This window comes from Microtus oregoni, unplaced genomic scaffold, assembly GCF_018167655.1.
Source record: "Microtus oregoni isolate MIOR12 unplaced genomic scaffold, Mior012 000001F_ref0000356, whole genome shotgun sequence".
Lineage (NCBI taxonomy): Eukaryota > Metazoa > Chordata > Mammalia > Rodentia > Cricetidae > Microtus > Microtus oregoni.
The window spans coordinates 91,108,694-91,180,057 of NW_024543060.1; the positions used below are offsets into that span (position 1 = coordinate 91,108,694).

The following is a 71,364-nucleotide window of genomic DNA, read 5'->3' on the forward strand; positions in this document are numbered from 1 at the left end:
CGAATGTACTTAAACATTTCATTTTATTATTTTTAATTCTAGGCACACACATGAGCGCCAGTACCCATGGAGGTCTTTGGATTCTCCGGGAGCTGTTGTCACAGGTACTCTAAGTCACCTGACATGGAACTAACATGTGTTACATGTGGTGGTTTGAATTAGGGGCTCCCCATATTCTCGGACATTTGAACATTTGGTTCCTGATTATGATGTTGTTCCATGGTTTAGGAGGTATGGCCTTGTAGGGGAAGGTATGTTACTGAGGGCAGGGTTTGGGGTTTTAAAGCCTTATGATGTTCTGTGTGCTCTGTAGCGGGCTTTCTTTGGATCGCCAGCCCCCAAATCATTACACCGTGGCTTATTTTTAATTATGAATTCTCAGGCTTAGCTTACGCTTGTTTTTTGTTTTTTTGGTTTTTTTGTTTTGTTTTTGGTTTTTCGAGACAGGGTTTCTCTGTGGCTTTGGAGCCTGTCCTGGAACTAGCTCTGTAGACCAGGCTGGTCTCAAACTCACAGAGATCCGCCTGCCTCTGCCTCCCAAGTGCTGGGATTAAAGGTGTGCGCCACCATCGCCAGGCTCTTACGCTTGTTTCTAGTTTTTTCTTTAACTTAATTGACCCATTTTTATTAACCTGTGTGCTGCCGTGAGGCTCATTTACCTCATCCGCATACTGTCCACCCTGCTCTCCTGCTTCCTCCGTCTCTACCTGGTTGGCTGGCTGATTCCCCTTGTCTCTCTGTCCACCAGCCTTGCATATCCGTCCTGTGTCTAGTTACTGACTGTTCAGCTCTTTATGAGACCATTTCAGGTGCTTTAGGCAGGCCAGGTGAAACAAATACAATGTATCTTTACTTAGTTAAACAAATGCAGCATAATGAACAAAGGCAACACAGCTTTACTTAAATATTCGATTCCACAAGAGGGCGCTCTCTGCTTCATGCTCATGGTTCAAGATGTGAGCTCTCTGCTTGTGTTCCTGCCTTCATGGACTCTCTGAACTATCAGCCCAAACTCTTTCTTCCACAGGTTGCCTCGGCCATGACGCTTTATCACAGCAACAAAACAGTCACCAATACACTCTGCAAGAACGATATGTGCCCTTAGTTCACTGAGCCATCTCTCCAACCCCTGTGGTAGCTAGTCTTGATTGCCAGCTTGGCATGATTTAGAAATCACCTAGGAGTCACCTGTGCAGCTGTGCGGGTGTCTGCAGAGAGGCTCAGCCGAGGTCGAAAGACCCTCATGGGCCAGGGTCCCAAACAGGACGAAAAGGAGAAAGGCGGCGAAGCACCAGATTCATTGCCCTCTGCTGCCTCCCGAGTTCGTTCTGTCCTGCTGCCTTCCCTGTCCTGAGGGCCTGTGCCCCATGAACCAAATCTTCCTTGATTTGCTTTTGTTGGGTGTTCTGTCTCCGTAGCAAGAAAAGTAACACTGGGACGGAGCCTATGAGGGCACTGTCTGGGTTATCAAGTCCTGAATGCTAGAAGATTCCATGAGACACATCCCTCAGTGGTGTGCCCACTCCCCTCCTCCACAAACTCTGTGACGTCCCTCATTTTCCCAACTTTCTGGGGGTGCAAGTTTAGTCTCTTCTACTGTCTCCATCTTCTTATTTATTTTAATTAATTTTTGGTTTTTAATACATAGATTCTCTGTAGTTTTTGGAGCCTGTCCTGGAACTTGATCCATAGACCAGGCTGGCCTCGAATTCACTGAGATCTGCTTGTCTCTGCCTCCCGAGTGCTGGGATTAAAGGCATGTGCCAACACCACTCAGCCTGTCCCCATCTTTTTGGTTGTTTTGGTTTAGTTTTTTGAGACAGGGTTTCTTTGTGTAGATCTGGCTGTCCTGGAACTCACTTTGTATACCAACCTGGTCTTGAATTCACAGAGCTCCGCCTGCCTCTACCTCCCAAGCGTGCGCCACCACTGCCCAGCTCAGTCCCCACCTGTTTAGCTCCCCGCTCCTGAACTTTAACATGAAGATGAGAGATCATCCAAGTCGAGGATTTCTTTCCTTCTCTTCCTCCTGAAGAAACCCCTCCATGTTTAAACCTTCCCAGTTTTAAATACTATTTACAAGACAGCTATATTCACATTTCTGCCCCCAGCTCAAGCCTGCCACAGGGACTCTTGGCATCATTGCTCCAAGGCATCCACGTGTTCCAGTTGGAGCTCCTGCCACTTCCCCAGAGCACACATTTCCCAGTCTTCCCCAAACCAGTTCTCCACAACCTCACTTTTATAACTGTTCCAACCAAAAGCAAACCACGGTATCTTCAGCCTCCCTCTCTGTATCTACATGGAGACTGACGACATAACCTTTTGGTTCTGCTTTCAGAATGCATCCAGAATTATCACCACCCTCCAGGGCCCCACCCTAGTCTACAGACATCATCTTTTGACTGTCCTGTAGTACAGTCTTACAGAAGTTCTGCCTTATCACCTTCCAGCAGGTCTACAGCCGAGCAGATGTGCTGAGCCTGAGTCACGCTGTGCCTGCTGCTTGGCTCTGCCTGAAGCCCTCCCGGGCCTTCCAAGCTCCTGGGGAAGAGGGAGGATGCAGACAGCGCCTGCTGTAAGATACCACACGATCACCCTGGCCTCTTTGCCAGGCAGAGGCCAGTGTCAGCGTCCTTCCACCTGTCCCCTCCTATCCAACACCAAGCCCCCGCCCCCCCCCCCCGCGCGCAATCTGGAATGTTCTTCACACACTTGCCACCTCTCCACCCTCCAGCTCTTAGTGAAAACACCCAGACGCAGCAGCTCTTACTTCACGTCCTCAATGGTCATCTCTACCCACGAGGCTGCCCCCTGCATCTGTCCCCTTCCCTAGTCTGTTCCCCATAATGAAACATCAGAAGCATCGTGAAACTGGGACTTGTGTCTCTTTGCTCCTTGACTTGTGTTCAGCACCTAGCAATATAAACCTCTCAAACACACCAGTGGGCCCGGATGACTATGCAGCCCTGTTATAGGACAGCCAGAGAGCCTGCGTGTTCCTCATGAACTCAGCACCTCGGGGCCCTGCAGTGGCTCCTTCGGGTGCACCCTGGCATCTCCTTCCTCTTCTCATCCCTCGCTGGAGCCATCACTGACTCTGGTGAATTGCACCGTCTAACTGGTACTTAGGTTCTCCTCCCGTCCTGCCTCATCTCACCCCCTTACCGGCTCTGCAGTGCCTCCCATCCAGCCTTCCGGTCCCCTCCCCTTACCCAATCAATTGCCGACTTAACTGCCACGTGGGCCTTTTTTTCGTTGCCTGATAACTATGTACAGTCAATGTGAAACACACGTGAAGCCTCAACAGCCTCGTTCTATGTTCTTTGTTTCACTTGAAACCGTTCAAGTTTACACACGTTGAAATAAAATACCTTTGGGCGTTTCGCCAGCTTGCTAGCGAGGCGTTGCATTTGCTCGGCCGCTGTACCCACAAGCGTGCACACTTTGAAGCTGCAGGCATTGGGCAACAGCAACACCCCTGAGTATGTCAGCATGCCTCTTTTCAATTTTGTTTGTTTTTCGAGGCAGGGTTTCTCTGTGTAGCCCTGGCTTTCCTGAAACTCGCTTTGTAGACCAGGCTGGCCTTGAACTCAGTGAGATCCTCCTGCCTCTACCTCCAGAGGGCTGGGATTAAAGGCCTGCACCACCAGGCTTGGCTCAGCATTCCTCCTTTAAAAAAGTGAGGGTAGGGTGTGGGCAGGGGAGATGGTTCTGTGGTTAAGAGTGCTGGCTACACAAGCCTGGAGTTCTGAGTTCAAACCCCTTGCTCCTATGTAAAAAGCCAGGCATGACCATGTGTGACCACCACTCCAGTGTTATCGGGCAGAGAGAGAGGATGGGTGGGCTTAGAGGTACTGTCTCAAGGGAACCAGGAGGAAGAACAGAGGACACCTGACACCTTTCTTTGGCTTCTACATGTGCAAACGTGGACCCACACACGTGTGCACACACTCACATACACAAAAACAAAGGTATACTAAAATGCGAACAAATCAAAGACATCCTACAGAATAAAAATGCCGTGATCGCATCTAAGAAAAATAACATTAATACTGTCATCCAATAAGCAGTCCACACTTAAATCCCTTAATTCCAATCTGCTGTTCTATAGCTTGGTTTGCTTTCTTTTGTTCTTTGTACTCTTTTAATTGGTGCCATTTTCACTGCTTTTCCGTTTGTTTCAGAGAACACAAGATGGTGAGCGTGCTTTAGAACCGTACTGGATGACTCGTGGCGCTGGGCGGACAGACACAGCGCGGCTAAACAGTAGCAGGTGCGGCTATATGGGAGAGATAACACGTAACATCCGACAACACGGGATAGCTACAGTTGACAACACAGAGCTGAACATTCCCCACAACTAATGATCTCCAATGTTTCCAACACAAAGGAGCGACAGGTAAGCCAGCCGTGATGGTGTATGCCTTTAATACCAGCACTTGGGAGGCAGAGGCAGGGGGATCGCTGTGAGTTCGAGGCCAGCCTGGTCTACAGAGTGAGTTCCAGGACAGCCAGGGCTACATAGAGAGACCTTGTCTCGGAAAAAAAAAAAAAAAGGAAGCAACAACAGGTGTCTGATGTGATAGAAATACCAGTGTAGCCAGCGAGTCACTCTACGCTTGAAATGCCACACCACGCCGCTTAAAAATACAGTTATCTGTCAGCTTTAAAAATGAGCCTACCTCTCCCACCTAGCTCTTGTCATTCCATTCTTGCTTAAAAACCCTCATGGGTACCCCCGAAGATTAAGGTGACTGAGCCCCAGTGTCACGCCTCTGGACAGGCTGAACAGCCTATCGTCAGTCCCCATCAGCCAGCCTCTTCATGCCAACTCTACGGCTTCTGGTCTTCAGACTTCGTTCAAGCAGCCATCTTCCCACAAAGCCCCTTCCTCAGCTCCTTCAAGCAGCGGCTGCCTGGCCTGGTGCCCTCCCCGGATCCATGCCATCTGTGAACTTTCCACACTGTTTTCTTTTCTTTCTTTGTCCTTTTGGCGTTTCGAGACAGCGTCTCCCTGTGTGGTTCTGGCTGTCTTGGAACTCACTCTGTAGACCAGGTTGGCCTCAAACTCAGATCCGCCTGCCTCTGACTCCCGAGGGCTGGGATGAAAGGTGTGCACCACCGCTACTCACAGCCTCCCAACTGATTCTGTAAAGTCATGCTGTGCCTGTCTCCCTTCATGATGGCTGAGGTCAGGAGTGTGACTCCCCTCTGGGTCTGCCTGTCCTGTCACGGAACAGTCTGAATAAACAACAGGAAAGAGAAGGCAAGGGTAAGAGGCCCTTGTCACTCTGCTCGTTACTCGCTGAAAGAAAGAAGTCGGCGTATCAGAGATGAGCCCGTGGTCCCATTCTAAGGATGCAGGCAGAGGGTTCTGGAAGGAAGCCCCACAGCGTTCACCCCTATAAGCTTCTCTAGGCTGAACGACTTCCAAGTCACGCTCTTCCTGTGGTAACAAGTCAACCCTCCAGTGCAGAAAAGCCTGTCGGCCTGTCTCCAGACAGCCAGAGGTAGAGCTGGGAGTTTCTAGTGCCCTTGATGGAACAAGGGATTCCTGAGGCAAGGTACTGGTCAGTGACAGCTTCAAAGAGGGGAAGAAAAGGCAGAGGGCTGTGACATTTAAAGTGTTTTTCTACTTTTCGATCCTTCAGTTGGGTCTTTGGCGCTCCTTCCTCATGGGACAATGTCCTTCTGGACAGCCTTTGAAAAACTGACCTTAAGGAAGCAACCAAAGAAACGATGTTCCTTGGGATCGAGAAATGAAAACACGACCTTTTCTCTGAGAGGAAAGAGGAGCTAGAGAAAAGAGAGCTGGGGGGTAGTGTTTAAGCGGAGGGACGAAGACAGCAGGGCCCTGGGGAGAAGACGAGACGAGGAACACCTGGAGCCACCAGAACATCACAGGGAGAGCCAGTCCTGCCCAGGACAGGGTGTGTGGTCGCTCCTGTCACCCACACTGCCATTGTCTGCTTTGCCAGGGAAGTGGAGCACCCTGAGCCTTCTTCCCTGCAGACCCTGTGGGTCACATTGTGATGTGACCAGACCAAGCTTATAAAGCTCCTCCCTGGCACACGGCCCAGGCGCTCACTGCTGTAGGGCGCAGCTCTGGTGTTGACTGTATCAGAGGGAGGACTAGGATTCCGTTATGTAACACAAAAAGGATATTGCACCGAAGCGCAATACCAAAACATTTCGAGAAAAATGCAGAGGCAAGACCAACCCACTAGCGTCACACTGGCTAGCGGGCTGCATGGGCTGAATGCGGCAGGACTGATCTCGGCAGCATATTCAAACATCTAGACGGATTCTATGGTCTTTCTCTTTAAGCTGTGTTTACTGCCCGCCTTAACTCCTATCACACGCTATCGACAAGGGTCTGCTGGACTTATCCGAGATGTCTTATGTACCGCTAAAGGGAACATGAGACAGTTTTTGGAAGTTAAACAAAACACTGTGAGTCCCATTCCACAACAAACCCACAGAATCCTACGACTGCCAGCTAGCTCTCTTTCTGGGGATGGAGGCCCCAAAAGAGTTTCTGAGGACAGATTCCAAAAACATGAATCATAACTCAGCTAGGTCATTTTGGCTCAGAAACAGACTCACATTAAATGCTAGCATTGATCTCTTGTACTAAGTAACTCCTGATCTCCATCCTTAAAGTCCGATGCAAACAAACAAAAACATCATACTATTAGGGCAGGGGTGGGAGGGTGTGGGGATAAACTCTGCTCTGGGAAACAACCCACGATGTGAAAAGCTTGACCACTGAACATTTTGGATTTGTCTTGAGAGCAAAGCTTCTGGTAGGATGGTACCGGTACCGTTACAAAGCAGGGGACTTTCAGAGGCAAAGTCTGTGAAGGGGGCTGTCTGCCGTCTCTGATGTAAGTCTTTGAGTCCACAACAACATAAACAAGCGCTGTAGACAGAGCCGTCAAAATGGGAGAGTACCTCGCCTGTAAGTTGCTCTGCTTACCTGATGGTTGATGAGGGAGGCTTTGGGCTCCCTGGTCCAGAACCGGGGCAGGGCGGAGCGTTGGAATTGCAGCTGGTCTCGCAGGGGCTGCTAAACTTCGCTTCTGCTGCTTCTAAGATCCCATTGGAAATCCCAAGGGGCCCAGGAGTCCCGAGGCCAATACGCTGTTTCCAAGCGAGTGCCTCGGCTGTCCACAACCCACCTCCGCTTGCGTTGACTTTGAAGGGCTCGAGTTTCTTCCAGCCCTCCTTCAGTGGCCGGGAATCCAAGCCTCCCGCCCCAAAAGGCTCTTCCCGAAATCACTTCCAGATGCGCTCCAAAGGGAACGCAGGTCGGCTGGCTGGCGCAGACTTCCTCTCTTGGCTTTCTCTTTGCCGTCCGCATGTAAAACTCTCTCCAAAGCAAAGCTGTTCTGGAGTAAAAAGAGTCAACTCCAGAGAAAAGCAAACGCTCGCAAAGTAAATCTATGCCACGATGTATCTGATGTAAAATTCAAGAGAAAGCAACAGTCAAATTCGTGGGAATCTTTTGGTTCTCCTGTACATTGAAATGTTACAATGGCAAATCAGAACGCAGACTGCAGTCTCCTCCTGAGGCGGCAATGAAGACAGAAGTTCCCAGATAGAGTTGCATTTCTACCCGAAGTGGAGGGGAATCAGGCAGGGGTAGACTTGGCCACAATCTCTCCAGCTCTGTAGTTTGGCAGGTAATCCCCAGACGCCCAGGAATGGTACCAGCGCTTTGCCTGTGGCCACAGAACATATTTCACAATGGCCCCCTCTCCAGCTGCGGTAAAGAGCTCCTTGCTGGCTGCCTGGCTGCCTCCGTCGCAAGTCGTCCTTTCCTTCATAAGTATAAGGCAACTCACATTGTAATTTCTGATTTCCAAGACCCCTCAGTAAGAGCTGAGGTAGGGGGGGATGATGGGGGTGGGGCTGTGTTGTGTTTTTTTTTTTTTTTTTTTTTGGTTTTTCGAGACAGGGTTTCTCTGTGGTTTTGGAGCCTGTCCTGGAACTAGCTCTTGTAGACCAGGCTGGTCTCGAACTCACAGAGATCCGCCTGCCTCTGCCTCCCAAGTGCTGGGATTAAAGGCTTGCACCACCACCGCCTGGCCTGTTTTTTTTTTTATTCTTTTATTTTGGCTTTTTGAAGGGCCCACCACCCAGCTCTAGGCTTATTAAGAGGCTTATTATTACTTATGAATGCCCGGCCTTACCTTGGCTTATTTCTTGCCAGTTTTTCTTAAATTATTTTGACTGCCTTTTGTCTCTGGGCTTTTGTCTTTCTCTATTTCTGTATACCTTTCTTTCCTTCTTACTCCGTGGCTGGCTACGTGGCCGGGTGGCCAGGTGGCTGACCCCTGACATCCTCCTCTCCTTGTTCTCTTGCTCCTCCTCTTCCTAAATGCTCTGATTCTCTGTATTTATCCTCCCTGTTTGCCAGCCCTGCCTATCCTTGCTCCTGCCTGACTGTTGGTTGTTTATCTCTTTATTAGGGCCATCAGGTGCTTTAGACAGGCTCAGTAACACAGCTTTACAGAGCTAAATAAATACAATGTAAACAAAAGTCACACACCCGAAACTATTCCTCCACAGGGTTGGAACCCTACCAGGTCAGGGAGGAAGAGAGATAGTGATACAGTTGGCCGGTCTGCTTAGGACTGAGCTCTCCAGAGCAGCTGTAATGGCTACATTGTTTGGGGAGACTGCACTAACTGCCAACCTATAGGGAGGTATCCCACGCCTGGCACTGGGGTTTTCCTTTGATAACCCTGCCTTCTGGGAGCAGCATTTGCCACTCATGAGGGCAGCAGATGTGGTAGAGTGGTCCTCAGACATCCCAAGCTCGGCACTGAGCACCTTAAGCCGATGCCTGTCCAGTCCAGTTCGTTCCCAAGGTCCCCTCATCTTCCTCGTCTCTCATCAACTGATGCCTGATCAGCCTGCTGCTGAGCAAGTGGGTGATACGCTCTTAAAAGTGAGCTTCAAAACTAAGATATAACTGCCTTCCTAGAACCTACTTCCTACTCATGTTAACTGAAATCTCTCTGATCACTGTTTTTGAACGCTTTTCTGATCCTAATGTCTCTAACTCCAGCCCTTTTCCTTTGAGGACACTAGAGGTTTCTTTTTTTTTTTCAAATATTTATTTATTATATATACAATATTCTGTCTGTGTAAATGCCTGCAGGCCAGAAGAGGGCACCAGATATCATCACAGATGGTTGTGAGCCACCATGTGGTTGCTGGGAATTGAACTCAGGACCTTTGGAAGAACAGGCAGTGCTCTTAACCTCTGAGCCATCTCTCCAGCCCAGACACTAGAGGTTTCTTATCCGTGACCCGTGTTTCATGTTGTATTCCTGGATTCCTTCCTTATGAAATAAATAAGACGGGAGAGAGAGACAGGCTGTCAGTGACATGAGAATTGCGCAGTGCACCGGTGTGGACTTTGGAGCTCAGTGGTTATATTTCCATACTATTGCACGTTTTCAGTTTCTCCGTCTATTAGGAGCTTGGTTAGGTCTGTCCTTCCTAACAGAACTGAGGGCTAACATGTATCATGCATGCCAGGTGGTGGTGCGTGCTTTTAGTCCCACTCGGGAGGCAGAGGCAGGCGGATTTCTGAATTTGAGGCCAGCCTGACCTACAGAGTAAGTTCCAGGACAGCCAGGGCTACACAGAGAAACTCTGTCTCAAAAACCAAACAAACAAACAAACAAAGCGCCCTGCATGTAAAATATTCAGAAAAGCCTGATAAATGGAAATTAGTATTGTTGGTGCTATATTAAATGGAAATTTGATTATAATATTTAGTTAATTTAATAGTAGTTTATTAAATAGTTTACTAAATGGAGAGATGGCTAAGCAGTTAAGAACACCACGGGCTCTTCCTAAAGTCCTGAGTTCAATTCCCAGCAACCACTTGGTGGCTCACAACCATCTGTAATGAGATCTGGTGCCCTCTTGAGGAAGAGACCTGGTCTGTGGTCCTCATCAACTTAGACCGTGAAACCCAATATAGAAAAGTTCAACAGAGCCGCCGTATACGGACTGTCCATGCATGCTGCAGCATTGTCAGGGCATAAATTTCATTCAAATTCCATGATGACCTGATAATACACAGACATAAACTATGTACTGATTAACATAAACTATGTACTGATTTCCAAGTCAAATTTACACATCGCCATTTATGCTGTACATTAGATTCCTAGAATATGATCACCTCACGGCTGTAAGTTTGTATTCTTCGACAAACATCTACCTGTGTTTTCTATCTTCTCGGTCCCATCCTTGGGAACCATTGTTCTATTCTTAGTTTCTTTAACTTTGACATTTTTAGTTTCTCTATGTAAGCTGTTTGTTTTTACTTGTTTTCTTTGAGACAGCATTTCTATGTGTATCCCTGACTGTCCTGAAATTCACTTTGAAGACCAGGCTGGCCTTGAACTCACAGAGATCCACCTCCCTCTGCCTCCTGAGTGCTGCGATTAAAGGAGTGTGCCACTATTACCTGGCTATAAGTTTTTATAGTATTTGTCTTTCTTAGTCTGGTTTATTTCACTTAAATCGTTTAGGTTCATCCATGTTGCTGCAAATGTTAGGATCTTTTCTTTATGGCTGTCATAGTCTATTATACTTGTGTACCATGATCTCTGTGTCCTGCTATCCATTACTGGACACTTAGATTGTCTCTGCAGCTTGTGTGAGCAGTCTTCCAGTGAGTACAGGGACACATTTATCTCTTCATGGCCTTCCAGTGAGTACAGGGACACATTTATCTCTTCATGGCCTTCCAGTGAGTACAGGGACACGCCTGTCCCTTCATGGGAGGGGCGAGGCAGAAGAGCGCTTACCTAACAGATGTGAGATGTGAGGCCATCAGTCCAGAACTAGAACCAAAAAGACAGGCATTTCACTGAGATACTGGTTCCTTTTTTTTTTTTTTTTTTTTTTTTGTATGTAAACCCAGACGTGGGGTGGCTGGATTATACTGTAATTTTATTTTCAAAATTTTAAGCCTTATTATTTACTTAATGTGTGTGTGTGTATGTGTGTGTTGCGCACGCATGCGCACACGCTTGCATGCACGCTCATGCATCCTCTATTGCACATGCAGACATCAGTTGGTAACTCGTGGGAGAGCTCTGTTCTCTCCTTCTACCCTATGGGTTCCGGGGACCAAACTCCTGTCTTTAGCCCTAGCATCTGCCCCCTTACCCACTGAGGCATCTTGCCAAGCCTCTGTTTTTAACTTGTTTTTTTTGAGGAGCATCCATACTATTTTCTATAGTGCTTGTACCGATTTTATTATTGATAGTGAATAAAGAAACCCTAAGATATGAAATAGGAAAAGAATTATACCAGTAAGTTGTTTGTAACTTTGTACGAATGTGCTGACTGCTTTGCCCTGTGATTTAATTCTTTGCTACTTTATTTCTTCTGATGGAAACGCCAGGATGCTGTAGTTAAAATGCCTCTGCAGTGTGCTGCAGCTAAGGGAGGCATTTCCGTGGAAGTCTACGGTCTGGAGCTTCCTAGAAAGCTCCTGCTTTTCTGGCAAAGGACCATTTGGAGCCCTGCCCTTTCTTCCTGTCTGCACTCCAGCCTTGATGCTGGAAGTGGGGCAGTGACTTTTCCTGTCTGAGGATCAAAGGCCCACGGGGTGCTGCTGCAGATGGCCACCCACGCTGGGCTCAGAGATTACCGTTGAGCAGGTCGGCATCCTGACGGGACACAGATGGCTCGCTGCAATCTAGGAACATCAGAGATGTTTAAAAAGGACTGTTTGCTGTACGCCGTGGAGCAGATCTTTAGTCTCGGCACTCAGGAGGCAGAGGCAGGCTGATCTCTGTGAGTTCGATGACAGCCCACTCTACAAAATGAGTACTAGGGTAGCCAGGGCAACACGGAGAGACCCCTCCTCCCCATCTCAAAAGAAATAAGTAAATAAATATGAATGAATTAACTACAAAGGACACTGTTTGAAAGTTAGTTAGGGTTAGGGACATAAAGTGGGAGCCACTGTCACCTGTAGGCCATAGGCTCCAGCTCCTGTCTCCGTTTGTTTTTTTTAAGATTTATTTATGTATTATGTACAGTGTTCTGCCTACATGTATGCCTGCATGCCAAAAGAGGGTACCAGATCTCATTATAGATGGTTGTGAGCCACTGAGAGCGGAACTCAGGACTCTGGAAGAGCAGTCAGTGTTCTTAATCTCTGAGCCGTCTCTCCAGCTTGTTTTTTTTTTTTTTAACTAAATTTTAAAAAGACGATCATAGGGCTGGAGTATTGTGGGATATTTTATTCTTTTGTCTTTTTTGAGGGGCCTACGATCCAGTTCCCAAGCAAAACACAAGGAGGCTTATTCCTACTTATGAGTGCCCGGCCTTAGCGTGGCTTGTTTCTTTCCAGCTTTTCTTATGTTGTATTATCCCGACTACCTTTTCCCTGTGGGCTTTTATCTTTCTCTATTTCTGTATACCTTACTTTTCTTCCTTCTCCGTGACTGACTGACTGACTGGGTGGCTGGATGACTGGGTGACTGGCCCCTATGTCCTCCTTTCTTTCTTCTCTCTTGTTGCTGCTCCCTGTTCTCCTTCTATCTATCCTCTCTGCCTGCCAGCCCCGCCTACTCTGGCTCCTGCCTCACTATTGGACTTCCAGTTCTTTATTAGGACCATCAGGTGTCTTAGACAGGCAAAGGACCACAGATTTACAGAGTTAAACAAATGCAGCGTAAACAAAAGTCACACACCTTGAAATAATATTCATGGTTAGAGCACTTCTTGCTCTTACAAAGTTTGATTCCCAGCACCCTCATTGGCAGCTCACAACTACCTAGAGCTCCAGCTCCCAGGGATCTGTTGCTCTTTCCTGGCTTCTGAGGGTACCTGCAACACATGCATGCACATACCCACATGCACATACCCACATGCACATACCCACATGCACACACACACACACGCACACACACACACACACACACACACACACACACACACACACACATAGAGAGAGAGGCTCCAAAGCTACAGAGAAACCCTGTCTCGAAAAAAATAAACAAAAACGACAATCATTGTAATAGGCTATACCATACCATATAATCCAGTTACACTATAGTCTATATCATTTAGGTATGCTCATGTATTCCCTATGATATCATACCATAATCATATCACACCTCACACCATTTACTTAATGATTCCTTTATCTCAGGACATAGGCTCACGGCTAAACGTGATAATATTGGCCCTTCATGTTATTGTTTTTTTAAACAATTTATTTTTATCTTATGTGCACTGGTGTGCCTTCATGTATGTCTGTGTGAGGAAGCCGGATCCCCCGGAACTGGAGTTACACACAGTTGTGAGCTGCCATGTGGGTGCTGAGCATTGAACCCGGATCCTCAGGAAGAGCAGTCAGCGCTCTTACCCACTGAGCCATCTCCCCAGCCCCTTGGTGCACTTTTAACTTGTGGTTCCATTTGTCACTAAACTATGTATCTGGGTCATTCTTCTTCTTCTTTTTTTTTTTTTTTCGAGACAGGGTTTCTCTGTAGCTTTGGTGCCTGTCCTGGAACTAGCTCTTGTAGACCAGGCTGGCCTCGAACTCACAGAGATCCGCCTGCCTCTGCCTCCCGAGTGCTGGGATTAAAGGCGTGCGCCACCACCACCCGGCTTGGGCCATTATTCTTTTAGTGGAAAGTCAGATATTCATCATTTCTTCTTGTCAACCAGATCGGCATTTGCTGGGTCGTTTTAAAAACATCTTAGTTGATATCTGCCTATTACTTTTGATAGTTTCATACCTGTATATGTTTTGACAATGACCATGTCCCCTCTACCTTCTTGTCTTCCTCCCCTCTCCTCCTGAACCCTTCCTTCTTTCCCAGCTAGTCAGTCCCTATCCTGTTTTCAGATCTCACGAGTGTGTCCTGCTGAATATAATTAGGGTTCCTTATGAACATGAGCAGGAGGGTTTTATGAACTCACCGAAGCTGTGATTACACCTCTTAAGACCTGCAGTGGGCCTACCAATGCCTTCATGAACTGTGGGGCAGAGGATGAAGCCCACCCCTCCCTGAGGAGCTGTGGGCAGTTAGTGGGTGCGATAACATCTCCGACAGCCAATGAAGGGAGGGAGGATTTCATAGTAGTCAACGAATCACTACACGGGTCAAGCTGTGGATTTGTTGTTGTTGGTGATGGTGGTTTCTTTGCCTCTGTCTCTCATGTCTGGTCCCCAAGATCACACACAGGAGGTGGAATGATTTTAGGAGCTCAATCCCTCTTGCTTGGTGGACCTCAGTTGTGGGTTTTCTTCTTGGCAGCTTGAGCTTCAAGGCTCTAGGCTCTTTCCTGCTACCCGCTGAGGGGGCAACAGTGGCTTCTGCACCCATGCCTTGGCCCTGGGTTCCCTGCCTCTCACGTGCTGCAACTGGCTTTCTCCCTCGTTCTTTAGTCGGAGCCTCTGCTCTGGGAACTGGGTGAGATCCCCCATGGTCTGGAGCTCAGCCTTGCTCTTCCTTCTCCATGTCTTGGCTACAGTGCTGACTGAGACGTGGCTGGAGCCTATGAGCTGGAAACAGACTTCTCAGCTGCTCTCTGTGTCCCTCATCTTGAGAACAGTGCTTGTACCTGCGAAGACTGTTCTTGAGCCCACCTGCTAGCAGTCCCCAGATCATAAAGTCCTCAGCGGGGACCTTACAGATTACACTCAGCTGTCTGCCACCCTTGGGCTCTAGCCTCTTACTGTACAATAACTCTTCAATGCCCTGTAGCTAAGGAATAGGATGAGAAACAGTGGTAATATAATAAAGATGATGGTAGGAATTATAATATGACTGATTGACAACTGTGTGCCGGCCATTGCCTAAGTACAGCACATGTTCTTGTTCTCATGGCAACAGTTGGAAAGAGTAATAGATTGTCTGTGTTCTCTGCCCTCCTCACTTGTTCCTCCCGCTTCTCCTCCACTGAAAGGGTTTTACACTAGGCCAATAACAACCTCCTAATGCGCAAATCCGACAGATGGTTCCTCCTCCTCCTGAACTCAGCATGGCTTCTGAAGGAAATGGAACACCAATAGACAGGGAGGTCAAAAGGGAACGTGGTGAGGGCTGATATTTAAGAGAAGCCACAGGCGAAGGAAGGTTCATAAAGGTGGAAGTGGTTTTCAAAGCCAAACTGATAGAGCAAGTCCCCAGCTCCCTTTCGCTGTCTGCTATAACCTTTTAAATGCTGTCTTCCTGGGGGAGTGGGCACTAACCCTCCTTCTCTACCCTCTCTAAGCTTTCCTCCTAAACGGTACCTATACAGGTGTCCTGCTCGGCTGAGGCCTTGGTTCCAGAATTCTAGTCTCTAGAACTGTGAGGCAATTCAGACAATTCTACTGTTTTGTTTGTTTGTTTCTCTTTGTAGCCCTGGCTGTCCCAGAACTCGCTCTATAGACCAGGCTGGCCTCAAACTCAGAACCCAGAGACCTACCTGCCTCTGCCTCCTGAGTACTAAGGTTAAAGGTGTGTACCGCCATTGCCTGTTTTTATTCTTTTTAAAAATTTTATCTTATGAGTATGGGTGTTTTGCCTGGAGGTTTGTCTGTGTGGTGACCAGAAGAGGGTGTCAGATCCCTCGGAACAGAGGATCCAGATGGCTGTGAGCGGCTGTGTGGGTGCTGGGAATCAAACCCAGGTTCTACTTTTTATTTGTTTGTTTTATTTTTGGAGACATGGTTTCTCTACATAGCTCTGGCTGTCCTGGAACTTGCTCTGTAGACCAGGCCGGCCTCAAACTGGCAATGGTCCAACTGTCTCTGCCTTCTAAGTGCTGTTCAACTATTTTAATCCACTTGGTTTGGGGTACTTTGATGTGGCAGGCCTGAGAAACAAACTCTCTCCCAGTTAACACTGGGTTTGCAACTTTCAATCCCCCCCTTAGTCTTTTTGTCAAAGAATAAAAACAACAGCAACAACAAGGTATCATATAAGCACTGAAGTCTCAGGAAAAAATACAATTCCCTAAACACTTTGTGTTCGTGGAAAACTTACTTCTTTTTTTTTTTTTTTTTTTTTTTTTTTTTTTTTTTTTTGGTTTTTCGAGACAGGGTTTCTCTGTGGCTTTGGAGCCTGTCCTGGAACTAGCTCTGTAGACCAGGCTGGTCTCGAACTCACAGAGATCCGCCTGCCTCTGCCTCCCGAGTGCTGGGATTAAAGGCGTGAGCCACCAACGCCCGGCGAAAACTTACTTCTTTACCTTGTGGTGAAACTTTGTTTTGTTCTTAATCTAACAAATAAAGCTTGCCTGACTATCAGAGTGCGGAGCTAAGCCACTAGTTAGCCACAGATGCCAGGCAGTGGTGGTGCATACCTTTAATTCCAGGATTCGGGAGACAAAGGCAGACAGATCTCTGTGAGTTTGAGGCCACCCTGAGCTACATGAGATTGAAGCTGTCTAAAAGAGAAACAAAGATGATCCCAGCTGGGCGGTGGTGGCGCACGCCTTTAATCCCAGCACTCGGGAGGCAGAGGCAGGCGGATCTTTGTGAGTTCGAGGCCAGCCTGGTCTACAAGAGCTAGTTCCAGGACAGGAACCAAAAAGCTACGGAGAAACCCTGTCTGCAGGCCAGAAGAGGGCACCAGACCTCATTACAGATGGTTGTGAGCCACCATGTGGTTGCTGGGAATTGAACTCAGGACCTTTGGAAGAGCAGGCAATGCTCTTAACCACTGAGCCATCTCTACAGAGCTAGTTCCAGGACAGGCTCCAAAGCCACAGAGAAACCCTGTCTCGAAAAACCACAAAAAAAAAAAAAAGAAAAAGAAAAAGAAAAAAAGATGATCCCAGAATTTGGGATCATATGCCTTTAACCCCAGCACTGCAGAGGTGGAGACAGGAGTGATGAGGCTGGGCAGAGAGGGATATGAGGCAGGAGGAGACAGGAGCTCAGTGCAGTCTGAGGATTCAGTCTGAGGTTTGTAGAGACAGCAGCAGTCTGAGCATTTGTAGAGACAGGCTCACCCCTTTGGTCTGAGCATTGGTAGAGGTAAGAACTCTCTAGTGGCTGCCACTCTGCTTCTCTGATCCTTCAGCTCTCACCCCCAATAGCTGACTGTGTTTTTATTATTAAGAACAATTAGAATCCATGCTACAGTAACTCAGCTTTGCCAGTTTTGTTCCAGTCCCCTCACATTTAAGAGTCATATGACAAAATATAAACACTCATTGCATCTTTTATATGTTCCCAGACATCTTCCTCTAGTTTCTGTGTTCCTTGGGGGTCATTTTATAAAACTGGCCTAAAGAATAATTAATTCACGACAGCCTGTCTCAAGGAAACACAGGCAAAGCATGGAAGTCCTGGGTTAAATCACAACATTAGAGAGGGAGGGAGGGAGAGAAGGGGCACAACAGAGCATGACCGTAATGTGTAGAAACTAAAATGACAGTAAGCTTTAATGAAAAGTGAAATTCTCACGTTAGGTAAGCTATTAATGTTCGTAGAAACTAAAATGACAGTAAGCATTAATGAAAAGTGAAATTCTCACGTTAGGTAAGCTATTAATGTTCTGAGCACCTAGTACTTGTTAGTCTCAGTTCTAATTGGTCCCCTACAAGGGTACAGTCTGCGCCTTTTCCTGTGTATTGTACAGGTGAGGCCTAGTCCCAGGATTCTTAGTCTGCACCTGTCATGGCTGCACTAATGTTAAGGAAGGCCTCTTCAGGTGGACAAGAACTAAGAGACGCACACTTAGCTTTGTGGGAGGTGAGGGGTGTATGAGGCAGCTGGATGAGAGAAACGAACCGGTAAGAGGTAAGAGAAGAGGTGTTCCCTACAGTGCCATCTTGATAAGCTGAGCTAGAGATTTCAATTCCTCACAGAGAAAACACGACTCAAAAATAAATAAATAGGTAGAAATAAGTGTTTTACTCTTTACTTTGTGATTTCCGTATTGAACTGAACTGCAAGGCATTTAGGGAGTAAGGGCTGTAGATGCCCACTGTCAAAGGCAATATGTTTAGTGGTTAAGGCTGGAAGCCGTGAAAATGGAAGCAGCAGCGCAGAGATGACCTGCTGTGATAAGTCAATCTTGTCAGCTTGATACTATCTAGATTTACCTGGGGGCCTAGCCTGTGGGCAGGTCTAGGTGGAATTATCTAGATTAGGTTAATTAGGATGGCAATAAACATCAGGGGCACCATTCCTCGGACTTAATAATGAGAAAGGCAGCTGGGTCCTAACATTAGTGGCTCTCTGCAGATGAAACGTGACCAGCCACCTCCTGCCAAGCCTCCTCGCTTTGCCGGGCTTCTCCGTGGGTCAAAACGAATCCTTTTCCTTCCACCGTTTCATTTTTGGGTCGGGGTATTTAATCACTGCAACAAGCCACCTGCTTCCGTTTGATAAACTTAGCCAGATCACCTTTGGGGCTAACTGTTGCTATCTAGGCCTGACACCTCCCAATCTGATCAGAGATCGGGCCCGGGGCCATTCGCCCCTGCTGTCCGTGAGGTGACAGCTTTGCCCCAGGCCCTGCCCGGGCCCCAGCACTTGGGACCTCCGTGACAGCCGTCTAGAGGACGCGGAACGCCCACGCGGAAGATGCTCAGAGTGGATCCGCGAAGACCCCGCGGGAAAGCCACGGCAGAGGAGGGGCGGGCAGGGCCGGTGCACGGGAGGGGCTCCCCATCCCGGCGGCGCCCCAAGGGCCAGCCACGTCGCCGCGGGCTGGGGTGGGCGGGGCCCGTGGGGTGGGCGGGGCCCGCGGGTCACGTGGCGGGCCTCCCGCGCGCACCGCTGGAGGCGGTGCCCGGTCTCCCCCACGAGCCGTGGGGCCCGTGGCGCGCGGGGCATTGTGGGCCGAGGGGCGGGGGTTGGGAAGATGGCGGCTCCCAGCCTCCTGAACTGGAGGCGGGTTTCCTCCTTCACCGGGCCGGTGCCCCGCGCCCGGCACGGACACCGAGCCGTAGCCATCCGGGAGCTGATGATCATCTTCGGCGGGGGCAACGAGGGCATCGCGGACGAGCTGCACGTCTACAACACCGGTAGGCGGCGGCTCGGCGACCCCGCCTCGGGGACGGCGGCGGCGGCGGAGCTGGGGGAGGGGAGGCGCGGCGGACGCGGGGCTGACAGCTGTCACCGCCGGGGTCGCGGCTCCCTCGGCCGGCTGGGGCAGGCGGTCGGTGGGGAGCGCTCGGCCTGCCGGCTGGGTGGCTGGGTGGGCGGCAGCCCGAGCTGGCAGCGTGCCGGAGGGCGGCTCGGTTTCCCCGGGCTCGCCGGCCGACATGGAGACACCCCGACCCATCCGTGCCCGCGGACCCGAGTGAGACGGCCGGTTCCACGGTCTGGGCTTCTCCCCGCTCCCACCACCCCTGGCTGGTCACTTCGGGGGACCGAGATCCCGGCCACTGTCAAACACAAGCCACCCCTAGCCGGGCTTCAGTAGTCTTTGCCTTCCCCGTTCTCTTTCGGGAGAGGATTGAGGGGCGGGGAGGTCTTCGGTCCTCGGTATCTGGCGGAAGCCGGGGAGACTTTTTCTAAACTGGTAGGGAAGGGATTTGCGGTTGATGGGTGTCTGTGCTCGGCTCGGCTGGACTGGTCCTCGCCAAAGCGTGAAGGTCCTCACAGAGCGTGAAGTGTCAGGGCGACAAGCCTTTACCACCATGCAGGGTAGAAATTTGTTTTCCCCACTAGTAAGTAGTCTAGCAATCATCGGAAACTAATAAGTAACTATACGGAGTTTGGGGTCGATCTAGTTCCCAACCACACAACTTTTCTCTGATGAAACAACTTGATCACAGTAGTCCTCTAAAGGCCAAATTCGGTAGGAGAAATTTTGTTGCTTTTGGTCCTCTTTGTTACCGCCCCTAATACTCCAGAATCAAAAGTTTACGAAGTATTTGATTCGGTATACTGTAAATACTATGGACTTAGAAAAAGTTACACCTGTTTAGACTCTTGCTTTGCTAGTTCAGAATCAGTATTAAAAGTTACCAAGGGTGCTGGAGAGATGGCTCAGAGGTTAAGAGCACTGGCTGCTCTTCCAGAGGTCCTGAGTTCAATTCCCAGCAACCACATGGTGGCTCACAACCATCTGTACTGAGATCTGGCGCCCTGCTCTGGCGTGCGGGCATACATCGAGGCAGAATGTTGTATACATAATAAATAAATAAATCTTTTTTAAAAAAAGTTACCAAACCTTTCTAAATCTGAGGTTTTCCATGTCTATAATGGCCAGGACACTTATCAGGATTTTTCTAGGCGCTGAATAATGCAAATCAGGGCTTTCAACAGAAACATTAGTGACATTTTGGCACAGGTGAGTTTTGGCCATAGAGACCACCTCTTATGGTATAAGATGCTTGCTGGTATCCTCAGGCTCAGCTCACTGGTAGCAGCCCCTCCTTTCCGAAAGTTGTAACAACTAAATATGATTGTGGACATTGCAAAGTCAGTACCCTCTCGGAGCAAAAGAATCCCCTTTGACTGCTACTAGAATACAGGCTAAGGATAGGTATGTATGTATATATATGCGTATATTTTGATTAGATGTATATATTCTTGATAATCTAATTATGAAACTCATGGAATGTTAGCTATTATTTGTTATAATTGACTTCAATATTTTTTTGGTAACTAGTTACAAATCAGTGGTTCCTACCAGCTGTCAGAGGAGACATCCCTCCAGGCTGTGCGGCCCATGGATTTGTCTGTGATGGCACTAGAATACTAGTGTTTGGGGGCATGGTTGAATATGGAAGATACAGCAATGAGCTATATGAGCTACAAGTAAGTGTGTTTGACATTTGTTATCTCAGTCTGAAGTGCCTAAGGAAATTGTCAGAAGTTTTAAGAAGAGATTACAAAATGTTTTATCAGCATGGGTACAGTAACAGATGCTCCACACTTTGTAGCCTCCCAGACGATGTTTCCACCTCACTGTGTCTGGTGACATTTACAGCTTAAAGATACCTGACCTTTAGCAGTCCTGTACTGCCTCAGGCGTAGGCTTCTGTGTGCAAGCGCGGTAGTCCTTTAGCTTCCAACACCGGCACCCTTGGACTGCTGGAACAGACTGCTGGCTCCTGCCTCTGGTGTTTGGAGCCAGTATTGTCCATGCAGGGACCTGGGCATTTGCGTGTCTAACCCAGAGCATGCTTTGAAAACGCGTGCCTCAGTATGAGAGGAATGGCTTCCTTTAGCAGCAGCAGTGACCCACCCACACAGTCATGCCGAGAGGTCACGGCTTCATATAGCCTTTCCAGATTTGATTTGCTTGTTAAACCGGAGCTTGTTCTTGGTGACTGTTCTTGATAGGTTCCAAGGGCCCTGATTATGAGGGTGTCTGCCACTGGCCGATGTAATTTGGTTGTATGTATTTCCAAGCAAACCACTATTTCAAATAGAGAAGATTCTCATGGCCAAAAAAAAAAAAAATTGGAATTTGATTTGTTAAATGAACTTTGTTTTAATGTGATTTAATGAAATTTGATTTGCTATTAAAGGTTAAATATTTAGCATGCATAGATTACCTAATATATAAAAGTTAGATTTCATGAATTACACCTTATCTTAAAGTTCTATATGTAGATACTTATTTTTTTCACTTGGAAGAAATTAGAAGTGATGATATTTATTATTATAAACTTAGTGTATCATTATGGAAACGTGTGTGTATAGGAGATTCATTTGAATGTCCGTTCTCTCTCTTTCTCACACACACACACACTGCTCTGTGACACAAATTTCACATAACCCGGGCTGCCATTAAAACTCACTTGGTAGCCAAGGATAGCTTTCACCTCCTGGTCCTCTTGCCTCACAAATTCTGGGGTTACCACAGACAGCCTTCCCAGGATAATCCTGTTAATTTCAGAAGTTAGCCAGTTCACTGGGCATAGTGTTGCATGACTTTTTTCTAGAACTTGGAAGGCAGAGGCATGCAGGTCTCTTGGAGTTTGCGGCCAGCCTAGAAGTGTCATGAAACTCACTGTGTGTAGAGTTCCTAGTGAGACCAAGTCTCAGTGTTAGCCCACGTTTGTCCTTCATCCCCAGAGGCAGTCACGGGTGGCTCACTGCTGATAGCACTGACATAGACACACTGCCTGCTTTCATATGGATGTCTTCTCTCATTAGGCAAGTCGTTGGCTATGGAGAAAAGTGAAACCCCAGCCTCCTCCTTCTGGCTTACCTCCTTGTCCTCGTCTCGGACATAGTTTCTCTTTATATGGTAACAAATGCTATTTGTTTGGCGGTTTGGCAAATGAGAGTGAAGATTCCAATAACAATGTCCCCAGGTATGCTTTTGTAGACAAGTGCTTCTTTGATGATTTAAGTTAAAATATTTTATCTTTAGTTACTACAAGGCTTAAGCTTATATTTTCATATTGAAAACTGACAATAAACACATATTTGTGTATTTGTGGTTTTCAGTCCCTTGAGAATATGTTTTCAAACTTCTTTTCTAATCAGAAATCATCTTAAATTGATACTTGCACAATTGCTTATGCCAGTATATTTGTATGTCTTGAGTGTGATTACCATTGGGTGGGTCATGCACAGCCCCAAACAGTCATGTGGTTTTTATTTTACAATGTGTTTTCTCCGAAAACTTGGTGTAGTTGGCTGTTAAGTGAAAGCCATTGTCCTCATGCTTCATGCAGTCTGTAAAGGTGTACTGCACAAGCAAGACTGTTCTCCTCCTTTCTTACGTTTTCTGTACGTTTCTATAGATGTCTTGCTTTTTATTTTTCTAATACTTACTTGTTTGTTTGTTTATTTATTTATTTCAAAATAGGGTTTCCCTTTGTAGACCAGGCTGGCCTGGAACTCGGAGATCCACCTGCCTCTGCATCCCTGAGTGCCAGGATTAAAGACATGTGCTGCCACGCCAGGCATAAGGGTTTGTTTGTGTGTTTAATTGTGTGTCTATGTGGGTGTTTGTGTGTCTATGTGGGTATTTGTGTGTTAGAATGTGCGTAAGGGTTTGTGTGTTTAATTGTGTGTCTATGTGGGTGTTTGTGTGTCTATGTGGGTGTTTGTGTGTTAGATATGTGCATAAGGGTTTGTTTGTGTATTTGTGTGTCTATGTGGGTGTTTGTGTGTTATATATGTGCATAAGGGTTTGTTTGTGTATTTGTGTGTCTATGTGGGTGTTTGTGTGTTAGATATGTGCCTGTGGGTGTGGGTATCCATTGAGGCCCAAGTGTCGGCTCTCTGTGGAGCGGGGGGGGGGGGGTTCCAGTTAGTTGTGGGCCAGCTGCAGTGGGTGCTGGCACGTAACTCATGCTCTTTGAAAGAGTAGGATGTGCTCTTGATCACTCAGCCATTTCTCCAGTCCCTAAACTTTGAAAGTTTATGTTCTAAACTGTTTTTTCTCGCTCATACTTGAGTAGAAAGTAGTAGGAAATTGAATTAGTTGTTACAAAAGTCATTTTGGAATTGGGAGCTAGCTCAGCAGATTGAGCTCTTGCCATGAAGTGTGAGGACCTTGGGTGTGGATCTCTAGAGCCCACATGAAGATGAAGTGTGTGCAGTGGCCAGCATGAACTCCCAGCTGACAGGAGGCAGAAACAGAAACATTCTGGGGAAGACTAGACAAAACAAAGGCAAACTAAACAAACAAGTTCCAGATTCAGGGACAGACCGCCTCAGTTATAAAAGGTAGAGTGATTGAGATGACCACCCCATGTCATCCCCTTGCTCACACATGCATCATACCACATGTACATGGGTTTACAAAAAACCTTTTTAAGAAAAGAAGCCGTTTAGGACAAGTTCAGTATGGTTTCTAAATTAAAGACACTGTCTAGGACATCGCTGTGACATTACAGTGTGCTGGAGGTTGCAAAGCAGTGCTTATTCCAGAGAGCAGTGTCTTCAAGGTGTTTGCCAAAACGCTTATCTAGTGCTGTGTAGTAAACTAGCGATGCAAAATTAATTTTACTGTGCTCAAAACTCTGTAAGTAAGCAAATCACCTGGCACAAAGTGATGGCTGACTCTTCAGTGGGAGAGCTTGAGCGGTCACCCCACATCTGGGAGTCAGCTGAGGCGGCTGAAGGACGGAGTCAGTGGGGCTGTCACCCCATATGCCTGTGGATGGCTCTTTCGTGACCGGATCTCGTATGGCCCTGGCAGACTTTGGACTATGTAGCCAAGAATAACTGAGCTCTGATCATCCTGCCACACTGAGCGCTGAGATTATAGGGCTGTGCCGCCATGTTTGGTATATATGTTGCTAAAGACTGAAACTTGGGCTTCCTGCATGCTGGGTTGGCTTTCTACCCAGACCATGGAGTGGCCTTTCAGTGTGTGGTTGAGAGTTTCACAAGCAGTATTATAGTAAGAATCTAATATGTGTGTGTGTGTGTGTGTATGAATATGGCCTTTCACAAGCCAGCCGTGGCACCTTGTTCAGAGCATCACAGATCAGACTAAAATACAGGGGAGAGGAAATTCATGTCCTGACAGGCTGTGTTTTAAGACTGTCACCGTTGTATTGACAGATGTTTTCCATCTTCACCCTGGACACAGTAGAGTGATAGATCTGTGTGGAATGAATGTCTGGAAGTTTTGCTTACTTTAGTGCCTTTCTTTACTATGTGATTTTTTTTTACAATAAGCATATGATGGACATTTTTTCTTTTTGAAAATGTTTGTGTGTCTTCTGTGTGTTTGCATGGGTTTATTGCACAGTGTGCATGCAGATGCCTACAGAGGACAGCAAAGGGCATCAGGTCCTCTGTAACCGAGTTCCAGGTGGTTGTAGCCACCAGATGTCAGCACTAAGAACCCGCTTTAGTCCTCTGCCAGAGCAGTAAGCTCTTCTAGCTGCTCTCAGGCCCCCTTTTCTTTTTTCTTTTCTTTTTTTTTTGACGTAGGATGTCTGGTTCATACTGACCTGGAACTCATGGTCCTCCTGCCTCAAACTCTTGGGTGATGAGATTATAGACACATGCCACTGTGTGGCTAATATATATTTATGAATTGAAATAAAAAACAAATAAAACATACATATCATCTGAATGTTTTCATTTCTTTTGTGCTATCTTAGGTATTTAAATGATTTCTATGAGCTGGAACTACAGCATGGTTCTGGTGTGGTGGGCTGGAGCATTCCAGCCACGAAAGGCATTGTACCTTCTCCAAGAGAATCCCACACTGCTATTATATATTGTAAAAAAGACTCCGGGAGTCCTAAGATGTATGTGTTTGGTGGAATGTGTGGTGCTCGCCTGGATGACCTATGGCAGCTTGATTTAGGTAATCTTAATTTGATTCAGGAATTTCTTAGGATTGGTAAAGGAAAAATTTAAATGTATTTGTTTTTGTAAATATTTATTATAGTCAGCATTTACAGTCTCAGGAACAGCTGAGACATGATTAGTCACTTTGAACAATTGAATGTTCAATTTATGGTAGTAAATTTCCTATGTTTCCTTTAGCACCCACCATAGATTCTGGTTGTCTAGAATGGTCCACGTACATGCTTATGGTCCTCTGTAATTGTTAGTGGGACCGTCTTTCACCCTGAGAGGTATCTGGTTGGGTTACTAATTTCTTTGGTTGTCCTCCCTGTCTATGGGAAGTGTGACTTTCACAGAATTGCTAACGAGTGGGAGACCTGAAGGCAGCTCTCTGAAAGTGAATAATTGAAAATGTGCTTCTCATTTTTCACTGTCTTTTAAATTTATTTAATATGGTTAAATCAAAAGTATTATTTGTCATTTAAAATTAGTGACACTTTAAGCACAGCTCTTCAATAGAAATGTTAAATTCAGTGTAAGTAGATTTCTGATTGGATGTGCTTGTGGTCTGGGAATGTTTAAGATGAATTCAGATAACTGATTTGAAACGTTTTTGCTTCTTTTGGTAAGTACTTTTGTTTTATTTTTTTAAGTGTGTAAATTGAGGTGATTTGCTATCATTGGATCAAATTCCTGATTTTCTTATATTTTTTTCTAGAAACTATGTCATGGTCAAAACCAGAAACGAAGGGGACAGTGCCACTTCCGCGGAGCCTTCATACAGCCAGTGTTATAGGAAACAAGTATGGCTTCCTTCTCTTGTTTGCCTTGAAAGACTGATACAAAGAGAAGTAAAGATGGTCCTTCCTTAGAAATAGATTCGCAGACTTAATAATACCTTGTTATGCTGATCACAGCTAAAGTAATTTGTCGGTGGGAGCTGGAACACCTGTCTGGGTTACCTATTTAGCTTCCTCTCCGTGCCTTTCCGGGTATGGCACGACCTAAGTGTCAGCGGGTGTTGCCAAGCTGCTTTGTCCTCTCTGGTTAGGTTCCCAGCGTCTGCACAGGGCTCACATCCATCAGAAACTCCAGTCCCAGGGAATCGGAGACACCAGGCATATGCACATATGCAGACAAAACACCCATAGAAATGAAATAAAATGTTTTTTTTTTATTTTTTTATTTTTTTTAATAAAATGTTTTTTAAAAAATTTAAGAAAAGCTGTTTGCTGCTCTAATTGGCGATGTGTGCCTAGGAGAGCAGGGCCTGAAAGTCTCATACAATAGCTAACTTTATTTGGAGCATTGGACAGTTTACACTCTGAGGGTTAACATGAGTAAAGTGTTGAGTCAAAAGGACACATGTGGCAAAACCATGTTTTTCCATAGAGGCATATGAATAACAGGAGCTGGAATTAAATGCCTATCTGCTACACCTGGGAGGAGATGAAAACACACTCCAAGAACAATTCTGTATTTGAAAAAACTGAGGCCACCAGACTCTTGTTTTCGTGGAGTTTTTCCACAAGCACTCAGAATTCTCACACTGCTCCATTCTCGGACAGTGTTCCGACAAGGGCCTCTAGACTGCTGGAGAAAGTTTAAGGTGGTCTGCTTTCTGTTTTTAACAGTGCTGGAGTTGGAACTGCACACTTAAACCCATCTCAGTGTCCAACCAACATGCAGAACTGCATCACCAAACCTTTTTTCCTTTGAAGACCAAGTCTCCCTAACTTGCCCAGGCAGACCTCAAAGTTGTGATCTTCCTGCTTCAGCCTCCCTGGGAAGCTGGGCTTGTAAGCCTGCACCACCATGCTTGTTCCAGCATCCTTCTACCTTAGCCTCCCGCACAGCTGGGGCTCCAGGCATTCATAGCCAGGGCAGGCTTAAAGTTGTCATGTTTAAGTAACAGCAGTGATCCAAAGCTAAGTGAAATTTCATCTTTTTTGATCACTGTCTTAGTTACTTTTTTGTTGATGTGTTGAAAATACCCTAACAAAAGCAACTTAGGAAGGAAGGGCTAATTGGGCTTACAGTTGCAGGTGAAAGCCCAGCATTTTGGGGACCTGTGCATGTGCAGTTAAAAAGCAGAGATGGATGGGTGCCTGTGCTCTTACTAAGCATATGATATAGTTGAGACATTGTTCACTTACACTTCCTCGACGGAGTGTAATTTTGGTTCAGTTCTGCTTTATAGAGTTGTCAGGTTTATTGTTGTTGAGACAGGCTCTTGTTCCATTCCCTGTGGCCTTACACTCATGAGCTCCGAGCATCCTCCTCTTTCCTAGATGTGTACCACCCTTGCTTACAATGGTAAACTCTTTTATGAAAGGACCATTTTATTCATTTTGTCTATACAATGCTACCTTTACAGTGTGGTAGGTGAAGAGTTCTGAAGCTTTAAGCCGGCAAATAATCTTGTTCTTGTGTTTCCTATCCAGAAAGTAAAATTGATGCACTTGTTTATTTTAAGTCCTTGGTTCTCTTCTGTCACGCAGGATGTACATTTTTGGTGGATGGGTTCCCCACAAGGGGGAGAATCCTGAGAATTCACCTAATGATTGCGAGTGGAGATGTACGAGCTCATTTTCTTACCTGAATCTAGGTGAGTCTCGAGACTTTCTCATTGATGTAATAAAGTCATGTTTGCTGTTTGTTGCTTAAGAGCAATAACTGAGTCATGGAAATTTCTTTCTTTTTAGATACAGCAGAGTGGACCACTCTAGTGTCAGATTCTCAGGAAGATAAAAAAAATTCAAGGCCAAGACCACGAGCTGGACACTGCGCCGTTGCGGTCGGCACTCGACTGTACTTCTGGAGTGGAAGAGATGGCTACAAAAAAGCCCTCAATAGTCAAGTGTGCTGCAAGGATCTCTGGTATCTCGATACTGGTACGTAAGAGTGCGTAATGAAGTTCTTCATACAGATACTCAGCATCTGCCTTTAAAGACTGAAAAGGAATCCTTACAATTAGAAGTCACTGGGGGGAATATGTAACGCTCCCCACTTGGAAGGAGGATTTTCCTTCCTCTCGAGTGTAGGATGGATTTAAAGATTCTTTTCCAAGGCGCAGAAGGGGAGAACTGTTCTTAGTCTAACAAGTGATCCAGGTTGTTATCAGTAGTGCTAAATTCTATTCATATCATTTACACCCTGATAAGAATGTGCTGAGAGCTGGGAAGTGGTGGTGACACCTTTAATCCCAGTACTCAGGACGCAGAGGCAAATGAATCTCTGAGTTTGAGGCCTGCCTGATCTACAAGAGCTAGTTCCAGGACAGCCAGGGCTACACAGAAAAGCCCTGTGTCTAACCCTCTCCCCTCTCCCCAAAAATATGGCAAGAAACACTCCACCCCTGTGGTACTTGCCTACAAATCTGTAACCCCAGTATTATGGTGCAGAAGTACCAGACAGCCTCAGATTAAAGGGCATTTTAGGTCATTTGCTAATAGTTATATCAGAAGTTTTAAAGTGGGGACCTGCAGTATATCTAACCAGGTTCTGACACTTGTTGTCCAGTCTCAGAGCATGAACATTTAAATGCCATCTTCTGAAGGTCTCTGCAAGATTTGAAGAATACCTAACTAACTGAAATATATCTCTATATATCTAGAAAACCTAACTAGCATGACTACAATTCTGACTATTATAGATGGCTATATATTGACCTATATCTTTTTTTTTAAATATTTATTTATTTATTATGTATACAATATTCTGTCTGTGTGAATGTCTGCAGGCCGGAAGAGGGCACCAGACCTCTTTACAGATGGTTGTGAGCCACCATATGGTTGCTGGGAATTGAACTCAGGACCTTTGGAAGGGCAGGCAATGCTCTTAACTACTGAGCCATCTCTCCAGCCCCATTGACCTATATTTTTAATTATACATTTTTAAATGAACTACACAAACACAATACTTTAATCAAGATCAGAAATACACACACATATAACAAAATTGACCTTAAATTTGTATCAATAAATCAAGATCCATACCAATGTAAATTATTCATATCTATATCATATCTCCCTTTAAATGTAAAAGAACATTTATAAACAATATTTGGGAATATGGGTATAATTAAATCACTGCTTGGCTCATTAGCTTTAGTTTCTTATTGGCTAAGTTTTACATCTTAATTTAATCCATTTCTATTAATTTGTGTATCACCACGTGGCAGTGGCTTACCTGGTAAAATTCCCAGCATCTGTCTCTGGCGGATCTATGGCATCTCTCTGACTCTGCTTTCTTCCTCCCAGAATTCAGTTCTGTCCTCTCTGCCTACCTAAGTTCTGCCCTGTCAGACCAAGGCAATTTCTTTATTCATTAACCAATACAAGCAACACACAGAGGGGACTCCCACATCAAGCACAGGCTCCAAAGCTAGAAAAAGAGAAAAGTACCAATGCCTGTAACTCAAATTATATTCCTTATATTTCCTAGGTTTCTGTTTTGAATCTTTTTTTAACATGACCTTTTCACTTCCCCCTGCCTCTAGAAGCATTTGTAATTTTTTCCCCTGTTCCTGAAATTTTAAATTTTTATAATGCTGCTGGTTTGTTTCTGTTCATTTAGATGGAGTCTTCCAAAGCAGCCTATGAGGCCTCACACGCACAGCCCTCCTGCCCTAGGTGTGCACCACCATCCACTCCTTGCTTGCTTCTTTGTCCTTTTCTTTTTGTTTTTTTGTTTTTTTTTTTTTTTTCGAGACAGGGTTTCTCTGTGGTTTTGGAGCCTGTCCTGGAACTAGCTCTTGTAGACCAGGCTGGTCTCGAACTCACAGAGATCTGCCTGCCTCTGCCTCCCAAGTGCTGGGATTAAAGGCGTGCGCCACCACCGCCCAGCTGTCCTTTTCTTTTTAAAGGAAATTTTGTTATGATTTTTTAAAATTATTTGTAGGAATATGAGTCTGAATTTTAGTGTTTGCAGGGGGCCTGGGAGCTGCAGATGGTTGCGACCCACCTGGCCCGTGTGCTGGGATGGAAGCTCGGGTTCTCTGGGGAAACGCTGGTGCTACAGCCATCTCTCCAACCCAATACCTGGTTTTCATCACTGTGATAAGTACTCAGTGGGCCCTTTCAGTCTGGAAACTCATGGTCTTTAGTGTGTTAGAAATTTATTTCAGGATTTACATTTTTAAAAATTCCCTCCATGTCCTCCCCTTTAATATCTGGTCTACTTCCTGGACTTTCCCAAATGTTTGCTTTAATTCAGCTGTGGGCTGCCATCCTTTGAGGGATATAAACTGCTTGGGTTGCTGAAGGGGTAGTGGGGGACTTTACATAAAAATTGTTGAAGGAACAGGCCTCACTGTCTCCTGACTCACTTTGAAGCATGGAGGTAAGCCTAGGGAAAATACGCTAACAAAGAGTACTGCTGTATTTCCACAAACCAGTTTAGGGAATAGGCTTGGACTGGCTGTGGCTTCTTGGACGTATGTTGTTATCATCAGTAAAATGATACATTTGAGGTTGAAGAGATGGCTCAGCAGATAAGAGCACAGGCTACTCTCCCAGAGGACCAGAGTTAATTTCCAGCATCCAACCATCTGTAACTCCAGGTCCAGGAGATCCGACACATTCTCCTGGTCTCTGTGTGCCAGGCATGCACACGACACACAGATACACATGAAGGCAAGACACCTATATACATAAAGTAATGATTAAAATATTTTGAAGAGGTATTTTGTTGAAATACGGAGCGGCGGGCTGTGTCCCGCCACCCGGCTAGCTTTACCCAAAATAATTACACGGAAACTGTATTCTTTTAAACACTGCCTGACCCATTAGTTTCAGTTTCTTATTGGCTAGCTTTTACATATTGATCTAACCCATTTCTAATAATCTGTGTAGCCCACGAGCTGGCTTACCAGGAATGATCTTAACCTGTGTCTGTCTGGAGTGGGAGAATCATGGCGACTCCCTGACTCAGCTTCTTTCTCCCAGCATTCCGTTCTGTTTACTCCGCCTACCTAAGGGTTGGCCTATCAAATGGGTCTAGGCAGTTTCTTTATTAATAAGAAATCACTCCCACATCAGTATTTAAAAAATGAAGTAGATATCGGACTTGCTCTGGACAGCTGAGAAATCACGAAGATGAATTTTCTTAACTAACTGTCCAAAGCTAGGGACATACTTCCTCTCAGTTGTGAAGCTTGCTGACACCCTTAGTATACACGGAAGAGTGGACCAGCAATATGGTCATCAGGTACAACCTCAGATACTTTTTGTTTTTCGAGGCAGGGTTTCTCTGTGTAGTCCTGGCTGGCCTGGAACTCGCTCTGTTGCCCAGACTGACCTCAAACTCAGATTCACCTGCCTCTGCCTCTCAAGTTCTGAGTTTAAAGGCATGTGCCACCACCACCTGGCTATAATTTCAAATCTTAGAAGATCTGTTACTTGTTGTGGAAATATTAGCAATATTTTTTATGTTACTGATATTTTATACCAAGGTTATGTGTTTTGGGTAGTACTAATTTTGTTAAAGGGTAAAAACTTCATGTTGTTCCAAAATATATCCAAGTCATCTTTGCTAACAGCAGTATTTCTAGCATGTATGCTGTTGGTTAAAAATCAGTTCTTTTTTAAAAAAATATCACTCTAGTTAAGTAAGTAAGTAAGTAATTGTGTATACAACATTCTGCTTCCATGTATGCCCACATGCCAGAAGAGGGCATCAGATCTCATTAGGGATGGTTTTGAGCCACCATGTGGTTGCTGGGAACTGAACTCACAACCTCTGGAAGAGCAGCCAGTGCTCTTAACCACTGAGCCATCTCTCCAGCCCCTAAAAATCAGTTCTTTAAATTAAAAAAATTAAAATTCATGAAGGTAAAACACAAAGCAATAATTCTATAACACCCAGTCTCACCTCTCAACCTTTTAGACATGATTAGGTGTACTCGGGGGAGATCTTCAGCCTTCTGATCCTAATGGCGCAAGTAGTTTGGTATTGAGTTGTTTTATTTGTAGAAGAAATTGAATAAAATCAGAGCTTCAAACTACTTTGGTTTGTCTGTCTTTAAGTATCTTCAGCAAACAGGTGTGGTGTTCACTGCTGGTGTTTTCAAGTTCCTGCCCACCAAAACTGTTGGCAGACTGTGGTTGTGATTGAAACTAAAGGCTCTATATAATGTTTTTCCTTAGAGAAACCACCAGCACCATCCCAAGTCCAGCTGATCAAAGCTACTACCAACTCTTTCCACGTCAAGTGGGACGAAGTGCCGACGGTCGAGGGCTATCTCTTGCAGTTGAATACTGACTTGCCGTACCAAACTGCATCACCCGATTCTTCAGCAGCACCAAATATGCTAGGTAAAATAAGTGTCGTGCTTAAAGAATGCATGTCTGCTCGTGTGCTTTCTGAAAACACACTGCGAAAGTCCCATGATGATGCTTGGCTCAGGAAACTGCATGAGTTTTAAGATGCCCTGGTACATGACTGGCAAACCAGCTTGCCTGAGCACGAGCTCTGAACCTGGCGGCTATCTCACTCTGTCGTAGCAAATTCAGAAAGGTGCAGAGTGCTTTCCTGCAGCTCATTCTGTGGACTTGAGTTCCAGTCATGTTTTCAGTTATCTTCAGAAATACTTCACTGGTTTCCAGAAGTGTTTTTAACTGATCAGGCCCCTGGAAAGCAACAAAATTTGTTACAGTCTTTAGCAACTATTAAGTAACTATTAAGAAAGCAGATACACTTGAATAAAGATGGTATTTTAATCTTTAATGTGTAAATTTAAAACTGTTGACAACGCAGTTTATGGATGCCAATGAAGAGCATATCAGTGTGAACTTTCTCATTCCTACAGGAGGCAGGATGGACCCTCAGAGACAAGGCAGTCATAGCATCCTTCAGAACAGTGTAAGTGGGAGCTCCTGTGCTGACACTGAATGCTCGTGGGCCAGCCAGTTTGTGCCGAGGGTTTTGCATATTACTCTGAATAAGGGTCATTACTCCTTGCTCCATTTGAGAATCAGCTCTAAACTGTCCAGGCAGCCTGGTTTTCACAGGCCTGGGGATGAGGCTCAGTGTTAGAGTGCTTGGTGGCAAACACGAGACCCTGGATTCTGTCTCTAGCACCACAAAAATAAAAGGAGAAAAGACGTTCTATGATAGAAGCCTGAATTGAAATCCGTGTTGAAGAGAAGCCTAGTTTCATTGCTTATAGCATTGGATGCTGTTCTATTTGGATTGATACTTATGAGCCAGGTGTGGTGGTGTGTAACATGATGGCCTTCTTGTTGGGGTTTCTGTCCTGCCCAGTTCCCATAGCCATTTAGCCCCAAAGAAGATCACACAGAAGTCTCCATAAGTTATAAACTGATTAGCTCATTAGCTCAGGCTTCTTATTAACTCTTGTAATTTATATTAACCCATTATTCTAGTATATGTTAGCCAACAAAAGGCTCGGTACCTTTTTCAGCAGGGTAGGTCACATCTTCCTTCTTCCATGTCTGGGAGGAACTTCCTTCTTCCTAGGATACTCCTGTGTTTTCATTGCCCTGCCTGTACGTCCTGTCTGGTTGTCCCTCCTATACTTCCTGCCTGGCTACTGGCCAATCAGCGTTTATTTAAAACATAATTGACAGAATACAGAATTGTCCCACACCAGCTGTGTATCTGCAATCCCAGAGCTTGAGAGGTGGAGCCAGGTCAAGAGGCCAGCCTCAGCTATACTGTGGAGTTGAGCTAGCCTCAACTACACAAAACCCTGTCTCAACCAAAACAAAGTATTTTAAGTTTATATTGTGATATTCTTAGATGTCATATATATATTTATTCTGAGTCTATAAAATATAATTTAAGTATACTTATATATATATTTCATTTACCAAAGACTATTAGTAGCTAAGCTGAACAACTTGTGTAAAGTTACTTGTTCCTTATGAGGTGGTCATGGTAAGTATTTGTGGACGGTAATGGCCCAACTTGTTAAAATTCATTGTTTTCATCTGGGAAACTGCTGTTGCCATCAGTGGATCCTTTCCATGGAAAGGGATGAGGTATGGTCCTGTTTTGAGCATGACTGAGGACCAAGAATGTGAGAAAATATTGTGGATGTGCTCATACTTTGTGAGTAGCCTACTTTAGAAGATAAACTACATTTACGTTATAATACACATGTGCCATGAGTATTGTATGTGATATGTGTGTATATACATCATAAGCTGAATGGTATTGCATGGCTTGTGATAAGATGACTGCCTTGCCCCTCCCTGTTCTTGGATCGTGCTGAAAACAACTCCTTTAAACAATTCTCGCTTTCTTTTAGTATCTAACTATGCACGCTTGAATGAAATTCTAGCTGGGTGTGGTAACCTGCCTGTAATCCCAGCATTCAGGAAGCAGAGGCAGTAAGATCTCTGTGAGTTTGAGGCCAGCCTAATCTACAGAGTGAGTTCCAGGACAGCCAGAGCTACATAGACAAAAGAGCAACAACAATAAATAAAATTCTTATTTTGCTATGCCTTTCTCGCTTTTGATCGTGTATCTTCAATAAAAAGATAAGGAAGCTGGGAGGGGTGGTAAGTGCTTGAAATCCCAGAACTAGGAAGCAGGGACAGGAGGATTCTTGCCGGCTAGCCAGCCAAGCCTTCTTGGCAGATTCTAGGCCAGTGGAGGCCTCTTGTCTCAAAAAACAAGGTGATAGCATTCCTGAAGAACTGTAGCTGAGGTGTCCTCTGGTTTCCACACATATGTGCCTGTATGTTCACACATATGGACGTACATACACAGAAAAGGTAATGGAAGGCAAAGATTTGATGACGTCCCTCTCCACATTTTCCACTCTTCTCCAGCCTTGAAGTGTTTTTAATGGAGTTCAGTTTGATGTTTGTCTCATGATGGTGACGTCCCCACAGATGAGCCACACTGTACTTGATGACCGTGTTAGGATGGTGACGTCCCCACAGATGAGCCACACTGTACTTGATGACCGTGTTAGGATGGTGACGTACCTATAGATGAGCCATGCAGTGCCCCATGGTGTTGTCCATCACATACAGCTCTGCTTTTCCTGCTGTTATCTCCCTTTTTAGTTTTCTTTTTTCCTTGACTGTAATTAATTCAAAATCAAATTCCACCATCTAAAGCAATTTCTTTTCCTCTTTTTTTTTTTTTGTCTCCTGAAGCTCTTCTTCATCCTCTGGTCCAGGGCCTCTTAAGCTTTTTCAAATCACAATCTTTTTTTTTTTTCCCAAAATTTGTACAATCCAATGTGGAAGTATTTAAAATAATTATAGGAATAAATTATTTGCTAGTAATAATTCATAGAGAAGTATATTGTGTGTGTATGCAAGTGTACATTTGTATGATCACGTGGAAGGCCGAGGTCAAACGAGGAATCCTCAATTGCGCTGCACCGTATATTTAAGATGGCATCCACCTGAACCTAGGTGGTGTAAATCCAGCTGGTCTATCCCCACTCCTCAGCACTGGGGTTACAGGCATGCACCACCGCAATGCAGCTTTTCACACGGATTTTTATTTGGGTCCTGGGTCCTCTATTTGTGCTGAAAGTGTTTTATCAACTGAGTCGCCTCCCCGGCCTGAGAAATTGCTGTAAAGTAACGATGTGGTTTATATGCAGTTTTTCTGTTACTAAAGATAAAGCAAGTTTGCATACTGATTAGGTGTTGTATTTAGAACATCTTCAGTGTTTTTGAAAACTGATGAATTTTTGGTTTTGTTATTATAAGTGCTGAGAATGGCTCTTCACACAGATGATGTGGACGAAGTGGCAGAAGTGTGTTCAGGTCCATTGTATACATTATATACACACATACATTGTATACATTGTGGAAATTCCTTGTGAAATCAGATATCTAGAGGACAGCAAGATGGCTCAGGGAGTATAAAAATACACACACACACACAAACAAGTAAAACAACAGCAACACTGGAGTGTTTAAAGATAAATGATGACGATGTCATTGATAACCTGGACCGCCGTACAGTTTAAATGTGTTCATTACAGTATATCTAGGAAGGAAGTTAAAATGTCACTAATACAGTCCCTGTCTCTCCCTTCCTCCCTCCTCCCCTTTCTCTTTCCTCTCCTCTTCCCTGAACCCCATCTTCTCTGTCCCAGCTTCCCATATAGCCAGAATTACAATCCCAGACCACCAGGTTCAATATTAGGAAGGTTTCTGATCAAATGTTTAATAGTAAATAATACTGACGGGCAGCATTGTTCAATCTTTATATGTAAAACCCAGTCATACAGAATAATTCCTTTGCTGAAATTTTTCTTTTAGGAATCATCAGATCTTTCAGCTATGTGTCTAAAGTGTCTAAAATCTTTTTTTTTAAGATTTGAATAGGGGTTGCTAACAAAATGGTTCAGTGAGTCAAGAACTTGCTATGCATGTCTGACCACCAGAGTTCAATCCCTGGGACTTACATAGCATAGAACACTGACTCCATCAAGCTGCCCTCTGACCACACATGTGTATCATGACACATATGCACCCTTACACATTATACACCCCGGCAGTTAGCAAATCATTGATGTAGGGTGATGGAGGCACACACCTTTAGTCCCAGCACTCGGAAGGCAGAAGCAGGTGGATCTCTGTGAGGTCCAGGATAGCCAGGACTGTTACACAGAGAAACCCTGTCTCGAAAAACAAAAAATTCTTAATAAAAATGCTAAACTGAGTGGTGTTCATGACCTCACCTATGCTACATAAATATTTGAAAATGGTAAACTAAAAATATAATCTTTGGAACAAGGAGATTAAGTAAAAAAAAAATCTTAAAACTACTAGGTTAAAGAATGATTATAAAAATTAGGGATGTGGGCTGGGGGGGTGGTGGCACACGCCTTTAATCCCAGCACTCGGGAGGTACAGGCAGGCCTGGTGTACAAGAGCAAGTTCCAGGACAGGCTCCAAAGCTACAGAGAAACCCTGTCTCAAAAAAGAAATTAGGGATATAGTTATATATATATTAAATATTTTGCATTTTGGTAAGTTTTTGTTTCTGTTGTTGTTTTGAGAATCTTATTTCCTAGCCTAGGCTAGCCTATATCACTGGAGCCTTCTGCCCCATCTCTCAAATTACCTGGGATTACAGGTGTGTACCACCACTCCCTGTTGGTGAATTTACTTCCCCAAATGTACTTGAAATTATTTTGCTTGTTTTTTTTAAATATTGACTTATATTTTATTGAATATTACTTGCTATGATGAACTATTTTATTTCTTGTAGGTTAGTGATACAGTAAACAGTGCAAAAACTGAGCACACAGCCATGAAGGGGACCTCACTGAAAAGCAAACCAGACTTCAGAGCAGCCGACTCTAATGCTGGCTTGCATTCGCCTTTGGCGCCTAATGCTCCTCATAACAACAGCTGTGTGGCAGATGTGCTCTGGAAGAGTGAAGGTACAAGGTCGCCTTTCAGTAAAGCCCAACTTTATAGCACTGGCAGAGAGGTGCAGAGTCGCTGTTGGTGCTGTGTCGCGAGACTGGCCTGGAACTAGCAGACCATCTGCCTCTGCCTCTAAGTGCTGGGACTAAAGGCCAGGACTTAATGACGGTTTTGTTCACTTTCTTCACAGTGAACCTCAGTGACAGACTGTAAGGATGCAATTTAGTCAGGGAATTGTTGTTGACATTGATTTTGGTCAGTGTGACTGTCCTTGTGCCTGTTCTGTCACTTTGTAGCTGTATGAGGTTTGTTCATCTTGTTCCTGTTTCCACGCTGCTGAGATGTGGGCTGGATGGAGAGCTGTCATTTAGTAATAGCTGCCTTGCAGGTGTCTGGATGACAGTAACTCAGCAGTGGGGACTTAATTAATCACTTGATTCATAAGACAGCTCATACTTTTGTTATTTTTTATCTGAATATTCTGTTGTACTTTGTTTTTTTTATAACAGGATCTCACTCTGCAGCCCATACTAGCTGTCCTCACTATTGTAGCCTGGGCTGACCCAAAATTATGATCCTCCTGCCTCGGTCTATAAAGTGATGAGATCGTAGACATGATCTACCATGCCTGGTTAGAGTCAGGTACCACTGAGATACATATCAAATATTGCTTGGGATTTCAATATCTAAAATTATTTTATGAATTTTAATTCTGGATTGGGTGGTGGTGATGCACACTTTTAATCCCAGCACTCAGGGAAGCAGAGGCAGGTGAATCTCTGTGAGTTCAGGGCCAGCCAGGGCTACACAGAGAAACCCTGTCTCGAAAAAACAAACAAATAAATAAAAATTATTCTGGTATATCCTTGGAATAGAAATGTAGCTTTTTAATTTTAAGATATTATGATAGCTATTCTAAATCTAATTGTTCAGGGATTCAAATATAACCGAATAAACATTTTTTAATATTTATTTATTTATTATGTATACAATATTCTATCTGTGTGTATGTCTGCAGGCCAGAAGAGAGCACCAGACCCCATTACAGATGGTTGTGAGCCACCATGTGGTTGCTGGGAATTGAACTCAGGACCTGTGGAAGAGCAGGCAATGCTCTTAACCTCTGAGCCATCTCTCCAGCCCCCAGAATAAACATTTTTTATTTCCATTTTGAACAGTAGATAAAAATACTACAAAAAGGTTATTTCCTATACTGTTCTTATTGCTCTGCTTACACAAAAGGAGCACTTTTGTTGATTTTCCTTCCTTTTTGCTTGTTTGTTTTTATTCTATTTTTTGTTTTTGTTTTGTTTATTTTTAGAGGCAGGGCTTTTCTGTTTAGCCCTGGCTGTCCTGGAACCAGCTCTGTAGACCAGGCTGGCCTCAAACTCACAGAGATCCTCCTGATGCTGTCTCCCAAGTGCTGGGATTCAAGGCATGCGCCATAATCACTTGACTTTTATTTTATTTTTTCTTTTGAGATAGGCTCACTGTGTATCCCAGACTAACCTATCCCAGGCTATCTGGCCTCAAGCTCCTAGTGATTCTCCTGCTTTACCCTTCTACGTGCTGGGATATAGGTGTGGTCCACTACACATGGAAGGGTCACTTTCTTTCTTGATGTAAAAGTATTATTTGGTATAGATACACTTGGCCCTAAACTTAAATAGTTTAAAATTTCTTATTTGTAATTTTCTGTTTTACAAAGACGTTTATATGCTGGAAACAAACTCCATCTTGAGATTTCCAGATCCTCAGTAAAATTGTTCCTAAGCAAATAGTAAAGGACAGTGCCTGAGGCATGGTAAACACCTGTGACGGGAGAGTGACACTGTGTGCAGAGTGGAAGACCTGCCGGTGTGTCCTCAGGAGTAGCGGAGTGATGTGATTACATTTGCGCTCTCACTGAAGGAAACCTCGGACTGTACCAGAGGAAGGGATGCTGTAGGCAATAACTGAAAGATTGGGTGGGGCTTCTTTTAGTCCTCTCGGATGGATGTACATAAAGACAAAACAGTGGCAAGACAGAACAGAGAAAAAACATTTTAGAGGCTCTTAGAAAGGTTTATTAATTAGATGTGACAGCTGTTGGTTATGAGAGAAAAAAGCAAATCAAATAAGACTTTTTAGTTGAACATCAGAATGAACACTGACCTCATCAGAATGAAAATGGCAGGAGCAGGAATTCAGCTGTGAACTCAGCTGAGGTCCTGGGCAGTTGAGTGTATAGGTGTGAAGTCTCAGAGGCGGCTCTCAGCTGTACATACAGATGGAGAAGCTGTCTAAAATGTAAGCTCCACAGGAGCAGAGGCCTTGTTGACATGCTCGCTGTGAGATTCCCAACAGCCAGTGGTTGACTGCTGAGTGACTTGTGTTTGCAGCACGGGTGCATGCAGAGAAGGAACACCAGATAGAAGGTCACCCAACTGAAGACACCGAGAAAAGATAAATGTTGGGAAGGGGGTTGGTTTTTGTTTAAGATGGGCATTATGCTTTGTGACTCTTTGTATACATGTGTTTACTAGATGATCCTTCACCATCACAGAAATAAACATAATGCCCTACAGGAAGCCTTCAGTATTGTGGGATAAATGAATATTACCCATAGGCATCACTGTTTATCTTCCACAACGGTAGAGAAGACAGAAAATGAGTAGGATCACAAATGTATTTCTAGTTTAGGCAGAGAACTCATGCCGCCCCGCACACACACACACATGCACACACCCTGGAACTGAGTGACAAGGCCATTTGCTTATAGCTTAGTAGTAAACAGTGTCAGTTTAGAGTGGAAAAAAGCTGCGATGTCAGACATCCATGACAGGTCCAGTGCACCCTTTTCTAAACATGTTCTACCCAGTGGTTAATCCATTTCAGAGTGTGTGTGACTCTGAAAACTGAAAGCACCAAGAAGTACACAACAAGCCAGGTGGTGGTGCACACCTTTAATCCCAGCACTCAGGAGACAGAGGCAGGAGGATATCTGTGAGTTCGAGGCCAGCCTGGTCTACAGAGTGAGTTCCAGGACAGCCAGAGTGATACATAGAGAAATTCTGTCTTGAAAAACCAAATTCATACACAGACACAAAGTTTTTTTTTTCTTTGACTTTTTTTGGTAAGATATCACTATGTAGCCTGATCTAACTTGAGATCCTCCTGCCTCAGCCTTCTGAATTCTGAGATTATAGATGTGGATCTCTGCATCCAACTGTAGCTCTTACTCACCTCAATTTTAAACAAGGTCTTGTTGCCTGCCATGTTGTCATCCTTATGCTACACTGAGGTACCATCCCTCATCCCAGTTTATTCCCTGCTTCTTTATGTTAAATCAGCACACACTAAGATGCAGCTTATCTCCTCTACTGTGAATAAATTCAACAAACTTTTTCCCTTAGGAAAGATTAGTCCAGGGGCTGGAGAGATGGCTCAGAGATTAAGAGCACCAGATGCCCTTCCAGAGGTCCTGAGTTCAATTTCCAGCAACCACATGGTGGCTCACAACCATCTGTAATGAGATCTGGCGCCCTCTTCCGACCTTCATGCATACAAGCAGGCAGAGCGCTGCACACATAATAAGTAGCTGAATCTTAAAGATTAGTGCAGAGGATTAGCAGTCCTCCGAGCCTGACTGATTGCTGACTTTGTCACTGGTTCTCGTGTTCTTGGAGCTGGGTTTCATCCTTGGTAAACGTCCTCTTTCACTCTAGCCGTCATAAACCCTTATGAAAGGAACATTGTGATTAGTTTGATTGATTATTGATATCTCTGGTTATATTTCCCAGGTGTGTGTGTGTGTGTGAGAGAGAGAGAGAGAGAGTGTGTGCACATGCGTGCATGTGTCTACAGATGTGCATGTGTGTGCATGCAAAGGCTAGAGACACCTTGTGTGTCTTCCTCAATCCTTCTCCACCCTGTTTTTTGAGATAGGATCTCTAATTTGTACGTAAAGCTTGCTAATTTAGCTAAGCTGGCTAACCAACAAGCCCCAGAGACCTGCCTCTCTCTGCCTCCCCAGCACTGGGATAATAGGATCACGCGCAGGTTTTTACGTGGGTCCTGGGATTGAACTCACTGAGCCATCTCCCAGGCTTCTAATCATGGTAAACATGCACACTATGGACTCCAAGTGTTTGGGGCATTAAATACCCTCTGTATTTATGAACTGTCTTTTAATATGTCTGAGTGATTATTGAATACTAAACTGATGGTTTGATTTTCAGTTGATGAAATATGTGCTCGGCCTGCAACTAAGATGAGCCGTGTAGAGGTGCATGCTGCAGCAGTGCCGTTCTCTGTAAGTACATGGTCTGCTGGTGATGCATGGCATGGATGAGGATGTGTGTTTGAATACAGAGGCTCTCGGGGCTCAAGTAGTGAGGAATTGATTTAAATTCAGAAGTAGGGTGATGAGAAGGAAGTGTTCATAATATATTTAGTGAAAAAAGATGGCTACAATAATAATGCATATTTTGTCCCAGTTTGGATGTAAAAATTCATTTAGTACACATATTTCACACTGAGTATACCAACTCACACTGCACTCACAGTTGCTAGGGGACTATCTCTGGGTGTGAGGCCACAGATAATTTTAATATTCTTCTCCATGCTTTCTCTATTGTATGAACATACATACATACATGTGCATTAATGTAAATTACATTAATGGTTAAAAGAATTTGTTAAGGGAACAGAAGTACTTGAATAACTACTTAATAGGAGACAACAGAACATTACTATAATAGGTTGACATACATGTAGACTAGCCCAAAATTCGGACATTGAGTTGTTTTATGGATGGTCATAATGCATATTGCCAAACTTTAGTGCTTGCTACATGTCTTAACGGATACACTAGGATTGCCTTAATTAGATAAAAATGAGGATCATGCATCAGACTGTTTTTAGGGTTAATAAAACAGTCATTTCACTTTATTGCTGCAATTTTATTTGATTTCTTGCTTGTCTTTTAGAATCTTTAAGAATTTTCCATAATTTTTTCTTTTCTTTCTTTCTTTCTTTCTTTCTTTCTTTTTTTTTTTTTTGATTTTGATCTTGTGTTTTCCTTCATTGGTTTTCACCTTTCCAGAACATTAAGTCTGTGTTTGCAGACTCTTCTCGGGGAAGGGTTATTAAATGGAGAGATTTCCCTTCTGGATCTGTCCTGTGCATGTCAGTCACAGTTGTGTTGTTCCTTCAGTCAGAGTCAGCAGGTGCTCCGTAATGGTCTCTGAGGCCTTGTTACAGCACAGCGCAGGGAGCCGAGCTCAGAGCTGCTCCTAGTCCGAGTCACAGGCAGCCATGCGTGTGCACTTAAGTCAGAAATAAACACGGAAGTGCACTTTGGTTTTGAGCTTCTGGGAACAGTGTCCCATTTAAAAGAAGATGGTTTTAAAAGGTTAGTTCCAGGGGTAGGATAACGCACCACCAAAAGTAGCATAAGTTGGAGGAGGTCTGTTTCTGCAGCAGAGAGAGGTGTGCAGCTTACTCTACTCTTTCAGCACATAGTGAAGCACATTCACATTACATTTCAATCTTGAACATTTTTTCTCCGTTTAGGTTTGGAGAAGCACAGATATTTCACATACAAAGATAACTGGATCTCTGCTTGTTGGTTTTGAACCTAAAGAAAAGGCCAACTTGGAATGGAGCTTCCTACCTGTTCCTGCTGGAGCAGATAGTAGCATTCTCTGAAAGGATTATACTTTCTGAGGGTCTCTGAAATGACAGCTGGCATTTTAACCTGCCACTGATGGGGAAACACGCTAACTGCAGCCAGGTTAATAGTAGCGGGCTCTGTGGAGAGTCCTGTTACACCATGGTGAATTGGCATCCCCATCCCATTTAGTGGCCCAGTCTGTTGAGACCGTGTTGGTTCTGAGCTAATGTTCATCATGAGCTGGTAATGTGTGCTCTTCACTCATGAACGCTCTTGACAAAAGTCTTGACATTTCTGTACTCAATAAGGTCTTCATAAATTTTCCTTTCTCTAAAATTAGAAAGAGACACCTTCAAATCCAGTGGCCATTTTGAAAACAGAACATCAATGGTGTGATGTGGGAATTTTTAAAAACAACACCGCTTTGGTGAGCCAGTTTTACTTGCTGCCAAAAGGAAAACAAAGTATGTCAAAGGTAACTGTTGGTGTTTTTTTTTACATTTTGAGGGCTGAGGATGTAATTGGCAGGATGCATGTCTAGCATGTGTGTAAGTTTGGCTACAATTCCTGACACTTCAAAAAGCAAGCTAAATATACAAAAAGTGAATTATGAACCCCGAGAATGAGATTAGTTTTAATAACTCTGATTTCGGTCATTTGAGGGAAGGAAATTGAGATCTTTCCAAGGTGTATTATCGAGAGCTCTGCATATGTAATCATCTTACATTCTTTAATGCTGCCTTTGTAATATGACACCATCATTTAAAAAATACTTTGCCAGGTGGTGGTGGCTATACCTTTAATCAGGAAGCAGAGACAGCCAGGTTCACACAGTGAGTTTCAGAACAGCCAAGGATACACAGAGAGACCATTTTAGAAAAAGCAAAAGACAAACAACCACAATGAGGAAAACCTGCTTCAAGCTGGGCATGGTGGCACACATGCTCAGTAGGCAGAGGCAGCAGATCTCTGTGAGTTTGAAGTCAGCTGAGTCTATATAGTGAGTTCCAGGACAGCCAGGGTTACATGGTGAGAACCTGTCACAACAAAAAAGAAAGCTGTTCCCAATTATTTCAGATAAGGGGTACCCCGTTACCCTATCTGTCTCTCTCAGCACACGCGTGAAATCTCGTTATCTTGTACACACATCATCTATCAGTTTAGTTTCTCTGGCAAAGCTTTTTGGCATTCTTCCCTCTTTTTCACATTGAATATTTTTAATCACTTTATTTTATTATTGTTGTTATTTAGTTTTTTTGGACAGGGTTTTCCTGTATAGCTCTGGCTGTCCTGGAACTGGCTCTGTAAACCTGGCTGGCTGCCCTCAAACTCACAGAGATCCGCCTGCCTGTGGCTCCCAAGTGTGTGTGCCACCACCACCTGGCGAATATTTCCAGTTCTTGATTTTATAAAAGTCTAGTAAGCCATCATTACTTTTATGGCTACTGAAATCCCTGGCTGGGGATGAATCTGTGTCCATATAAGGTTATATCCATCGTAAAGCATGCTAGCTACCTAATTTTTCTTTAAGAACAAAAGATCAAAATATGCAGCTAGTAAACTTGAGTTTGAGTTTCTAGTTCCAGTATTCCTCAGTGTGAACAGAAGCAAGTCAGTTGTCTGACCTCTCTGAGGCCTGGTATCTTCCTGTACAGTAGAGATGAGCAGGCTTTAGACGGGATGCTCTACTGCCACTCTGGTGCCACGGTGTGCTGATGTTAGGAAGAGCAGCCGCCAGATGATTGGAAGGTACAGATGTGAGGGTATTGCCACCCAGGAGCATAGCATTATTTAACATCTGTTCAGTGTCCTGAACTCCCAGAGATCCGCCTGCCTCTGCCTCCCAAGTGCTGGGATTAAAGGCGTGTGCCACCACCACCCGCCCTTAGTCTCTCCTTTTCTGCAGGCTTGCTTCCCTGTCTCTAAAGGCATTGCTTCCAGGAAGACAGTTGTGTGACAGACAGCAGGTCTAAAATTCTTCTCCACGTCAAGTTCACGTGGGGATGGGGATTTGTTTTGTTTGTTGTGGTATCACTTCTGGTTTTTTGTTTTAGTTTTTCCTGCCTTTCCCCTTAGAGTCAGAGGTTCAGATCATCTTCCATTGGATATGAATCTGATTCAGGAAGGGCCTTGATGGGTTCTGTAGTAGAGATTTACCCTTGGAGTAAGAGAGGGAAATACATGATGGAATTGGATTCCTCAAATACAGCTGTTTCTTCAAAAGTTTTGTTGTCTAATAACAAGTAATTATAGCTTTGTAATAATAAATGTACCTTCTTTTCTGACTCGTGTATCCCTTGCATTTTAGGTAGGAAATGCAGATGTGCCTGACTACAGTTTACTAAAAAAACAGGATCTTATTCCTGGAACCGTTTATAAATTCAGGGTTGCTGCAATCAATGGTTGTGGAATAGGCCCTTTCAGCAAAATCAGTGAATTTAAAACGTGTATCCCTGGCTTTCCTGGAGCTCCTTCTACAGTCCGGATTTCCAAGGTAATCGGTCAGGTCCAGTCAGGCTTGTCAGTGGTGTGAATGATTCAAAACTTCTGTGTTTACAAATTTTTACTAGCACTCGTGGAAGATCCCTCAGAGAGGTGGGTTAAATTTGTAAATGTATGTTTAGGGAGCCATGCATGGTATTTTTCAACCCCAAATTACAAGCAAGTAGAGTTTCAGCATGAAGCCACAGGGCTGGAGATGAGTTTGTATTGTCTTGTTTCCACCAGGCGGAGCTCATGGAGAGTTTGAAGTTTTAGAACATATGAAGTTGATTGTATTTTTATAAATATCTCTTGCCCTCTGTTAAGGAAGAAAACCCCTTTTGGGGGACACAGTAGACAGAGTGTGGACACTTCAGTCTCACTTGGTGAAGTGTATGTCAACTCCAGAGCCGGTGACAGTAAAGTCGTAGTCAGCGGTTGTGATATCCAGCGCAGTGACAGAGGGCAGGCTCTGTGTTCTAAGACAGGATAAGTGATATAGAGTCTCCGGTTCTTCTCTAGAATGTCGAAGGGATCCACCTTTCCTGGGAGCCTCCAACTTCACCTTCTGGAAACATTTTGGAATACTCAGCCTACTTGGCTATCCGCACAGCACAGATGCAAGATAATCCAAGCCAGCTTGTGTTCATGAGGATCTACTGTGGCCTGAGAACCTCATGTGTCGTGACTTCTGGGCAGCTCGCAAATGCACACATTGACTACACGTCTCGACCTGCCGTTGTGTTCCGGATATCGGCCAAGAATGACAAGGGCTACGGACCAGCCACGCAAGTTCGGTGGCTCCAAGGTAACAATAAGAAGGCTCCTTTGAGTTGAGTTGTTTTTATTAACGCTGTTGTGATGGTTATTTATTAGTAACTGGTTATGAAGATGTGTTCTTTGAGAGTATTCTCTGACTGTATTTCTAGCAGTTATGAATTTGAGTTTGTAAATTGTTCTTCAAATGTATTTGCTCACTTCTAGATCCCAATAAAAATAGAAAGAAGCAAAGACTGAAAATTAGTATATGGATTCTTCCTTACCCATGTAGCTACTCATAAAGAAAAAATAGCATAGCAAAGATAAAAGCTGTAAGGTGCATTGCCCCTTATCTTTTATGAAGGCTCTGCAGCAACTGAGTTGAGTCTAGGAAGTGGCTGTTGTATGCCTTGCTGTGGCGAAGGTGGGCCCCATGGTAAATGCCCTTCAGCTCTGCCCAGGAGCAGGTGCTCTTCCACCAGCTGCTGCCCAGTGCACAGGTTTTCTGCACTGACCTTAGTAGCCACTTTATTCCCTTATTATAGTTCTCACAAGCTTAAGAAATTAAAAGAAAAAGACAAGCTCAGGAACTCTGTTTTTATTTCCTGAGAATCATAGCAAACTATGAAAATGGTAGTGGCTAGTCTTCTATATATGACCACTATATCTGAATATATCTTCAGCTAAAGCACTCAACCTGTCTGGCCCTTAATGCCTGCACTAGCAGGTGAAGGTCCCTTTCAGCTCTAAACTGTGTTTCCCCTAGAAGTTGGGTGCAGCCTGCACACTGTGCTTGTCAGCAGTCTTCCTGGCTGTCCAGCTGTGCTGTCCGTCACTTCAGTAGAAAGCAGAGCGTGTCCTCCTCTTGAAGAAGTAAGCACCTTAATAGGACACAAGTTTTTAAATAGTGTTTTAAACATTTGTAAGATTTTTGTAAATGCCTAGATGTTTTATTTTTGCATTATTTTTACCTCAAAATTGTTTACGCTTTTTTATACCAGAAATAAAAGCATTAGACAGCCAGTCCAGGCTCCTGACCACCGAGAGATGCCGATAACCCTGTGACCATTGGCTGCAGGTGACTTTCTTTACACCTTCTCGAGTCTCAGTTTGAGTGCATAGTCAGTTTGGAAATGAGTATGTGTAGAGCAATAACTGCAGAAGATATTTCAGGCTGAGAGCTGCCGGGACTGGAGGAGCGCAGGTCTAGCTAGCTTGCTTTGCCACACAATCTCAATGCCAGTGTAGAGGGCTGAGCAGCTGTGCCCTCCAACTTTACATATGATATGCCCAGTGAAGATGACTCTAATTGTGAAGAATTGATATATATGCCAGTTACTAACTTAAAGTGTATAGAATATTTTAATATATGATTTTTGTAAAGACTGGGATTTTTATACTACAGTATTTGTAATTAATGTGTCTCACTAATTAAATTTCTCTTGAAGAAAATATGCAAATTGTTAGACACACGAGTGATCTCTGAGCACTCGTCTGGTGTTGGTAGGAGACCTTTCTGGGGCACATGGATCCTTAGTCATTAAATAGGTACTTTCCAAGCAGTGTTTACAAGGAGCACCTCTGGTTGGTCATCTAGCAGCTCCCGTGGGAGAGTCACCCGCCTTCATTTCACGTGTGTGCTTTGCTTTGGGCAGTGCTTGCTTCTTGCACTAGTAGACTCTGAACTTACCTCATTGTTATGTTTATAGTCATTTGTGTAGCTTCCATGATGTGTTTGATAGAAGCTAAACATGTTTTAACCAAAGTTACATGGTATGTATGCAGATTTGCACATAGGGAGTGGCAGGCTTTGTTGTACGCGTGTGCTCAGCTTAGAAGAATAGCCAGTTACAGGAAGTGTATGCTTCAAGCCCAATTACTTTACTAGAAAATCTTGTCTTTCAATCTCTATTCTCTGCATTAACAGTTTACATCTTGAAACATTTATCTTATTGTTGAGGAATAAAATTGATGTAAAGCAGACTAGAATGTTGGTTTTGTGTGTGCACTTTTTTTTTATCTATTTAGTATGTGACATAGTTTATTTTGCTTAAAGAAATCTTCTATTGTAGACCAGGAGACAGATAGGAGCCCATGGTTCTAACGTACAATTTGCTTCTTTGACAAAAGAGTGGCCTTTATATACCAAGCGATTTGTTAAAATAATAAACCTTTTTTCCTTGAGAATTGCCCAAATGGTATCTTTTTCATCATTGGCCTACTTCCTTAAGCATAAGTCATGTTTGTTTCTGTACCGGGACTCGTGACTGAAGGGACGCGCTTAGCAGGTGTGTGTGGCTTTGGTGTTAGCAGATGCTGCATAGGACCCTGCACGCCGGCACAGGCATGGAGCTCACGAGTACGCGCACACTGTGAAGCTGTGGTCTGCATCATGCAGACTTGGTTTTCTTTTCCCACATCTCTTCCTCCTTCCTCTTTTTTTTCCTTAATGCTGGGGATTGAACTTGGGGCCCTGGGCAACTAGGCTGGTGCCCTACACCAAGCTACACCCCACCCGGGCAGATAATCTCTTACTAAGAGGATCAACATTAAGTTAAATTTCTTTCTTTCCTCTGCGAGCTGCATAACCATCTGTGTCACAGCCTCTGTCCTGTGTTCCGGACTTTGGTTCACATAGGAAGTAAAAATATCGTATGCTCTTAGAATTGTTTTCTAAAATACTGTATTGACTTTATTTTAGCTTAGCAAATTATTTTGGCAATTTAACTAGAAATAAGTTATATATAAACTCAATCTTTATTTAAAGATTAAAATCTAATTGCATGTATGAGGCACTTTTGCCCCGTAATCCAATTACATGTATAATCATCTGTAGAGAAGTAAAACTGTTGATCAGTTATTTCAAAGACTTGTAGACTAGCAAAGGTGGGTTCTTCTTGAGCGTGTGCTATAACAGGACTTTTATTTTAAAGTGATAGCACTTATAACATGAAGACCGTTTGCTCCATTCTGTCGGGAGTGGTCAGTGTTTGGAGCTCCTGTAGTCATCTACTCCCCATGGAGAGACCGCAAGTAGGCTTGGCTTTGCTGTCTGAGGTGGGACTGGTATTTCCTAGGACTGCTTGTGTGCCAATGATATGGAAAATAAATGCCCCTTTTCTATAAACCATTAGAAATGTTATTATTTCTTTTGAGTGGTGCAGAGTAGTGATGGCAGAGCCAGTCTGTGGGATGCTGGTGCGTGTGCCGTTCACTTGACACAAAGGTAGTCTCAGCTGAAGATGGACGGTCTAGACACTGAAGTTAGATAGTGGGCAGGAGTCATTTTCTCCAAGATTTGATCCCTACTTGCCCCCTGCTGTGTTACAATTGTGCTGAGCTGTGTGCGGGCACACAGACAGATGGCTCCAAGAAAAGTCTAGACTTGTCTCCCCTTTGGAGTCTTCTGTACGTGTGGAGCTGTCTTTCCTTTAAGCTTCTCACCCTTCTTGCTTCACAGCAGCCAGGTCCGACCCTGCTACTCCGTTGAGCTGGCTTTAACAAAAATCAGGCAGAATGCCGCATTTTCAGATCTAGGAGGCTCTCTCCTTGCACTGCTTCTTGGCATCTGCCCAGTTCCTCATGCCTGTGATGCACATGTGTCGCTCTTTACTCTTCGTCCTGTCTGCAGTCCACGTTTCCACTCCTGCCATTTTTATGAACTTGACCAGCCTGACCACACTTTCCCTGGCCTCCTCCACCTTCATGGGGCTCCAGCTGCTGCACAGTCTCAAAAACGTTGTCCCCTTAGTTGTTAGCATTGTCCCTTTCTGGTCTCTGATGGTGGGTGTTTGCACAGAGACTGGGTTTTCATGCTCTTCCATCCTGGGCCATTAATAGCACGTAAATAACTGAACAGGCTGGTGAAGACATTGGCCACCCTTGGAGTCTTCCGTTCCCCAGTCTCAAGCCATGATCCGAATGGGGTGGTTCAGGGAGAGTGGCTCTAGTGTATTTATGACACTGGGGACATGGACGTTTCAGCTTTGTCTTGCCTTAGCTGCACTGGGTTCCTAACTAAGGAAACTACAAGATAAATAACGGATTAAGGAGGGTCTAATCTTCAGTTGTTTGAGGATGTAATGAGATTGGTGGGCATAGAGACACTAGAAGATCAGAATGATCTAGAAATCTGTTAGACTAAAAATCTCTTGGTTTTTTGTTGTCTTTTTGTATATTTTTTGTTTTGAGACAGGGTATCACTGTGTAGCCCTGCCTGTCCTTAAACTTACCATGAAGACCAGGCTGTCCTTGAACTCCCAGAGATCTGCCTGCCTCTGCCTCCTGAGTGCTGAGATTGAAGCCGCGCGCTACCACATGGGGCAGAAATCAGTCATTTATTCTGACACTAGAAAGCTAGGTAGCGGTTTAAGCACAGAGAGCTGCTGGGGACTGACGGCTGGCTTAGAACTGCACTCCTGCTGCTCTCTGGGGTGGGCAGGCCAGTGTCGGTCCTTGTAAGCTTGCTGGGCACGCTACTGCTGCGTTTCATTCTATAACCTAGGCTGACCTGGAACTCCTGGCAGTCCTCTGCCTCTCAGGTGCTGGCTTACAGGCCTGAGTCACCGCACTTGGTTTACGGTTCTTACTCACAGGGAAGCAAGATGCCCTTGGCTTCCTTCCTTCAGGTATAGTTAGAATTACAAGTCTCTGACTTATATATTTCTGTAACTACAATGTATTATTCTGATCATGCATGGAAAAACAGACTGTAGTGTCCTGGGAGAAATAAAAAGAGGTCTGTACAGGGAATGAAAGCTGTAAAATCTCAGGACAGTTAACCTCCTGGTTCCAAACGGCTCTCTACCTCCCTATCCGTGTGCTGCTCTGTCCTTGGCAGAACTAAAATTTAAGAGAAAGAAAATGTATACTTGGGGAGGTCTCCCGATCCTAACAGGTTGATCTAGTAAAACAAAGCGTGGCAGGTGCTTGGCAGAGTTTGGAAGCTCCCAGTGTTGGATGCATTCCAATTGCCCATTCCAATTCAATGTGATGAGATTCTGGGTTGTGCAGCCAGCGAGGTGTGTGCACACGTGTGTTGTTGGTGGGACAGCCACAGCAGCTCCTGCTACTGGTGTTAGGTAGAGCTGAGTGTTGCTGCCATGACTAGTTTGCCCTGAACCACTCCATAAACCAAGCAGAGAAAAACTTCAGCTGCTGATGGCTTCAATACTTCAAGAGCTCTTTTGTTTTTCAGATTTCTGAATTGAAGACCAGAATTTTTAGTGAATTCCCTGAACTAGGAGAAATTGTACCTTAACTGCTGCAAGCCTATAAAATGGCACAGACAGGGGTGATGTTGGTAGACAGTCTCTAGAAATAGGTGATGTTGACATTTTTTGCACACCCAGAAGGAAGCTGTCCTGTAGGGAGGCAGTTGAGAATGGCTATGTGTGGCCCAGGTTGTAGAAACAGCCCACAAATGCACAATCAGGAGAAAGTGCCTAGGCAACAGCATTCACTAAGGAGTTGTACCCTTTACCTTATCCTTGGCTAGTTCAGACCTTGTGCAGACCAAGCTGACCTTGAACTTGCAGCCCCACTAGGCAGGGTTCATTATCTGCTTTACAGAAAGAATTACACACAGCGAGAAAAGTTCTCATGCAGAGATGAGGTGGCTGTGGGCTGGTGTGGAAGGGCAAGGTTGTAGTTCTGTAAACTCACTGGCTCTGCCTGCTCCCGTGAAGAATCATCCACACTTGGTTGTCTTGTATGTTACGGACTTGCCCCTTGATTGTTGCACAGCAGTGACTGAAGTAGCGATGCCGTGTTTGGTGGAGTATTGTGAAACAGTGCATGCCAACCATAAACCGTCTGGGTGGAAAAGTAAAACGACGAGACTTGTCAAGCTTCACTTAGGAAGCAGAGCCTTCTTCCCGCCTAGAAATCCCTCTGCCCCATCTCCTCTCTCTTCATACACACCATACAGTGTACATGCTCTGGATTTGTTTCTAGTAATTATTTCTGTGCTCACTTGTAGCTCTATCATACATGTGTATGGTCTAAATAAAATGTTTAGATTTACCTGGTTTTGGACTTGTTTGTAAAAGTAATCATGATGTATGTATTCTCCTGTGACATACTTTTCTGGTATTTTTTCAAAATTTACATCCATGTTTATGCACATGCCTGTATTTCATGTTTCATTGCTATATAATATTCCATTGTATTACTGTTGTACAGTTTTATCTGCTCTTCTGTCTACCAGGGTTGGGTTTATTGCTTTCAGTTTCCGCTACTGAAGACAGTGCTGCTGTGGACATTCTGCCCACTTGCAGTGTAAACCCTGTGTTCCTTGCTGTATTCAGTGTTGAGACCATGACTGACACAGGACAGATACTCAATAAATAAATGTTTGAGGAATATGATGCTTCTCGTACCCATCTCCTTGCATGTGCAGTTCTCGGACAGCTGAGACACCACGGAGGCATTTGTTCCGTTCACTGCTTTCCACAGTGTAAGTATTGTCCTGGCGTGTGCCAGGCCCGCGTGTGCATGCCTTGAGTCTTTAATTCTCCACTGTAGTTTCGCACGTGGGAAGTACTAGTAGGCACATGCAGCATGTGCTGTAGCTCTGAGCGCCTCAGTTTTTAAGAATGTAAGAGGTTCAGAGATGATCAGTTTGCATGCCGCAGCTTGCAGAAGTCATTGCTAAGCTGGGCTTCCAAGTGCTCTCACCAGCAGCACAGCTGGATGCCTATTATACAGTATCTCATGGTGGGTTTAATTGGCATTTCCCCGTTACTGGTGGATTCAGTAACGTTTCCATACGTGGTCCTCTTCTCTGTGAATAGTGATTAGTGTCTTTTGAGCACGTTCGATAAACTGTCTTTCATTGATGCCTATGGTTTCTATGTATGTTCTGGATGTCAGTCCTTTGCCTATGGTTCACACGTTTCCTACCAAATCCGTGCATTGTCTTCTGTAGTTGTGTTGAGTATGCTAATCAACTTGGAGGAAACGCCCATTTTTTCCTTGTGTCTTCCTGGTCAGAAGCACTATATGTCTTTCCAGTGATTATGCCTTCTGTTTGTTTCGAGACAGGAGTTTCTCTGTGTTCCTGGCTGTCCTGGAACTCACTCTGTAGACCAGGCTGGCCTCGAACTCACAGAGATCTGCCTGACTCTGCCTCCTGAGTGCTGGGATTAAAAGTGTGTTCCACCACATTAGTTTCCCTATGCCCATTTATGAATGTTTTCTTATCCTTATGACAGTGACAGGTCAGAATGTTGTGGGGTCTGAGACTCAGAAACAACCCAGGCAGGCACAAGAGTCCACACAAAGCAAAATCTTTATTGAATTGGGGAGGAAAGGCTGACCGGTCAGGGACAACAGCATATTCTTGGAGCCAACTACATCCCAAGATGTTCAATTCAGCAAGTATTTAAGCAGAAAAAGTCACGTACATACGCTGAAAGCAGTCAGTGAAACTCAACTATACCTAAGAACCGGCGTAGACGGTAGAGAGGACTTCCTCACCTAGTGCGCTGAGTTACAGAACATTTCCCGATAGCCAAGTGTTCAAACCATAAATAGATGCATTTCCTTTGAGATGGTACCTGTTCACCATTTTTCTTTGTTAAAACAGGGTCAACACTTCAGTGGAAGGCTCTACATCCAAGAGTATATGGCTTTTTTTTTCTTTTGTTTTTTGTTTCTACAAAGCTGGGTGGGTATGGATTGGAGGTCAGTTTGGGAAAGGCTGCTGAGTATGATGAAAATGGAAGCTGGACGTGGTGGTGCCTGCCTTTAATCCCAGCACTGGAATAGAGGCAGATTTCTGTGAGTTCAAGGCCAACCTGTCTACAGAGTAGATTCCACGACATCCAGGGCCACAGAGAGACACTGTCTCCAAAGAAAAAACAAAACAAATAATCAAACCAAACCATAAAAAGAAAACCCAAATGAAAACACATTGTACAAGGTTCTCAACAAGTTTATAAAAAATAAAGGGGAGGCTCCAAAGCCACAGAGAAACCCTGTCTCGAAAAACCAAAAAAAAAAAAAAAAAAAAAAAAAATAAAGGGGAAATATTCTGTTCCCACCGATTTTTTTTATTTTGAGATAGGGTTTTTCTGTGTGATCGTCCTAGCTGTCCTGGAAGTTGTGTTCCCACTGATTTTTATAGGGGTTTTCAGAAGCTGATCAAGCTTGCCTATTTCAGTCTGAGCCTGCGTTTGGTGTCACTGGGTCCACTGAGCCTTTGTGCCATGTGTGGCACGGTGTCTTCACCACAGTAGCTGCATACCAGGGTCAGCCTTTCCATCAGAGTTTAGAGCTCTCGCAGATCCTGGCATCATTACAGGCCCCACAGGTGCCCTCATATTTTCTTTCGGATACAGTATAACCCTGGCTGGCCTCGAACTCACTGTGTAAAGCAGACTCGCTGTGAAGAGATCTGCATGCCTCTGCTCCTAAGTGCTGGCTATATACCAAGTTGAAGCCTGGCTTGCATTTTCTCTTGCTCAACCCTTTTAGAGGCCTATATATTTAACCCTATAGGTATTTTTTTTTCTTTTCGAGACAGGGTTTCTCTGTGTAGCTTTGGAGCCGGTCTTGGCACTCGCTCTGTAGAGCTGGCGTCGAATTCAGAGATCCACCTGCCTCTGGTTCTAGAGTACTAGGATTAAAGGTGTGCGCCACCACCATGCCAAGAAGTTTTTTTAAGTTGAATGATTTAACCTATTTGTTTGTTGTGATTATTTCTAAGTCTTAAACATAAATTGTCTTTTTAGTTTAATCCCAGTCTTAGGCATGTGGAGGTCATGTCTTTCTCCGTATGGACTAGGGGTCAAACACTCTGCCAAATGTCCCACCTGAGGCCTTGAGGGAAGTCCACAGCTTGCAAAAGGTGGGCTCTAGGTCAAACTCACAGGGAGCCTGCGAGTCACATCCTGTGATCTCCAGTACTTCCTCCCTGCTGCAGGAAACCCTCGGGCATTGCCCAGATGAGCTCCCAGCCGAGAGGTGCACCAGTCAGCCCTGGCCACCAGACTGTCCTACCACCAGAGTAGTGACCACGCCTGTCCAGGAATGAAGACAGGTTTTCAGGAGTCTGGCTCATAAGTACTGGCCTAGAGCAACCAACCTAGTGCTCACTTGGGCACATGAGGTCCCCTAGTCATGCCCTGCTTGGTAATGGTACTGACAGCCTTGACACAGCCTTTCTGGGATCCCACCACATTGGTCTATGTGCCAGACTCCTGAGTCCTGATGAAGGGAAGAGGAAGAGGACAGTGGCCTTATCTTCTATAGGGTTCTTTTTTATTTTTCAATCATTTTTTTTTGTACAAGTTGGTTTACAAATCTTTCTGTAATCTTTTCTTTTCCCTCTTATGTTTCTTCAAACATCAATTTTTTTCTCGTTCATGTTTTTTTTTTTTTTTTTTTTTTTTTTTTTTTGGTTTTTCGAGACAGGGTTTCTCTGTGGCTTTGGAGCCTGTCCTGGAACTAGCTCTTGTAGACCAGGCTGGTCTCGAACTCACAGAGATCCACCTGCCTCTGCCTCCCGAGTGCTGGGATTAAAGGCGTGCGCCACCATCGCCCGGCTCGTTCATGTTCTTTGTGGTGGTTCTGTTTATCTGATGGATTCTGTCTTCCATTAATGATGCCATTTGTCTTGAGTCTCTGGTATCTTCCTTAGCAGCTAGGGATGAATTGAGTCAGACTGAAGTTGGAAAATCCCTAAGAGAATCTGTTTGCCCAAAAAGATATCCAAGGCTGTTAGCCTGATACTCCTAAAAATAATAAACCGAGGAATGGCCTATCCTGAATTGTTTGAGAGTGGCGCTTTCTGTCTCTCCACCCAGCACCAGAACTGAGGGGTGTCCGAGTATTCGGAGTTCAGCCTCTGTTCAGCCTGGCTGTTTCCACGTGTGCAGGGCTTAGCACCGCTGCAGACAGAGAAGCAAATGGGTGCTGGCCTACCAAAGGCTCCCCATTTCCACCTCTTTTCTGAACACGTGCTCTTTTGTCAGATACATTTTAAGGGATATCTAACCATACAGTTTATGTGCATGCATTATGCATGATGCCATAGTCCAGGGTGGAAGTCAGTCCCCAGCTTTATTCTGGTGGGTCCACAGGCTCAATAGCAAATGCCTTTACCCACTATATCACTTTATATTACTCTGCCTTCCTCTGCTGTTCGGTATAAGAGAAGCTGTATCATTTAGGCTGCTTCCTAGGTGAAGTCTGAAGATGTAAGTAACTTACTGTGGATTCGAGCAGGAAAACACACACTTGCATGCAGCCTTTTTTGGCCTACTGAGAAAGTCTCTCAAGTAGCCCAAGCTGGCCTCAACTTGATATCCAGTCAAAGATGACCTTGAATTCTTGGTCTTTTTGTTTGTTTGTTTTTTGAGACAGAGTTTCACTGCGTAGCTCTGGCTGTCCTGGAACTAGCTCTTGTAGACCAGGCTGGCCTCAAGCTCACAGAGATCCACCTGCCTCTGCCTCCTGAGTGCTGGGATTAAAGACATGCACCACCACTGCCCAGTCTAAATTCTTGATTTAGTGCAGGAATTACAAGGCCTGTGACGTGATCCCTAGCACTATAGGGTGTTTAAAGTCTACACAGAAGTCGGGAAACAGACCTGTACAGCAGCACTTGCGGTTCTGGGGAATCCACTTACAACAGATGAGAAAATGTAACAGTAAACGGGCCGCTCACTGTCCCGGGAGCTTGTCTTCACCTCCCTAGTACTGGAATCAGGCACGTACTACCTTTCCAGTTTTACAGGACTCCTGTGAACTGAACATGCATGATTGGCGAGCATGGAATCAATTGACCATCTCCCCAGCCCCAAGGAAGGATTTCATCAAGTGGCCCACAGAGTCCCTTGCGTGCTCTCATTTAGTGTTTGTGTTTTAGATTGGGGGAGCGGGGGTGTGTATGAGTGAAGAGGCCGGTGGGGAACTGAGTTGTCTCATCTCCTAGATCTAGAGTTACAGATGCTTGTGAGCCACGCAGTGTGTGTGTGTGTGTGTGTGTGTGTGTGTGTGCATGTGTGTGCGCGCGCATGCTGGGAACCAAATTCGAGTCCTCTGCAAGAATACTGAGCAGTCCTAACACTGAGCCCTCTCTCTAGTCCCTGTGTTTTTATTTTGCCAGCTTCACAAGTGTGGGGCCTTTTGGCACTGTGCCACCATCTCACCTGGTTTCCTAAAAGCCCAGCGATGAGGATTATTCATGTGTGGATGAGCCTCGCTAGCAGACAGGTACTGCTTATGCCTTGTCCTTGACCAGAACCCTGTGCAGAGCACACTCCAGCGTCATCTGCAGGCGTGACTCTAGACCAAACCCTGAAATAGGACGACTTGGATGCTCCTAAGTCCCCTCTCCAAAGCACTAGGACAAGAGCCATGTGCCCCACACCATCTAGAACCCTCTGAAAGAACTAGAGTAGCCTAGGGAGGCCTTTTCCCCCCTCCAGTTTCTCAAGACGGGGTTTCTCTATGTCTGTCCTGGAACTCACTTTGTAGACCAGGCTGGCTTTGAATTCATATCTGCCTGCCTCCACTTTCTGAGTGCTGGGTTTAAAGGTGTGCACCACCACTGTCTGGTGGCATATTTTACCATGTAAAGTGTATAAATTCCTTGCTGATAAAGCATAACTTCCTCAATTATATATATTTACATCTCGCAAATGATAAGATTGTGTATTTTTAAAAATTACACGTATTTATTGTGTGTGCATGAAAGACCGGGGGACTGAACTCAGGTCAGTCTTGGCAGCAAGCGCCCTTGCCCACTGTGCCACCCTGCCAGCCTTTGCTTGCTTCTGATTATCTCACTGATCCACTATACACATCTGAGATAGACCCTCGTAAGAATTTATAACTAGAATATTAGATGTTACTGGGTTTCTTTTGCTCACCAAGGCAATAAGGCGGTTTTTTCATGAAAGGAAAATGCTACATACATATTACATGGAGGAGAAATAAACACTTCCAACTTGTGCACCACCGCACCAAACACCAAAATCAGGAAAGTTTAACTCCCTCATGACACCTGTAACTCCAATCACTAAAACCTTAAGTCACTTTTAACCAAAAAAGGAGTATTTAAAAAATTATAAAATTATTTTTGGCTTGAGGATGCTATCAGATGTGAGTCAGGATGAACATGAAGCCAACACTTGCTGAACATGAAGGACTTGTATCAGGCACACACAGCCTGTTCTCTTCCCTGCATGAGTAAGGAGATCGACCCAGAGTTGACCTGCTTTTGCCCCAAAAGGAATCCCTCACAATCAGGTTCAAAGTCCTGTTTTGATGTTATGTTGTAAACTTAAAAATGGTAATTTCTTTTTTATCTTCACTCTTAACCTGAGTAGCTGTCGAGATGGTCTGATGCCCAGGGTCTTGCACTGCCAGTAAGGCAGCAACAATGTCCAGGTAAGACACACTCCAAAAGTGACCCCCACCCCGGAGCAAAACCTTCCTTCTCTGTGTGTCTGGTAATCCAGCAGTTCTAAGAATTTATTTCAAAAAAAGTTATGATTTATACAAGATTCAGTGAAGGGTTATTTATAACTATAAAGAGATGAAAAAAGTCAAAATCTCCAGTAGGCGATTAAATAAATTAATCATGATTTAGTCATACAACAGAATAAAAACCCAGTAAACATGATGCGAAAGGCCATTCACAACCTGGGGAAGATGTTCACAATATATTGTTAAGTGAAAAAGCTGGTTACAAACAGTGTGCACAACATAAGCCCATTTTTATAAAAATATACATATTTAGCAAAGTAAAAGGACAGATGATTTATCAAAATATTAACATTGGTTATTTCAACACAGTAGGGTGACTTGACTTTGCTTACATCCTCTCCCTTTCTTTCCTATGTGCATTTTCTACCATGAAGCATTATTGAAAGGGGTACAAGAGGGAGGAGTTGTCTCTGAATAGCCAGCTATGTTCTCCAAGACTCCTGGCAAAGTGCTGTTACCCTTCAGCTTGTTTCCAGGAAACTGCTCTCCTTCCTCCACTAGAGTCCCACAAATTTCCTTCTGGACAAACTGGACAATAAGCCATCTTCTGATAGAGACAAAACTACCACCACATGCACAAAAGTTTAAAGTAATCATTACAGAAAGAATAGATGGGAAAATAAGTCTTTACTTTAAAAAGGGAACCCAAGCACACACTACTAACTGTACAAAGCTGTATCATCTCCTGTTCACTGCACAGCATGACAGCAACCACAAGGCTCCGTCCGTAGTCTTCACTGCTCTCCTGTGTGTTCACTCATCCCTGTAAACCGCCTGCACAGAACCACACCCGCCTGTCTAGTCCCCACAGCTCAACAGGAGTCTGACCTTTCTGTGCAAAAGGTGATATGACATTATTGTGAACTAAGACACCCTCTTCTTGAAGAGGACGCTGTAATACTTTTAAAAAAGGGACTACTTCCCTGGGCAGTGGTGGCACACACCTTTAATCCCAGCACTCGGGAGGCACAGGCAGGCAGGTCTCTGTGAGTTCGAGGCCAGCCTGGTTTTCTGAGCAAGTTCCAGAACAGGCTCCAAAGCTGCGCAGAAAAACTGTCTTAAGGGCTGTAAGACTATGTCAAATGGAAGTGAGTTCTAACACATAGTAACTAGAGCTACCTGAACAGGTAGGTCATGGACAGTGGTGGGCACCAGGTTTATAAGCCAGACAATACTTGCTTCTGCATCCAACTTCATTATTCAGTTACATTGAAAAAAGATACTGCTTAAGCTATTACTTTACCAAAAAAAAATTAATTTCAATAAATAAAGTAAATGTAAAAATCTAGCTAGGTTATCATGCAAGATAGTATATAGCCAAGACAAACTCAAAATTTTAATAAAGGCAACTTGCATTCAAAATGAACTCTACCCTCATATTTTATTAAAAGGGCAAACATCATGAATTAACCCAGCTGCTTACTTGAATTACAAAATAACATGATTCAATATGAAAATAAGAAACTGTCTACAAATCTCTGACAGGAATAAATTGCAATATACAATGCATACAGGCGTCATACAGAGCAACAAACTCTCATACAAAACAAAAATATTTTAATACCTTTGAAGTCCAATTTTTTCTTTAAAATTACCCATGAAAAAGATTCTCAATGAGTCAAGCATCAGGAAGCTACATTACAGCTGCTTACTGTACAAACAGGCGACCTGGCCCTCACTTCCTCCCGAGCCGATTCCAGACTCGGTCAGACTCTCCACAGCCTTTTCCGTCATTTCTTCAGATCACGAAAACTGAATTTGCTGGACACCAGAAATCTAGGATTGCAAAATGTAAATTACGATATCTCAAAGTTTAAAGTACTGTGCCCCGGACAGATCTGCTTCCCACAGTTGGCCGCCACCCGCCGCCCCTTGGAGCTATGCCAGCTACCTTCTCTACAGTGCGAGCACCTGGGAAATGTCTTCATCATTAAGGCATTCTGACAAATATTTTGAGAAAGCAATTTTACTACATCCTTAATAGTAAGTTGAAATTCTGGGTGATTAAGCAAAGCCAGTGACTCCAGTGACTCCAGTCTGTCTGAAGCATCTGAAGTGCAGAGCCGGCAGGCACCGTACCTGTTGGTAGGACGTGGTGTAAACCATGACATTCTGTTGCTGGCCGTCTGCAGTTATTAAGCCAGCTGGTAACTGGTTAGCTAAAGGAAGAGAAGAAAAAAAATTAAAGGGGAAATACTCTTACACTCTTGGCCTCACCCTTAATTTCAAGTCATTAATGTCCCACTACAGTTCTCCCATATATGCAGAATATAATCCTATGTAAGATCATAAACTTTATATTTTCTTTTTAAAAAAGGCTCGAAAAAAAAAATAAGTCACATTTTTGTCCTGTTGTGCCTTCCAATTCAACCGCGTGCCTCTCTAGACTGTAGTTAGCAACAGGGACTCTATGCTTGGCCCCAGTCTCACCACGGGGTGTGGCCAGAGAACACAGGACTGAGCAGCACGCTGTGGGGGTGACGTCTCCCGTGCCAACATTTCCATCACATAGGTTTGTTATAACCCACAGTTCTCTCCATGTCCTCTCAGAAGCTATGGAAATGACTGGGAATTATCGCTGAAGTCATGGTGTCCTCCCAGTTAAAATCTCCACGTTTCCCTCGCTGCCTTCACATAAGGACATGAACTTATAGAAGTCATTTAGAACAAGTTCCTGACAAGTTGCTCAGCGCCTGACTCGACAGCCCACCCCCAGCAACAGCTTGGGAAATGCTTACTGAAGGCTTCTTCTGTGAGCTCCTCACTTAGCCCGTCAGTAGCCGAGACCGCTCCACCAATGCCCTTCTCTCCTTTCATGGCCTAGGGAATAAAGAAGCCAAAACAAGGGTTCACATCTGAACTGTTTCTAAATGAGAACGTGATGTCCAGAACTGGAAACTTGAGTTGGACAACCATAACAGTCTTTTATTAACCCTTTATGGCATGTTCCTGTGTGTCGTCAATGTGGAAAGCCAGCTGGGAAATACTGGGAAGCGCCAAGCATAGTGTATAATATCCTTAAATGCAAATTAGTTTTTTTAAAGATTTATTTATTATGTACATAGTGTTCAGCCTCCATGTATGCCCGCATGCCAGAAGAGGGCACCAGATCTCATTACAGATGGTTGTGAGCCACCATGTGGTTGCTGAGAATTGAACTAGGAACCTCTGGAAGAGCAGTCAGTGTTCTTAACCTCTGAGCCATCTCTCCAGCCCCTATGCAAATTAGTTTAAACCAGAGACATCAAAAGTCCACCTGCTTCCCAGGTCTGTGGTACTCTTCAGCATCAAAGAAAGTATTGTGGGAAATACTTGGAAGAATATTGTGGACTCTCCGTTTTCCCACTTAAATTATTTCACGCAAAAGCCACTAAGTTCCAGGGACTAAAGACACGATCACAGAGTCCTAAGGATCCACTAAGAGCTGGTGTGTGCCAGTGCTGGGAGACTGGCAGGAGGGTCCTGGGGACTTACTGGCCAGTCAGCCTAGCCAGGTACAGGACTTCTGACGCAGTGAGACCTGGCACAAAAACTAAGGTGCCAAGTGCTAGACAGCAGATGTAGCTCGTGTGCATACACACAAGGGGATGGTCACTGAGAAGTCCCACGCTGGCCAGCGGCTCCTAAGTTAAACCCAGCAGCACTGCCCACCATTCAGTCTTTTCAGTAATCCTACGGTGGAAGTCTTGTTACAGACGGGGAACCAAAGCCTGAATTATTCCACCGGTCTGCCGCCTGGCAGCACAAACCCAGAATCCCTTTCATCACCGCTCACCTGCTGAAGTTCATAATAAACAGCAAACAAGGAAAGGCGTGGTATTTAACATACTCTAATACAGCAAATGCTACTGGAAATGTTACGTACTTTGCTGCAAAGCATTTTAAGGGACATATTCCGAACCCTGAGTGGACGGTGACACCCACTGTCCTCAGCACAGCACTCACCTCTCTGAACTTCTGGAGATACAATTTCAGAGGCTCCACATAGCTGTCGAAGCCTAGGGTGGACATGGCGAAAAGAATATCCTCCCCATTGATCGTCTTCCGCTTCTCCTGGTGGCAGCGCTCACTCGCTTCAGACGTGATGAAGCTTATGAATTCACTCACACATTCCTGAACACATTCTTTGGCATCTTTTGCAATCTGAAGAAGAAAAAAAACATAGGTGAATTTGTAGAAACTAAGTATTACCTTCTTAACACCTAAGAAAACAAAGCTACACACCATACCACACTGTACTGACAGACATCTTTCAATACATGGTCTCATGTAGCCCAGGCTGGGCACGCTCTATGTAGTCAAGGATAACCTGAACCTTTGATCTTCCTGCCTCTACCTCTTATAACCGTGCCCAGTTATAAAAGCCCAGGCTCCTGCATACTGGGCCAGCACTCTAGCAACTGCGCCACACTCCTTGCGCTGAGGATGGTTGGGCTTCAGTCCTTAAATATTAACAATGTTGGCAACAGCTGACTCGGACTGAGAATAAACAGAACAAAAACGGACATAAAAGTGAGAGGAACTTCTGCAACTACTCAAAGAGACCAGAACAGAGATGGTTAAGAGCCGCCGCTATGTACACTGAGCAGCTCCCATCCCATAGGGATGCCTGCACCGAGCACACAGAGGGCCAAGACTCAGGGAACACTTCTCAGCGTTTCCATGAATAAGGACATACAAAATAAACGCCCCCTCCCCCCAAAAACCCTGGACTGAAGTGTTGGTGCAGTGGTTAGGAGTACTGGCTGCTCTTCCAGAAGACATGGGCTCCATTTCTAGAACCCACATGGTGGCTCACAACCATCTAACTCCAGTTCCAGGAGACCTGACTCCCTTTTCTGGCTACCCCAGGCACCAGGTATGTACGGGGTGCATAGATATACATTCGGGCAAAACACTAATACACACAAAATGCTAAAATAAAAAAGTTCAGAAAATACAAATCTGAATTCACCGAATGATGTGGGAGTCCCCTCTGTATGCTGTGATTACCATTAATGAATAAAGAAACTTCTTTGGCCTGTTGACAGGGCAGAACTTAGGTAGGCGGGAAGGAATGGACTGAATGTTGGAAGAAGGTAAGGCCACTACATTGTGGTGATATGCAAATTAATAGAAATGGGTTAATTAAGTATGTAAGAGTTAGCCAATAAGAAGTTAGAGCTAATGGCCACAGTGTTTTAAATAATACAGTTTCTGTGTGGTTATTTCAGGGCTAAGCTAGTAGGGCGGCCGGGACAAACAAGCACCTCCTCCAACAACAGAAAACTTAAGAGTAAATTACTGATTTTTTTTCTTTTTTAACTACTGAGGCTAGAAAATGTCAGGTTTGGGTTCTGAGTGCTGCCTACAACAGCACACACCCTCCACATCATTATGAAGAATGAGAATTCTCGTCAACCTCTGGGGTCTGCTGGGCATGGTGGTAAGTGCTTTTCATTCTTGAGAGGCAGAAGTAGGCAAAGGCCAGCCTGGGCTACATGACAAGTTTCAGGCCACGCATAGCTTCGCAGTAAGACCCTGTCTCAATACATACATACAAGCATACTTATAAAATAAAGGTCTGGGGTCTAATGATGAAAACAAAATAGATCAAGCAATTCTAGAGCCACTTACAGCAGTAGCTGACTCTCAAATTCCTCCCTGAAAAATTACTGTGGCTGGGTCCTATCAAGATGGCTCAGTAAGTAAAGGTGCTTGCGGCCAAACCTGGCCACCTGAGTTTTTGGTCCCCAGGACCCAAATGATGAAAGCAAAGAACTGAACCATAAGTTGTCCCTACCCTTTATGCACGTTTGGTGGTATGTGTACATATATGCAATTGCACACACACACTCCTCTCTAAATAAATATATATACTGTCATTCACCTCCATGTCCATTTTATACGGTGGAGAAGTAAATGAGTTGCATAATGGACTGGGCAGAAACAAAAGGATGCAAGCTAAGTGTCTGACTTTGTCTACTTCCATGTGAAGCCATGTCCATGACATTTCCTAGCATTTATATATGTGTATATATGCTATCGTATATATTACATTTATATATGTGTATATATGCTATCGTATATATTACATTTATATGTGTATATATGCTATCGTATGTATTACATTTATATATGTGTATATATGCTATCGTATGTATTACATTTATATATGTGTATATATGCTATCGTATATATTACATTTATATATGTGTATATATGCTATCGTATATATTACATTTATATATGTGTATATATGCTATCGTATATATTACATTTATATATGTGTATATATGCTATCGTATATATTACATTTATATATGTGTATATATGCTATCGTATATATTACATTTATATATGTGTATATATGCTATCGTATATATTACATTTATATATGTGTATATATGCTATCGTATGTATTACATATTGTAGCAGAACCATGCAATCACTGTCCTCACCCCAGGCCTCTAAAATGTGGTTTAGTTGTGGTGTGCCTCCTTCCAAAGCAGCGCATTTCAGCTGTTGCTGGCCCAGATGGCTGGGGTTCTGATGACAGACTGAGCAGGCATGAGCTACTTAAAAACAGATCCAGAACAACTGCTCTGCCCTGAAACCTAAGTAGGAATAGCTCAGATCAGAACTACAGTGTGAGTAACGTATTATCAGTATATTTCTTTCAAAGTTTTATATATTATATATATAAAGTAGGAAATTTACCTCAGACCAAATGATAAGCTAAGTGATAAGGTTTTATGATACAAGATCTTATCATGTAGCCAAGACTGGTATGGAACTTGCTATGTAGCCCTTGAACTCTTGGCAATCCTTCTGCCTCAGCTCCCGAAATTAAAAGCAAGTGCCACCACAGCTGGCTGAGAAGTCTAAGATGTATGTGTGTGTATGTGCACATGCACGCACCAACTGAGGTGTGTATCTCCTCTATTTGTATAAAAATGTAAACAGCTGTTTCCAAATACCGAGGTGTCCTGGAACTCGTACAGCTGCCAGTCCAATGCCACCTCAGCCACCGGCACTCTAGGTGTATGTATGGAGTGTGTACAGACACTGCGGCAGCCACGTCGTCACCAACAAATATTTGATGTGCTAAAAGGCTGGGGATGGAAATCAATAGCTCACTACTGATTGGACTACGTATCCATGTGTCTTCCAGTTTCCACGCCCTCTCCCTCCCCCTGGAAAGAAAAGCCAGACAAAGTCTCCTCTACGTTACCTTTCCTGTTTGAGGTATGGCATTTTTCATTATCCTAGCCACATTTGCAATTGGAAGATAAATATCTTGTTCTCTGAAACTTTCTTTTGAACCATTTGTATCTTCATGATCATTCATGCTGTCCTCAGTATCTAAAGAAAGTTTTTTAAGAATTAGGTTTAGGGACTGGAGAGATGGCTCAGCGGTTAAGAGCACTTACTGCTCTTGCAGAGGACCCGGGTTCGGTTCCCAGCACCCACATCAGGCAGCTCACAACCGCCTGTAACTCCAGTTCCAAGGGATCTGATGCCCTCTGCCTCCACAGGCAACTGCACACACATGGTGCACATAGGTTCACCCAGGCACATACACACAAGTAAAAAGAATCGTTTAAACACTACTCATATTTTCCTTCCACCTTGGAAAGACAATCTAATGATCTAAAGCAAGAGCCTTGCAGCTCATCACCCGATGCTCCTCAAAGACCATGCTAACTGTGCTTTCCACATTTCCTCATCTCAAACCCAGTGCCTACAATTCTTTTGTCTTTGCTGTCATGTAAACCCCACCACCCCATTCTTCAAGAGGCTCCACTAACAGCACTTTATGGCACCTTGCAGAGAGCCCTCCCCTTCCAGGCAATGCCTTGGCTAGTTCTCTGTGCTTCTTCTTGTGACAGTGTTACAGTTCCTTTCCCTATCAAGATCCTTTCCTGATACCAGGGTCAGCTTTGTGTGCAGATGCGCACCTCTAGGGGAAGGAACTCAGTGAGAAGTGTTTGGGGGGCAGCCACAAGGTCTTGGGCTCGATCCCCAGCACTGGCAAAGCCAAGCCTCATTCACTGCCTAACTTAGCTATAAAACTGTTTGCAACCTACGCTCCTTAAATATTACTAGACTAAGTTTATGTTTATCCAAAGCCAAGTTTCTATAAACTTGTATATGTAAAGTTTATAAAGTATAAAACTCCTAGCCAGCACTTACATAAACCTGTTCATATAAATTTTATATTGAATTCTATAGATTTAAAAAATTAAGATTTGAATATTACTGATCCAACTGGAAAAAAGTAATAGTATCTAGTAACACTAATCCCTTCAGAGCTCCTAAAAAAATACATGTTAATGTCTAATTTTACAAATTAAAATGCCACAAAAGCAAACTATTCCTGGTGATTAGCATAAGAATTCCCCTTACTATTCAGAGGGAGTCAGTGCTAAAGTCTGACACTCTTTAGAGCTCCCTTTTAGAGAACTCTGCCTAGGCCTTGCCACTCTCCCGAAGAGTGTGTCTAATAAAGACAGCAGTGTGTGCTTCTACAACAGGTTGGCTTTTGGGATACTTGGACTGGAGCAAGGGTCTTAGGGGAAGAGCTAAGGACCAAGCACTGAGTTCTATCTAGCTGATGCCTTTCTCTCCTCTCCCTTCCTCTCTTCCCCACTTCTCTTTCGTTTGAGACAGGGTTTCTCTATGTAGCCCTGGCTTTCCCAAAACACTCTATGTAGACCAGGCTGGCCTCTGCCACCTGAGTGCTGGGTTAAAGCTCTATGCATTACCATAGCTGGCCATAACTTTTTGAGACAGGGTCTCATCAAGCTGATTAGGCCGGTCCTGAACTTATAGCACTCCTGCTCCAGCCTCCCAGAAAGGTGGGAATATAGACTGTGTGCCTAGACCAGGCCCTCATTTAGATTTCCAGGGAACCACGGCATGCAATTGTTCACTGTGCTGTCAAGACTCTGGTGCCCTACGGTGTCTGGTTCTAGCTGTGCGTCTTACCATCGTGAGGCTGTATAACATAGTGGCTTCCTCCAATGTAGTCCGCGGAAATGCCCAGTTGAGAAGCGTCTGTGGTCGAGCTATCGCCATCCATCTAAGGAGACAAAGTCTGTCAGTGCTCTTCAGAAAACAAACTCTCGCTGGGTGAGCCAATTCGAAGTTTCTCAATAATCTGCTAACTACTCAGCATTCCTGTCTACCTTCCATATGTAATACGTGTAAAATCAACTATATAATGCTCAAATACAGAGCAGTCAGCCTTAGCTCACACTTTCTCCTTGGAACAGCAGATCAAGCGAGCACAGCAGTCCCTGGGCAGTGGCCAGCCCCGCCCCTCCCACACGCCCTGCACAGGAAGGACCAGCCACCCTTGCTCCTGCTGCACCCCCCTGCCACCTTTGTCCACCAGGTCCCGTCACACGGACAGCTGAACACACGGCCTCCTGCCTTGACCCAAACCTGACAAGACGGGCATATGCTGCCACCGCAAGCTTTACATCAGGTTCTGAACGAGCTCATCACCTGAGTGATTTCTCTTCCCCTAGCTCCACAAATTTTTTGATTCTTTAAACAAAAGGAAATATTTAAGAGACCTGAATACAGACATAGAAAAAACACAAACACAGAGAAGAAGAAGCAGCCTTACAGTGACTCTGTGTCGTGGAGGCCTGAGGTCAACCTCAGGTGTCAGGCCTGCAACTAGCCAGTCCGGCTTGGGGGTGTTTCCAACACAGGTGCACACACTGACAGGCAGGCAGGCACATGCGCACACCACGCACACACACACTGGGCTGTTTCATACGTGTGCTAGAGATTGAACTTAGGTCCTCATGTAGCAGGTGCTGAGTCAACTACGCTCTTCCTCAGCCCCAACTTGTCTTATTTTGCTTAGGGCTATGAGAAACGATCTCTAAGAGAAAAAAATCTGGGGGGGAACGCATTAGCCCTGAACAGATTCCATTTAATTTTACCACCAGCAGATCCAGAAGGCTTTCTGCTTTGCAAATACTAAACACGGAAGGACTGGCCTGTGTGTACGGAAAACCCAAGGCTGCATTATCTGCATGGCAAGCATGTGGAGTCTAACTGGCACACTGAGCTAAGGCCTAGAAGTCAGCCCTGACTGCAGCCACCCACTCCTCATAGAGTACATTCTCCATCGCTGTGGGTTTTTTCTAAACCAACGCACCAGGCTGATTTCCAAGTTTCCAACATGGCATGTCTCCCATGCATCTGGTGGCTTTGCCATCTAGTTCCGTTGTAGACAGACACATTTCTGTAACTTAACTGTTTAAAGGAGCCTCTGTCTGTGGAGATGTAGGGTCACACTCATTTCTATACACATGGACCAGTTCTGCCTCCCCATCTTACTCTAGCACCTGGCATCCACCACCCCAACAGAAAGGCTACGTCTTTGGTCATAAATGCTTTCAGGGCTATGACAATGGACCTACTGGCCATGGAGAGATGTTCTACTAGAATAGCTGAGGCTTCACTGTTTTAAAGGAAAAATAAGAACAAAAGATTTGATTCAGAACCCACAATTGGAACTAAATCTTGACTAGTGAGGTCGGCTAACTGAAATTCTTGGCTAAGTGAATGTTCACAGGATACTCACCTTAACGCCCCTGGGCAAGAGACTGTTCTAAGAGCTACGTGGACTAGAGATGAATTAATTTATAAATACAACCAAAGATACCAGAGCAAAAGGGCGGACGCCTGCCATCGTGCTGTCCTGTGGACTGCCTGCACTCCTCTCTTCCATGCCATCAGAATTAGCATGACAGGGCTGCGAAAACAGTGTCTGGCATGCAGTTCCTGCAGCACTGGCTTGCCGCAAGTCTTTGCCTTCCTGTCACTTCCCTCCTTCTGTTTCTATCTACCATTAAACCCCCCCCCCCCCCAGACCTAATCCCAGCACTCCCCTCCCTGCTGGAAATCCTTCATTTCTCCTGTTCTGGGATCTGTAATGTTCACTCTGATCCACCAGCAGCAGCCTTACTGGGATAAGCAGCCTCAGCTCTGCTGCCAGCTGCCCTGCTGTACGTAAGGAAGTGGGGAAAGCTTGTTAGAAAGGCTAAAGGGTTGTTTTTCTATGGAATTTTTATGAAAGAGAATAGATGAAAGTCGGCCAACAAACATTTCACTGAGTGAGTACTTAGTGTTTACTGTCCGCACTGTGTGGCCATCTAACAGCAAATAACAGATAAGGGCTCTGTCCTCAGCCTGCAGAGAAAACAAGTGTTATGTAACCTGGGGACAGGGTGAGGGAGTAGGGAGCAGTCCACGGGCTCCCAGTCTGAATTTCCTGCTCCTCACTGGCCACGAGACCTTCAACAGGTGGATGAAGTGGACGTACGCTCACGGGGCTTCTGTATGGCTCAGACCTATCTGTAAATACTGAGCACAGTAGAATGGCAGTGTTCTGTGTTATGTATTTACATAAATAATGACATCCAATCAGCCAGCTGCTAATGCTGTCAGTGATGAGAAAAACAAAGAGCTTTTGCTAGTGACCTTATTTCAAAAGGGCTTCACTAGTCTGAAGGGGCCAAGAAAAGAAAGCTTCATTAGGAGATGGCTTTTAGCTGGCAGTGGTGGTGCACACCTTTAATCCCAGCACTCAGGAGGCAGAGGCAGGCAGATCTCTGAGTTTGAGGCCAGAGTGAGATCCAGGACACACGGGAAACATAAACAACAACAAAGGATATGGCATTGAAACTGAGACTAAAAGAATAGAAATCAGGCCCAAAGGGAGTGGGGGGAGGGCATGCGATGATGTTTCAGAAAGAAATAGAGAAACACACACACACACACACACACACACACACACACACGCACGCGCACGCCCTAAGCTCCTCCCCTGTGGCCAAGAGCCGTCAAAGGGCGAGTTCTAGTACAAGTCTCTCATCCAGTACAGAAAATGCCTGGAGGGAGCACAACTAGAGCCAGAAGACAGAAGGGTCTGCAACACTGTTGATACAGTGGGAAGTGAGGTGAGCCCTGCACGTGCACAGGACAGAGTGACCACACAGCACTTCTGCCTGGCTGCAGAGAGCTCAAGGGAGAGCGATGCTGGAATCCGCACCAGCTACCAGTGTGGCTGTAGATGCAGAGGGCAGGAAAGGGATGGAAAGGCCAGGGACGCAAGGATAAGGCAACAAGGGGCCTAGTTGGCCGGGACTGGAAATCTTCTAGGCCTGGGGAACTGAAATTCAGAGATCTTCTCATTATATTAGGTCCAACGACTACGCTACCCAGCTGAATTGATAATGCTGTTCTTTAAAGATGACGCGATAATGCATTTTTATTATTTTTATTCTGATTTTAAAGTAGCACTATTCAAACCAGACTAATCACTTGCTAATACAGTAAGCACTGGTAAACAGTGTCTT

General features: G+C 44.6%; 3 protein-coding genes across 5 annotated transcripts in view; 1 reads left to right on the forward strand and 2 right to left on the reverse strand.

Annotated features, from left to right (window-relative positions):
• Positions 1 to 7,271, reverse strand: part of Glt8d2 (glycosyltransferase 8 domain containing 2) — a 22,421-nt gene extending 15,150 nt beyond the window's left edge. The window contains exon 1 of the mRNA XM_041664987.1: positions 6,983 to 7,271. The gene's annotated coding sequence lies outside the window, so the exon portion shown is untranslated. The remainder of the gene's footprint in view (positions 1 to 6,982) is intronic.
• Positions 7,272 to 18,851: 11,580 nt separating this feature from the next.
• Positions 18,852 to 46,753, forward strand: Hcfc2 (host cell factor C2). The gene is made up of 14 exons (XM_041665195.1): positions 18,852 to 19,029; positions 20,625 to 20,773; positions 22,121 to 22,281; positions 25,039 to 25,247; positions 25,950 to 26,034; positions 27,733 to 27,839; positions 27,937 to 28,125; positions 32,380 to 32,547; positions 33,042 to 33,094; positions 37,445 to 37,619; positions 41,826 to 41,899; positions 43,602 to 43,736; positions 45,570 to 45,755; positions 46,265 to 46,753. Exons 1-14 carry the CDS (start codon positions 18,867 to 18,869, stop codon positions 46,577 to 46,579), a joined length of 2,169 nt encoding a protein of 722 aa, XP_041521129.1. The 5' UTR covers positions 18,852 to 18,866; the 3' UTR covers positions 46,580 to 46,753.
• A 12,320-nt stretch (positions 46,754 to 59,073) lies between these two features.
• Nfyb (nuclear transcription factor Y subunit beta) overlaps positions 59,074 to 71,364 on the reverse strand; it is a 16,668-nt gene continuing 4,377 nt past the window's right edge. For all 3 annotated transcript variants that reach the window (XM_041665207.1, XM_041665218.1, XM_041665225.1), the window contains exons 3-8: positions 67,970 to 68,063; positions 66,213 to 66,343; positions 62,945 to 63,142; positions 61,738 to 61,819; positions 61,079 to 61,158; positions 59,074 to 60,775 (exon numbers count right to left, since the gene is read on the reverse strand). In XM_041665207.1, the coding sequence (XP_041521141.1) occupies positions 60,743 to 60,775; positions 61,079 to 61,158; positions 61,738 to 61,819; positions 62,945 to 63,142; positions 66,213 to 66,343; positions 67,970 to 68,063 (618 nt within the window). In that variant the 3' untranslated portion in view covers positions 59,074 to 60,742. The remainder of the gene's footprint in view (positions 60,776 to 61,078; positions 61,159 to 61,737; positions 61,820 to 62,944; positions 63,143 to 66,212; positions 66,344 to 67,969; positions 68,064 to 71,364) is intronic.

Coding starts and splice junctions, on each gene's coding strand:
- Hcfc2 (XM_041665195.1), top strand. CDS start 18,867: ATGGCGGCTCCCAGCCTCCTGAACTGGAGGCGGGTTTCCTCCTTCACC. Junction 33,095..37,444: donor ATAGCATCCTTCAGAACAGT/GTAAGTGGGAGC, acceptor TATTTCTTGTAG/GTTAGTGATACAGTAAACAG. Junction 37,620..41,825: donor TGTGCTCTGGAAGAGTGAAG/GTACAAGGTCGC, acceptor TTTGATTTTCAG/TTGATGAAATATGTGCTCGG.